Source organism: Protopterus annectens, chromosome 16.part0 (assembly GCF_019279795.1).
Source record: "Protopterus annectens isolate FY-2018-M chromosome 16.part0, PAN1.0, whole genome shotgun sequence".
NCBI lineage: Eukaryota > Metazoa > Chordata > Ceratodontiformes > Protopteridae > Protopterus > Protopterus annectens.
Genome location: NC_056750.1, coordinates 67,800,744 through 67,872,832, shown reverse-complemented (window position 1 = coordinate 67,872,832; position 72,089 = coordinate 67,800,744).

Sequence of the window (72,089 nt, the reverse complement as noted above, 5' to 3'; positions counted from 1 at the left end):
ATGGCAAATGTCCTGAGATTTTAGGACAAAGATTTCCCTATATTGTCTGTAGTAGTTGCATAAAACAATTATTTTGTATCTGAAACACCTAAATGTTATAAGAAACAGAATATGCAACTATAATGCTACACGAATAAGCTGTTATTTAGGCAAAACAGTGATGTTCTTTCATTTGTACTGGCTGTGGGTATGTTTTGCCCTGCAAAATCTGACATTTCTACATAAAAGTCCCACCTTGGGCAATTGAAAAGGTGGCAACCCTAAAATAGGTATGCAGTAGCATGACTCGGCCGACGGATGTGGGTCCCAAAACTTGTCTGTATTGAAGAGTCTCGGTTCCCATGTATCAGTCAGATGGGTGCAGATTGTAAGAGGAACACACAAATAATATGAATAAATCACTGGGCAGGCCGCCGATTCCATACAGTAGAACGGCATGCCATCGCCTAACGGGCAGCCATTCCCGATACTGTAGGCATGTAATCCGATGTAATAGGCATCACAACAAGGTAATATTGTGTTCCTCGCTCCCACCCAGGGGTGTGAGTGTCAGATGCAAGCACCAATGTCGGTGCATTTGCAAGAGCGGGAGTGAGTGGGTCTCAGCCTGTTTGGCTACCAGTATGCAAGTACTGCACTGGTAAAGCCATGTAGAGGCTAACCGAGTGTAAGAAGCTATAATCAGAGGTTAGCATTGCTTAACACCGTGCAAACCCACACAACCCACTCACAACTGCTTTAACGTGCCTTACTCCCTCCGTATCTAATGGCCTTGTTCTGCCCTACAACAAAATAAACAGCCTCTGCAAGGCTCGGAACCAGGACCCTGCACACACAGCTAATGTGATTTACCAATACGCCACGGCAGATATACAGACAATGGACAGTACCACAAACGTATCATACAGCGCAGTCATTCAACAGTATAGGAATGTATCCCATCATGATGTAGATGTATATGTGAGTGTTTATGTCCAGCATATAGGTACAGACATATAGAGAGATATATCAGGAACATACCATGTGGCAACAAAGCATTACAAATGAATGAAATGGGAAACACCAGCGATGCCTGTATTATGTAGGGGTGTTGTCCTATGAAATCTCAAGACTCCCTCAGACAGACAAGTCATTTATACATGCAAACAGTTGCACATTGGCCGTATACATCACTCTGTGCATGTAATATACATTAACACAACAGTACCTGTCCAATCATTATGTGTGAACAATACTCTTGCAAGGTGCTGTGTGCAACATCATCATCATGATAAAGGTAAATGGGGTAACCATAGAGGGACTGGTAGTGTTGTGTGTACAATGGGGCCATCCTCATCGTGTGTACCTGGACCATTTAGGATTGATGTGCATACCAGGATTGTGCACCTGAGGGACAGGTGTGAGGATAACAGGAGTATGTTGTGATGCATATTACAAGGGTTACATGCGTCCAGTGGGCACATGTGTGAAATGGACAGCTATGTATAGGGCAGATGTTGTCCTAGGAGCCAACTGACCTTATGTTTCCATAGGGTGAGGGTCAGATGTGGGGGAAGGAAAGTAGGTATGGCCGTGGAGGATAGGTAGGGTAGGATCACAGACAAGACAGCATACAGGGTCGGTATATGACACATGTGGGGGGATACACCTTGGACGGGGATGGGTGTTCGGCATTCACAAGCCCATGGAAACAGTGGGACGGAGGTCCTCAGCCATGGGCAGCCGCCACTGCACCCAAACAGCTGCAAAGGAGGCAGTGTTGGGGGCTGTCCAGGAGGGGCAGCATCACCCTATAAATGTGACACTCCACCCTTGAGCTTGCTATATCTGGCTTTGGAACCCCTTAGTGAGCCCCCAATGCAGCACGTCCAGGACTGCACAACAGCAGACATGTTCCTGTCTGGTCCCACTCCCAGGGGAGACATGCCCCATCCTCAGTGGTGGTACCACCAGAAGGTGGTGCCGAGCCAACAGAGGTTGAGGTCCACGGCTTGGCCCCAGACGTGCTGGTGCCCGGTGCCATGGTCAGCGGAAGTGGGACAGGAGGTTCTGCCGGGACCTCCCAACCCATACAGCCTATGGTGTTGCATTTTAAACCCACATATGGCTTAGTGATAGACAGCAGCATTCAGGATTACCTACAACAGTATGCATAGATATCACCATCAACCCAACACAACAGGTGGTATATATTTGCAGAGGGAGCACAACACATGCATATATACTGCATGACATCTGTACAATGTGTAGTAGATGTGTGACCGCAGCTATGAACAGTTGCCTATTATTGGCTTGTCACTGGGAACCCCAGACAGTGTCTGTCATACCACTATTTCATGTGACATATGTCCAGTCAGGGATGCGATGGCAGTAACACATCCCTATCATCATGTACTGTCTGCAATCCTCACACTATGCTCCTGCTGTGTACAGATGTGTGTTCAGTGTGTATCACAGGACACAAATGGTTCCACACACTGACCAGTTCACAGAGGGCCCTACAGATGGGGGTCCCTCATGAACAGAGTACTGTCATGTCAGTATTAAAACATGCAGAATAGCCATTACCACACACAACATGTTAAACAGGCAGTAGCCTCAATGCAGCACAGCTACACTTACATACTGTAGTCATGTGTGGCACATCACCCTCCTGCCTTTAGGCTATTTTCCACTGTGTATGATGTTTGAAGTACATCCAGATATTATCTGTGATGCCGTTTCAGAACACCACATCCAGGTACCACTCACTGCGACTGTCATGGCCAAATACCAACATGATTTTCTTAGATAGTGTACTGTGTTTATCATGCAAATGGCTATGGGAACACCATCACAACTGTTCCACATGCAATCGGCTAGAGGAGGACTGCAATAGGTGCAGAGGCCATCACCTGATCATGTCCACCACTTACAATACACATGCTGCTGCTGAGCAGGTGTACACCTCCACATCCACCAGAGAGTGTGTGGGTGGGACAGGCAAAGTACACCAGAGAAGGGCTTGGAGACTGAACCCTAAGCATCTTCTGCCACACACCTAACAGTACAGGGGTCAAACCCCTGACTGACTAGTCATTACTATTACATGTGCATGACATTACTACATGTGCCACTAAGCCGACATGTTTCTGTGCTGTAAGAACAAATATGTGTGTAGGTGACAGACATGTGCAACAGAGATATAGTAGACATACATTAGGTGTAGCACACATGGCTGTCCATGTGAACTGATGCCATTGTCACCACAACCACACTCTCTAATGGACATGCATTGACACTCTTTGCCAGGGCCACAAATACACAACCTAACTACTTAGTTTGCCACACTGCAGTAATGCACAGGACTACATGCACCACAGGGGATATCTGGAGGTTCTATTGGCTAGGGCATGTGAAAGTGTTTGACAGCTGTTGGTATGCCAATGAGGGTTATACTGGGAGTGCCTGTGGTTGGGAGCATCATAACCCACATGCAGACCCAAGGTGCCAGTACTGACATGCATGTATGCATTGCTTCATGAGTGTGTAGTGGTTGGCTGTGCAAGATGGCTGTACAAGACAGGGTGAGGGGTAATCCTTGGCATCGCATCACCTAACAATGATGTGCAGTGCGGTACAGGGGTGTAGTGTCTGCAATGACCCACACAGATGGGTACTGCATGATCTGCCCTGACATCCTGGTTACCAATGTGTATGGCCATAGCTATGCAATGCATGCCATGCCTGTATTTGATAGTCCTTCACATGGACATTGCCTGGAATGTACATGTCCCACAATATTGTACAGTGACATGTACAGGTGTACCTGGTTTGGCAGGCACATGTTGTATACACAGACTGTTATCCCCCGATATGCCAATACTGGCCTGGTGTGGCAAAACCCTTCTTATAGTGAGCAGGCTGACCCTGCACCTGCATTGATAGTATGATACAGGTATCCCTGGTGTCAGTGGCATTGGTCCATACACATCACATGTGTATGGCATTGTATGGCCTCTGTGGATCACAATTGATGGCACCACATATGTTGCAGGCATCCAGTGGGGAACATAGTGAAGGCACATTGTCCACAAATATGTGCCTATTGTACCACTGTACAGGGTGCCATGTCCTCTGTAGCCCACTGCATTCACACTATGCCTACTATCTGTCATCAATGTGCATGGTGCTAGCAACATAGTGGGATATCCTAGGCAAGTGTTTGTGTATGGCACATGGGTGCAGGACATATACTGGGTACTAGTAGGGATGCATACTTTGTTCACCAGGCCTTTTGCCAGATGTAGGGGTATGGCTTGCCAACACAGTCCTGTGGCTGACTGACAGCTGTACTCCTCGTGAGGTGGCCAATGTGTCATAAGACGGACACCATATAGGAAAACTACAAAATCTGCTCCCCAACATGTCCAGTGGTTAGACACTCACAGCCACCTCTACACAGGCTCTGACAGCCAAACACACACACTTGCCATGTCCTGTATTCGAACCCCTATCTACCATATCACACTGCAGCAATACACTTTTAGGGCATGTTCTACGGCGAATACTGGGTTACAGCACTCCTACAGGTGTATTCCTAGGTGGGTAACAACAGCAGGCTTGACAAAGGTGGTCATGTGAGTTGTACAAAGAGTGCATACTCTACAAAGCACTGTACTTGTCTCACGCAGGCAGACACACACACACACACACACACACACACACACACACAGTTGGCAAGTCTGGGATTAGAACACTGACCTAACTACTTTATCACAATACAGCATTACGCAGTTACAGAACGCGCTACCAAGATTACTGGGTCACAGCACTCCCAGAGGTGTATTTATAGGTGGGTGCATCATCAGCCTTGCCAAAGGTGGGTATAGGAATTGTATGGAGTGTGAGCAGTCTAAAAGCATTATTCAGTCCTCAGGCAGATGGAGACAAACACACACACACATTTGGCAAGTCTGGTATTAGAACACCGGCCTACTTTATCACACTACAGCATTATGCAGTTACAGAACGTGCTACTGAGATTACTGGGTCACAGCATTCCCAGAGGCGTATTACTACGTGGGTGACATCATCAGCCTTGTCAAAGGTGGGTATAGGTATTGTATGGAATGTGAGCAGTCTAAAAGCATTATTCTGTCCTCAGGCAGATGGACACACACACACACACACACACACACACACACACACACACCAGTGGTGGGAACAGAACACCTGCCTATCTACAGATCACTATTACAATACTACATAGTTACGAGTTGCGCCACAGAGACTACACATTTCAAGACTGTTATTATGACCTTCTAGGAATGCGGACATCAACAGCGATGCTGGCAGTTAAGATGTGCATATCTGTGAACCTGTGTGTTTAAAGTAGGAATCCATCCTGAACTAAAGTATGCCCATCTGTGGAATGGGTGACTACTATCACTATATAGGGTTACAATGGCCATGCCCATACACATAGAGGCACATAACCGGCACAAGGTGTCACTGGGCATGCTCACACACTTAGTAGCACAGGGCTGTTTGGAATGCACTATGTGTCCATCTACACAAGATTATACTGGGCATGCTCATATACTTAGTAGCACAGGGCTGTTTGGGATGCACTCTGATTCTAAACACGGAAGGCCACAGTGGCCATGCTATTACAGTTAGACATAAAGAACACATTGTAATGGACTCCAGAGTTAGTAGTTGTCATTGTTAGCAGGAACGCTGCACTACATATATCTGACACCGGTCTTCTGCACAATGTCTGCTGCTGTCCGTCACCTTAGATGTACCATTGTATACCAAGCACAATACTACCACTCACAGTGATGTCTTGCTAGGAGTGGCAACTGCTTGACCAACACAATGAGCCAATGTCCTGCTGTAATTACGAGGTTGTCCAGTGTTTGTCATTCTGGGATGGCATGACTGAAAGTAGACAGGCCTTTGTCACATATCACATGCATCCATGATTCAAGGGGGTGGGGATAATACCTAGGTCGCATTCGCCTATATAGTGCCATTCCAAGGCAAATGTCCTAAACACAGGATAACACCCTGACACCTAGACGACAACTGCATTGTATGCTTATACTAACCAGTGCTAGATGTGCAGTGTCCGTAATCACAGCTGCTCACTGTAGATTCAACAATGGGGAATACTGACATCTGTGCAGTGAGGAACACCTGACTGAAGACTCTGTAGTGCACAATAGCACTACCACCATATACCTCAGAAGCAGACATGTGGGCCATAACACAGGTATGGACCTCTCCAGGTGGTGGGTGTCCCCACATACATAAAGGCCACTCACATGTACTGACCAGTACTCCCACAAAAGTCATCACAGATGAGTCAGGTGCAGGACACAGTGTTAAAAGCTGCATTCTAGGATGTAACCCTCAGACACCACCATGCCCTCGGACAACCAACACACATCCTTACATGTGGTAGGACATATAATAGTACACCACCATGTGACCCTTGACCAGTGGACTGTACCAAGCTCTACATTGACTGTGCAGAGTACCCATGTACTGACACAGTTGCATCATGTGTTATGCAATGATACCACTGTCTGTAATCAGGTCAGCTGTACACATACCAGGGGGCCTTGGTTATTTACAACATTAACATATGACTGTTGCTGTACACCAGTAAACACCCTCATGTTTGGATATGACATACATGTACCTGCCCTGGATATGTACATGCCACACACATACAACATATATGTAAATAGCATAGCTGTTGTCATCCTTTGTGCAGACAGGTGGCTACAGCCATTACACACATGCACATGGAATGTAGGTCCATGGCTGCTGAATGCTAACAGTAAATACGGTGTGATATCAATGTTGACAGAGGTAACATTCCCTCTGTACTGGTCACCCATTACGCCTATCATATCATACAACAGTCCATGTGTCATGTATATCATTACACATGTCCACCAAGTGCAATGCCTACAAACATGCCCAAATGACAGGATTGTAGGACCTACACACATGTACATGTAGTGGTGTGCGTTCAGATACCATGCGTGTGCAGGTGACGTGTGTCTTAGTACATCATGCAGTTGCAATGCAGCCTCAACATTGCCAACTGTATATGGTGATATACTGAAAGTACGGAAAGATGTACAGATGTGTGGACATAACTAAGTGGTGGGGCATCTTTGCAGATGGATGTTTGCAGAGGACAGCTCACAGGTGTGTCACAAGTGGTCCTACAATAACCCGTGTAACCACTAAGCTATGGTTTTGTTAATTGAAGGGGAACACACACAACATAGACAGCAGTCAGGGTGACACCGAAGGTAAATCACTTGACACCTGTAACAGTTAAGACCTCCCATGTGCATATATCAGCACAGTTGCCGAAGGAAGTGTCAGTACACTTTGTAATGCATGCATTACTGCTGTAAGTCTGTCATATGTATCATGAGATAGGCAGGTGTTTGATTCACAGTACTGGCATGTGTGATTGCGCGTGTGTCCATATATGTCATGTATGGTGGGGAACACATCTTAATTGTTACTCACTCTCCTGTACACTATTGTAGACATCTGTACAGACTGCAATGTAGAAAGCAGGATATAGGCAGGGGTGTGTATCTCACACATGTGAGGTATCTGTATGTGCATGACATAGGTGTATTCAATAGTGAATGATACAGTGTGTGTGTGTGTGTGTGTGTGTGTGTATGTATGGCTGTCTGGTCCCTGGAGTGAGGATGTATGTTACCATAGTGAACTGATAAGACCCTTCCCCCATCCAGGTGATGCAATCTACTATCCGTGTTGATGTCCCCGATCTTAGGCCATACTACCTGTACATGTGTAATCTCTGTGGTGCATCATGTAGGTGCGCAGTACTGTAATGATGATTTTCACATAGGCAGGGGTCCTCACCTCAACACTAGCAACTGTGTGTGTGTTACTGTGTCGATGAATCCGTGAGTGGGTGAGTGTTTTACTGCATCTCTGAATGCATGTGTGTGAATAAAACTACGAAAAAGAAAATCCACAGGAAACAAACTAGTAACACCAAAAATCGAAACCACGTCCAACCTGAAAACGAACCTTTATTGCCAAGTGTGTCAAAGAGCTTTTTGGCTTACAATAGTTAGCCTTCTTCAGAACAATGAGAAAACAAAATCCACATACTTTTATATGTTAAAAAGGCGCCAAATTTCAACAATTAATACTTAATTTAACAATTGACATTTAAAAGGGAAACAAATATATATGTCTTACAGTTAAGGTGCACAACAATAATGATTGATGGTAGACTCTAAAACAATTGCAGTTATACCAAAGGGACAACAAAAGTGTATATTTGTCTAGACTAACTAAAATAATAAAATATATATTTACTTAATAAACTGGTTCAAAAATAAAGATGTATTTACACATAAAACTTATTAAGATATTTAATCTATGTTATATAATAAAGATAAAAGGAAAAACATAAATCAATTATAAAAAATTATGAAAAAAATTATGTAGAAATTATGAAAAAATTATTATCTCGCCAGACTTTTTAATTTCAACAGGACTCCTATTGAAAGGGCTTCATTAAGACCTGGAAAGGTACTTGCATTTAATTTAACTTGCCACTTCAATTCTAGTTCTAATAATTTTAAGGAATATGGGCCACCCCTAAAATTACTTTCTAGTTTATCAATGACCAAAAATTTAAAAGAATGATCTGTGAAAGTAGTAATATGTTTGGCGATCGGTGCAGTTGTGTGTTCGCATCCTGTCATGGGAATGTGTACTACGGTTTTTCCCAATGAGGCATCACACTTCCACTGGCCACTACCCTTGTCATCAGCTAGACCGCTCTATTACCTCACCACTCTATGTAACTGTACCTGTGATGTCACCCAGTATGGATGTCATGTCTGTAGCCACAGTAGCTTAATACACAGCTATCATGCTCTTGGATCAGTAGACATGTTTGGAATGTGGGACTTTCTAATTGTGATGTGGAAGCTACAAGGTGCATGCTGGTATTTACATACATACCTGTGAGTAGTCCACATTTACATATGGGACACTAACAGCAAACACTGACATCCACCGGCACATGCAATTAGACCTGAAGGAGGAAAGCAGAACATCATGACCAACATGTAGTTACTGTTGTTACACTAGACACATACTGTTAACAGTACAAAATGCATTGTAAACCTGTACTACATGGTATGTCTGCTGGCTGTCAACAGCACACAACAATTGTAATCTACACTTATCTTCCTAGTCTGTTCACCCTGTGCATCAGACCATATGAGCATGTCCCTGCACCGATGGTGTGGATGACAGGGATGCGGCACAGGCATAATCATATGTACAGGGTGATAATGTTTGCCAGAGGCCTAGGCTGCACCATTGGATGACATCATGTGTGTGGGTTAGGGCCTTTGATCTAATTGGGCATGTGTGGATGTTATGCATGTGTGTGTTGCGGTGCCCTACATATGTTTCTGGTGTGTGCGTGTATGTATGCACACAGTTCTGGCATGTGTCTGGCTTACACAGTGTTATTATTGACTGCTGTGGACTGTACAGGCCAGGTTTTACAGTTCATGGTGTCCGGCCATGGCCATGTGACCTGTGCCTGCCAGGGGTTGCACGGGCACTACCAGGCAGAGGTGCAGATTGGGTACTATCTGATGACACATCCACTGGAACTGTGTCCCTATTGAGACCATCCAGGGCCATGTGCACATGGCCTGCCGTGTCGTGGTGTGGACAGCACAGCACCAGCCGCACTGCTGCTGCTACTGCCACTATGGGAGTGGGCATGTGAGGTAGCTCATTCACACAGACCTGAAACAGGTGATGTAGCTGGCCTACGTCCCTGTGCCCGATGCCTCACTCCTACCAGATGTTCCAACACAGACAGCTCATGCTCGTGGATTGTCATGCCACGGTCAAGGACTTCAACCATGTCACCCAATCGTCTATCCAAAGCTTCAGCAATCTGCTGTTGAGCATTTACCATTGCCGGGATGTTGTTTAAAGAAAGGACAGCAGCCTTCTGAAGCCCCTGATCTTCTCTGTTGTGCCATTCAGCATGTGGCTGTGCCTCCATTACAGCCTGAAACATGCGTCTGGTGACACCAGCTGCTGCACTCTGTCTTGCAGGGGCATGTTGGTCAGAGGTCCTCCTATGAGCAGCACTGGTCACATGCCTGTGTGGGGTATCACCAGTCAGTTGGCTGACACCATGGTGTGGAGGCACACCTTCCATAGCCTCCACACTTTCCTGTTCCAAGCTACCACACACCAACTGTCCTTCCTCTATGGCCACTGGTGATGGGGTATGTGTAGGCATGAGAACTGTGTGCGGGGATGAGGGGGATATAGGTAGAATGGCAACCAATGGCACAAACTCAGCCCCTGACAACCCTGCCTGTGCCTCAATCATATGTTCTTCATCACTGCTAGAGTTTGTGGGGACACTAACATCAGATGGACCGCAGGAGGGGAACGCACCTACATCACCTGTGAGGGGCAGAACAGAACTGTACATTACAATCTATACAATAGACACACACACACACACACACACACACACACACACACACACACACACACACTGCTACCCACCACATCCAAACAAACCATCCTACACTACGTATGAGTAGGTGGCAAGCCCCCCTACACCCCCCATGTGGGTGGCTGCGCCCCCCACACCCCAACTACTTTAATATTCTACCTCTGAGATCGCACAAAGGAAAGCCACACATTACAGTCCCCCAGGAACACACACCACACTCAGAACACAAAGTTACACACACTACAGCCCACAGAAACACACACACACAGTAACCTACCTGAACCACAACACCAGAAGCACATCTGGATTTTAAAACTCGCGCTTCTGGTGTTTTGGTACTGTGGTCTTTCAGTCTTTAAGCATCGTGATTACTCGTGTCGGTATGTCAAGCATTTGGTATTTGGTAGGTATGCCATTTATATGTACCACCATGGTTGTGTAGATGTTGTTAACCTATCTATATAGCTACATATATATGTATATCCCTACATATCGACATATAACCCTCTCTCTTTCTCTCTATATATGTTGATTTAGATATATATATATATATATATATATATAGCATACACTTTTCATTGGGTACATGGCGGTTTGTCCTATTTCCACACATTCCTCCCTTTTATGTTTTACTGTCAGAATACACAACTGCTGTTGGTACATCACAGGTAGCTTAGTGGTAGGTTATTGTGAAGATTGAGTACATGGTTGCGTGTTCCAATACTGGCAGTGGTCATTTTACCTCTCAGAGCAGGCACTGGTAGTGCAAGTGTGATTAACATATATTTCAGCAGTTGTGTGTTCCAAATGTTTATTATTCTGTGGAATATTACCTATATATGCAAGCTGTGGTTAAAGTATACTATGTAACATGTAAAGCATCTCTGACATTATTACACTATTGACATTAACGTTCCTTCTGCCTATTTCCTATGTCCATGAATCCTATGTGTAAGCTTGGCTACACAACAGGCGGAGCCACCCACACCCAGTGAGCTTCTCGAAATACCGACATAACACATGAATTGGGAGACTATACATTAACATCCTAACTACATTTGTCATAGCCCCTCACTGACACACCCAGTGAGCTTCTCGAAATATCGACAACACATGAAGTGAGAGACTATACATTAACATCCTAACTACATTTGGCATAGCCCCTCACTGACACACTTCAGGGGAAACCTTGATGTGTGACTGGCCAACAGTATATACACCCCTGGGATCATGTGTCCCAGAAACATACAGCCAGGGTGTGGGGGAGCCACTCAAGTTTTATAGCTGCAAGACCTGTTGGGGAAATTGAATGCTGTTGGGTTGTCATGTTAACATTCCCTTTTGAGAAAACTATGTGCCCCTATCAACCTACAGCACCCCAGTCTTCAACAGCTTCCAGCAACTGTGCCTGGAATCACTTCATTAGCTATGCTTGACAGAGGCTCAGTTACTTCATCAATGGTGCAGGTAAAGCCACCACACTGTAGCTATGCTTCTAAATGCCCTTTGGCAGATAGCCTACTACCTATCTGTGAACCTCTACAGTGCAGGCCATCTCCAACATCATATCTGATTATACAGAGTTTTCTGATCACAATATACAGTGTAAAATTACCATGTAGTCAGACAACAGTTAAGTACAGCAATAGCATACAGACTACTGATACATAATCACTCCAAAAGCCTATCTTGGAAGCTAGTGGACATGTATACGTTTCAGGCTTTGTATTGCTTACGAGTAGGTTACCTACAGGAAAGATGGGACACAAGCACAGATGGGAAACATGCATGCAACAATGCCATACCAACTTGCATGTGTCAGCCTAAGGCTTTGGAATGCTGGGCAAGGCTACTGGCACCCCCATGGTGCCATTTTTAGGCAGGTCTCAGAGGTGAATCTCACCTCCATGAACTGCGCAACAGCAGAATTAATGAGGGTTAGGCTACTCATAGGTTTATAGGTAGGTACTAGGCTATCGGCCCTGGGGCCTATACAAGCCCAGCCAAAAAGGTACCCTGACTTTTGCCACCCAAGAAAATTATTTTCCTGTGCCACTGTTGAGCAGAGTCACAGAGGTGATCCCTGGGGTGAATTTCCTATTTCCAATCCAATCAAGATTTTTCTTGAAGAGTGCTAATGAGGAGCTTTGTTTGATATAGATAGGTAGTTTATTCCAGAGTATGGGAAGTGTCTGGGACAGGAATCTATCCCTCTGGCATGTTCTGTTTATTGTGGTGACAAGGTTTAGGTCCCTAGAGCGTGTAGCTCAGAGGGTTGGGATTTCTTTAAGTGGAGCATGTCCAACAGCTCTGGGTTTGACAAAGCTTTGTATGTTAGGCAGAGATCACCTCTGAGTAGGCAATATGCGACGGAGTAAAGCTGGAGTTTTTTGAGATGGTCGGCATAGGGCATCTGTTTGAGGCCGGTAATCCTCTTTGTGAGGTATTTCTGAGGCCTTTCCAGTTGTTGTAGATGTCTTGTGAGGTACATACCAAAAGGGGCGTTGTACTCTATAATGGGTCTATTGAGTGATGAGTAGAGGGGAACAATGACCTCTTTTTTTCAGGATGAGAAACCTTTTGTGATGAGGTGTGCCACGTAGAAGGATTTCCTGACTACTGTGGTAATGCGATTATCAAAGGACAAACTACTGTCCACCTGTGTCCCAAGGTCTTTTATCACACTGTTGGTGTTAAGTATACTACCGCCTATGTTGTAGTTCATGGGTACTCAACACCAGGGGTAGTACTCACAACATGCATGCACTCACAGCACCCCTCAGTATGGACAACCTCTACATCTGTTCTGTGACTGGGACCTGTATAAGGCTCCTGTGAGCACACCGGCACTATCAGACTACAACCCATAACACACATTTCAGCCACTGAACATGGACGGGCACATATTCATCGGGGATACCTACACCTCCAAGTTAGTGGGGCAGCATGGTACCTCTGTGATCATCCATGTGCAGCTAACATCAGCCATGACTGCAATGCAAACTGTGAGCTGCTACAGATAACCGTCCATGACCCAGGAGCACCACTATAACTATCTGGAGACAGTGATAAACATGACAGTCCTACCAGACACCCTGTTATTGGTCAATGTCGGCTAACCTACACTTAACTGGATAACCTACTCCAGTATTCACTTCCAGGCTCAGCACTTCCTGGGATTTATCACCTCATATGACCTGTATCAGTTGGTAGACGGACTAATGAGAGGTGAAAACATAATAGAAGTGGTAATCACTGACATGTGCAACAGGTGCACTACGCACTACAGCAGAGGTAAACCGGTCACTGTTTAGATGTGATCATGGACTATTCACTGATGATTTCCACTCCCAACCATCTCCCCCACCCAAGGAACACACAGTGGATACCTTTCCTACAGCTAAATTCACAGTACTAATGACAGAGGTGGGTGGGGTTCACAGTCCCCATGCTCAGGGAAGACACTGCTCAAGTTACAGACAAAATTACAAATGCACTCCATAAGCACCTACAAAGATGTATGGGTCGTGCCATCAATGGTAAACCAGGACTCGCTACTCCTACACAAGGACACCAGTCTGCTGAACCCCTGCATTATACAGGCTATACAACAGAAGTAGGTCAGTAGTCCAGAACAACAGCAAATCCCAAGACATGCAGGTGTCCATGACTAGTTTTAGCAAGATACTTATGTTACTCATGTAATCATCCAAAGCTGACATCCACAGGTAAATAGGCATGGATTCGGAATATGACCACAAAGGCTTCTTTGGCTATGTCAAAGATGTAAGCAGTAACACACAGATTTGCACTGTGCTGGTGCAATATTGCACTGAATATACTGACCCTACTGATATCACCAACACACTTGATGATACATTCAGAGCAAGCTTCACCTCCTACAGGGCCCACAACAATACCCAAAATGTACAGTATCCCAGACATCTGAGACATACAGGTGGTAATGGCTCTTTCAAATGGCATGACAGAGCATCAATGGAGGCAGATGGTGTCCCAGACTGCATCCTGCAGACACTACAAGACAAAGTGACCCCCCCACCTAATATACCAATTCAACATCAGCCTCTACACAGGCTACATGGCCATTCAATGGTGCATGGCAACAGCTATTCCACTCCACCAAGGTGGTGGCACAACTGACCATGGTAACTACCACCTCATAAGCCTGGGTAGCCTGATCTGCATGGCTATGGAGCACATCCCTCATGGCACTCATTAACATAGACAATGGTAACCTCCAGACACTTGACCCAACCCAGGTCAGCTTGATTGAGTGCAGATCATGCCTACTGAACCTGTTTGACATCTTACAGTCACCTAGACTTTAGGTGTGGGGTGTGGTTGTTCACACATACTACCCGGTCCTCGCCAAGGGTTTTGATACCATTCCCCACTCAGATATTATTTCTACACTCAACAGCCACTACATACACCCATACCTCACAGGTTGGTTTGCCAACAGGCTTACACACAGAACCCACATGGTAAGCCTAGCAGCCTCCAGGTCCAACTCTTGACCAGTCAAAACTGGTGTCCCACAGGACTCAGTCCTGGGACCCCTACTGTTTGCCATATACTTCTCAGAGGTACGGGCTAACACAGGTGGACTACAGCAGGCCGTGTTTGGTGATTACTGCAGACTGGGAGCCATAACTGACAGTCCAGCTGTAACAGACATCCTTCAAGGGGCCTCACATAGACCAACACAGGGTGTCAGGTGATGGCCTCCAGCTAAAGTCCACATACTGCATGGTCATTCCATGGGAAACTACACACACACATATTAACACGAGTGGCAGACACTATAATTCAGATGACGTAATGGGTATGTGGGGACTACATTACATAGTGATCTCTCCTTTGACAGTCATATCTGTGAAGTAGTTAGGACATCCGTCTATGTAGGCCATCTGATTACTTAAGGGTTTGCATCTAAACAGACTTAGGTTATTGTGCCCCTTTACTCATCACTCATCAATCCCATCATTGAGTAGGATAACCCATTTTGGATGTACCTCAGAAGACACATCCGACAGCTGGAAGGGCCACGAACGTACCTCGGAAAAAGGGATAATGCCCTCAGACATGTGTCCTATGCTGCCAGACTGCATAAACTCTTGCATTACTCAGTGGCATCTCATTTACTCAGAGATGATATTTGCTGGCCAACAAAGCCGTGTCCAAGTCAGGCTTAATGGATATGCTCCACCTATGGGAATCCATGTCACAGTGAGCCACAAACTGTAATGAGCTACACCTTTCCACAACCATAACTGGAAGATGCTGGAGTGACAGATTCCTGTCGCGGGTACTCCCCATAATTTGGAACTACATCCCTGATTACATTATATGGAGCCCCTCACTAACACTCCAGGGAATCCTTGCAGAGTGGGTGGGGAACAGTGGATACACCCCAGGGATCATGCAATTGGCTCTGTTCCACAGAGGGACAGTTAGTTAATCAATGGGATGGAGACAGCAGACACATTTTGGCTATGCTTATGAATGGCCTTGGGCAGTTAGGCATGTACCTACCTATGAACCTATACATACAGTATCGACACATGCTGATAGCTTAATTTACTGTTCAGGTATTGACTTACCTTGTGCCAATGGCAGTTGTGTGCACAATAGTTGAGGGCTGCCTATGTAGGATGTACACAGTAGACCACCTATACATGACAATTTACAGGTGGTCATGTGTGTGTGCCATCCATGTTTGCTGTGTGTGTAGGTGGAGAAGGGTGTCAGTCTGTAGGTGCCTACACTGTCAGTGTGTGTGCTATATGTTCCCTCTTTGCCAAGGCATGGGCATACTGGGCACACCTCCATCTGCCTACTGGGGCTGGCACAGGGTGTTTGTGGTCTGAGTCCCTCTGTGCCTGTGGGGCCCTTGGCAATGGTGGTGGGCTGTGAGGGCCTTCACCATTCTGTCCCTGCTGCATCTGTTTGCACAGGATCATATTGTGTGGCATGGGACATACTATGAAGATGTGGGCATACATGCCTAGAGAGTACTGCAAGACTCCACGAGATATGTCCAAGCAAAAGAACTGTGATTTTAGCATCCCAAACACATGCTCTATGATGATTCTGGTTTCTGAGTGTGCCTCATTATGGCATTCCTGCATTGGTGTGTGTGCATTTCTTATGGGAGTCATCAAACACAGTTCCAGTGCATAGCCAGCATCCCCCACCAGGTGGCCATATGGGATGCCACCCTTGGCAAATACCTGATACAGCTGTGAGGCATGCCAGATGTGGGAGTCGTGATATCTTCCAGGGCTGCCAGCGCACACATCCATGATAATGCCCTGGGCATTGCTCACTACCTGGCAGTTGATGGAGTGGTATCCCTTGTGGTTTATGTAGTGCCTACCCTGCTCACCTGGTGGTGTCTTGATGTGTATGTGCGTGCAGTCTATTGCATCCAGTACCTCCGGGTAGTCTGCCACACGGTGGAAGAGATGCATATTGCTGGCCAACTCCTCCTGCATTCAGGGGAAGTATATGTGCTTATTGGCATGTGGTAACATGGCATCCAGGAACTGGTGGAGTACCCTGGATGCTGATGCCTGTGAGATCCCCATGATATCCCCAGTCAGCCTTTGAAAGTTACCTGTGGGTAATTTTCACAAGCTTACACATACCTTCGTGTCCACTGGGATGGGTTTCCCTCTGTTATTTCTGTCTCTGAGGTGCGGCCGGCACAGCTCAACAAGTTGCTGTATGGTGTTCCTGTCCACTCTGTAACGCTCTACTATCTCCAGATCATGTAGCCCCTGGCAGGTTTCCCTGGGTCTGAACACTCTTCTCCTCCTCCAGTGCCTGAGATGGTTGTCAGCATTATCCTCCACACCACTGTCAGTCTCCAACACATGCTGGTGAATCAAAGCTATGGCAGCCACTAACATGTACATATTAAAAGTTCCCCATCTGTATACACCAATGGTGCAGTGTGTCTGGGAATACACAAGTGTGTGTGAGGTGCTTTCACACTTTATACTATTGTGCAATGGATGCTGCTGGTGTAATTGGGTGTGTATGTGCAATTCCAACTGGAGGGTATCTTAATTATGGGTTTTATAGGAGTTACTGCTATTGTGGGGCCTTTGGTGTTGAATTACGCTTTGCTGCCATGATTCATCTATTGCCCTTTACTTCACTTTTCAACCTGATTCCCCTCCCATTGTCAGGCATGCATCCAGCTGCCGGCTTTCTTGTTTTGTACTTTCCCAACCCAGGATTGTGTAGCAAAATGTGTTATGTAGCTGATCTACTGCAAGTTTGCTTTGTTCTGCTGTGACAGTTCTCTTTTCTTTGCAGTATGGCACCTTCCCTTTCCTGTTCTGCAGGTAGCTGCTAGCAGCCTTGTTAGCTGTTGTCAATGGCCCACTGTGAGTTCCTAGGTGTTAATTACTCATTTGTACTCCAACTACCATAATGCAGCATTTCCTTATTGTCTTCCCATATCCTTCCTGTTTCAGCTGTGGTGTGCACCACGCACAGCTGTTTACCGGGTTTCGAGCGCATTTTCATCCACGTTCACATGCACTTTTGGTTACCTTGTATGCTCTCAGCTAAGCAAAGCTATGGCTACTTCCACATCCCTATCCTGCAGCTTTGCTTAGCAACAGGCAATCCAGATTAGCAATGCTCCAATGTGCTTACAGTTAAGGTGGCATAACCCTCTCTTGATGTCATCTTTATCTCCAGGCCACACACCTCGGTATTGTACCGCTATGCTGTGAGGTACATTATTACGCCAGCGTGGATTTTGTGATTCAGTATTACTTGCCTCATTTGCATGGCATTGACTACTAATTCCTAGTTACTGCGCAGAACACTGTCATAGACCCTTAGCAACCCTTGCGCCATGGCTGTGGTGTAGCATGCGTGCCATTGACTATTATGGGGAATTCATGAAATGTGTTACATTGCTGTTTTATTTCATATAAATATATTTTCATTGTGATCCCATTTGCGCACCAATGCACTGCGATTTTACTTTGCATTAATGTATGTTCTTTTTTATGTGTTGTGCATGTTTTTTATGCCAATGGCTATATATTTAGCATGAGTCTTATTTTAAAAATAACAATCAGCTGTTTGAAAACTGTTTGTCTTGTCAATTACCTGTTCAAAAATCACACAGCAACCAGGAACATTCTAATGACATCACCTACTGATAGCTGATTCTCCACAGATAGTTTGTACTTTACAATCTCCCTTACAAACATATTCAATTAGAAATTATTCAAAACACTGACAGATTCTTTAAACATTTTGTACAAACAGGGAAATACTCAACATTTTAAAAACATATTTAAATTTTCACAATTAGACATGCTGACATACAAGTTAATCTGAGAATATCCACAGAGCTCCTGCCAGATGACAATGTTTTCATTTTCTTCATATTTCTCCCCACTTATGACTCAAGCATGACTTTCAAGTGACCCTTGAAAACCAAAGCTTGAGAAAATGGGACTGTCTGGGAATATTAACCCACTCCTCTCCTAGACAATTCATCCACATTATTATTATCAACCTGATTGTGATGTTGTATGTCATATCATATGCTTGCAATCCTAGATTCCACCTCAGTAACTTGGCATTTTGCTTACTGACCCTATTAAGCCATGTTAAAGGGTTATGATCCATGAGTACAGTGAATTTTCTCCCATAAAGGTAGGGCTGCAGCTTTTGCAATGCCCACACTATGGCCAAATACTTTTTCTCCATGGCTGCATAACACTCTTCTCTAGGTTGGACTCCACAGCTCAGATATACCACTGAATGTTCTTTATCTGCAGAAACTTGGTTAAGTACAGCCCCCACTCCATAAATGAAAGCATCTACCTGTACAATAAATTCTTTATTGCAATCTGGGCTGGCAGGGGGTCATCCCAAAATCTCTAATTTTTTGGAATGTCTGTTCACAGCCTGTGGTCCACACTAACTTGTCTGGTTTATTCTTCCTAGTTAGGTCAGTAAGGGGTGCAGCTATGGTACTGTAATTGGGGATAAATTTCCTATAGTAACCTGCTGTCCCTAGAAGTGCTCTCACATATTTCTTAGTAACAGGAACTGGCCGCTCTTGAATAACTTCCACCTTGACAGGCTCTGGCCTAATTTTACCACTGCCCATTCTGTATCCTAAGTAAGTGACCTCTGCCATACCCACTTGACAATTACTGGGTTTAATGGTTAATCCTGCCCTACTTAATCTATCCAAGACCTTCCAAACATGTTGGAGATGTTCCTGCCAGGAATGGTTGTAAATAGTGATATCATCCAAGTATGCTAGAGCATATACCCCTACTCCTACCAAGATGCAGACTACCAGCTGCTGGAAAGTTGCTTGGGCATTTTTCATTCAAAAAGGCACCCTGGTAAATTCATACAATCTGTAAGGGGTTACAAAGGCTGACATTTTTCTAGTAGCAACAGTGAAGGGTACCTGCCAGTATCCCTTGGTCAGATCAATAGAGGTCAATACCTAGCCGTGCCCAGCTGTTCTAGGGCTTCATCTATTCCTGGCATTAGGTATGCATATGACTCTGTGCAACTATTTAATTTCTGGTAGTGTACAAAGAATCTCACACTTCTTCTTCTTCTTTCGACTGCTCCCATTACGAGTCGCCACAGCAGATCAACTGTTTCCATTTCTTCCTGTCCTCTGCATCTTGCTCTGTCACACCAACCACCTGCATGTCCTCTCTCACCACATCCATAAACCTTATCTTAGGCCTCCCTCTTTTCCTGTTACCTAGCAGCTTCATCCTTAGCATCTTTTTCCCAATATACTCTGCATCCCTCCTCAGCACATGTCCAAACCAATGTAATCTTGACTCTCTGGCTTTGTCTCCAAACCTTCCAACCTTGTCTGACCCTCTAATATACTTATTCCTAATCTGTCCATCCTCGTCACACCCGGTGCAAATCTTAACATTTTCAACTCTGCCACGTCAAGCTCTGACTCCTGCCTTTTTGTCAATGCCACTGTCTCCAATCCATATAACATAGCTGATCTCACTACCCTCTTGTAGACCTTCCCTTTCACTCTTACTGGTACTTGTCTGTCACAAATCACTCCTGACACTCTTCTCCACCCACTCCATCCTGCCTGTACTCTCTTCTTCACCTCTCTTCCACACTCACCATTACTCTGAACTGTTGATCCCAAGTACTTAAACTCCTCCACCTTTGCCACCTCTACTCCCTGCATCCTCACCATTCCTCTATCCTCCCTCTCATTCACACACATATATTCTGTCTTAGTCCTGCTGACCTTCATTCCTCTTCTCTCTAGAGCATATCTCCACCTCTCCAGGGTCTCCTCCACCTGTTCACTACTCTCATTACAGATCACAATGTCATCTGCAAACATCATAGTCCACGGGGACTCCTGCCTGATCTCGTCTGTCAACCTGTCCATCACCACTGCAAATAAGAAAGGGCGCAGAGCTGATCCCACCGCAGACCTTACCGCTGTCACACTACCCTCGTACATATCCTGTACCACTCTTACATACTTCTCTGACACTCCTGACTTCCTCATACAATACCACAACTCCTCTCTAGGCAGCCTGTCATATACTTTCTCTAAATCCACAAAGACACAATGCAACTCCTTCTGACCTTCTCTGTATTTCTTCATCAACACTCTCAGAGCAAACATCACATCTGTAGTGCTCTTTCCTGGCATGAAACCATACTGCTGATCACTAATCATCATCTCCCTTCTTAACCTAGCTTCCACTACTCTTTCCCATAACTACCATCCTTTTATGGTATTAGCATTGCCAGGGAAGATCAAGGACTGTTAGACTCTTGAATTACTGCCAGTTATAACTTTTCATTTATTTCTTCTTTCAGAGTCTGTTTTAATCTCTCAGGTACTCTATAAGTAACCTGCTTAATAGTTTTTTTGGGGTCCTGTGTCTACATGGTGCTGCACCAAGTCAGTACACTCAGGTTTCCCTGTGAACATATCCCCAAATTCCTACAATACCATTTTTATCTCCCAGACTTAATTAGGAGTTAACTGCTATGATATGGTGATCTCTTCCACAGAGGTGTCAATCCTAGCTGCACCCAAAAGATCAGTTACCATATCCCTTTCAGACTCTGCCTGCCTTCCACTATGAATGCTCAATATTAGGGCCTCTCTGTTATAAGGTTTCATCATATTCACATGGTACAGTTTGTGCCCTTGTCTCCTACCTACCAAGTTTACCATGTAGTTCACATCATTGATTTTTCTTGCTACCTCAAAGGGGTCCTCCCAAGCTGCTTGTAACTTGTTATGTCTAACAGGAACAAGTACTATTACCTTCTGTCCCTCAGCATACTCTCGGACTTGAGCATTCCTGTCATATTGCACCTTCTTTTGTTGGTGGGCCACTGCTAGGTTCTCTTGAGGTAGACCCATGAACTCCTTAAGTCTTGTTCAAAAGTTGAGAACATAAGCCACAATAGACCCCTTGTGAGATTTGCTCTCACCTTCCCACTTGTCTCAAATTAAATCTAAAGGCCCCCTCACCCTATGCCTGTATAACAACTTAAAGGGTGAAAAACCTGTAGATTCCTGTGGTACCTCTCTGTACGCAAATAACAGATGGAGCAAATACTTGTCCCACTTACTTTTAAATGGGTCTGCAAATGCCTGTAGCATAGTCTTCAATGTAGAGTTTAAACTCTCCACAAGACCATTAGTCTGGGAATGGCAGAAAGTGATCTTTAGATGTTTCACCCCACAACACTTCCACAGACAAGTCAGCAGGTCTGACATGAAGTTGGCATCTTGGTCAGTCAGTATTTACCATGGAAAACCTACTCTGCTGAAGATTTCTAGCAAAGCATTTGCCACCTTCTCTGCCTCAATAGATGACAGAGCCACTGCCTCAGGATATCTGGTAGCATAATCTACTACCACCAAGATGTACTTCTTTCCTGTAAAACTCAGAGTACTCAGGGGTCCCACAATATCCAGGGCCACTCTCTGAAATGGCTCTACAATAACAGGCAAAGGCATTAACAGAGCCTTAGTCTTGTCCGCTGCTTTGCCAAATTTTTGCCACGGTTCACAAGTCCTACAATATCCTACCATATTCTTCAAAATCCCAGACCAATAGAAATTTTGAATAATACATATGTCTTATGCCCATATGGCCTGAGAAGGAATTTCATGTGCTATGGCTGAAAGTGGCAGATGGTAAACTCTATGCACCAAGAACTGCTGTATTACATTGCCTCCTAGCCCATCTCCAGGAGTCCACTCTCAATACAACAAACTTTTGTTCCTGTATACAGACTCCCCTCTTCCTTGAGCCTCAGGTGACTCCTTGGCCATCTCCCTCAAGCTTTGTAACATATGATCTGTAAGTTGAGCCTGCCTCAACTCTGCCTTTGTGACTTTCCCAGCTCTCCTTCTGCAGGAAGCCTAGTCACTTCCAACAACTGTACCTCACTGTCACTTTGGGTAGCACCACTCACCTCCATCCTCGCAGTCTCTGGTGTCCAAGGGAACATCAGTACCCATCAGCAGCTGTGGCTCACATTCAGACTTACTGCTGTCAGACAGCACCATCTCTAAAACAGCCATCACAACAGTCCCAGCTTCAGGTATGAGATCTTTCCGGGTCTCTTCCAGACTACTGGACCTACATGCCTTTCTCCAAGCCTGACTGCATGTCAATGTATGTACACAAGTTACTGCATCATAAAAGTCAATCCCTATCAGGACATCTGCAGGAATATCCTCAAACACACCTACTTGCTTGCTTCCTATTCCACCCTTTCAGTCAAGCTGTACCCTAGCCAAAGGTATTTGGAATGGGGTCCCTCCCAATGCTCTGACTGGAGTGGGCTGTCCAAGCAAGTACTGCTCTTCTCTAACTACTGCAGGCCTCACAATGGTTATATCAGAAGCTGTATCCATCTTAGCAGTTACCTGTTTACCATCTACTAAGATAGGATAGAAATGTTTCCATTAATGTGGCACCCCAGTTGTTTCTAAACAACTTACCACTGGCAGTTTGTCATCCACACTTACTGGCTCTCTCACCTTCTGTTTCTCACCTTGCCTTGATGGACATGTTTCTGCTATATGTCCCCTCTGGTTATGCTTCATAGGTGTGTACTAGGCTAATGGCACTGTAGCCTTTACAAGCGTAGCCCCCCAAAAGAAAATCTAATCCCCAACAGTGTACTTGGACTAGTAGTTTCCCCAGTTAGTGGTGTACTCTGCTGAAGTGGTTTAGACTGCCCCCATGGGTTCCCTTATGTCCATGTGCAGCACTGGGTACCCCTTTCTTATGCAGTGGTTCTCTGCTTGCCAAGTAGAGATCCCCTTTTCTCCCCAACTTCTCTGTAGAGTTACACTCACGGTCTGTTAACCAGACTCTCAGTCCCTCAAAAGTGGTGAACTGACACTCACATACACATCTGTGAAAGTTAGTACTTAAGTCAGCAATATAATCATGTATACTTTTATCTGCCTTGCATCTGTGCTCACAAAATTTATTTTCTATATGGCGCAGGTGTAAGTTTGAAACAGTCCAGCAAACATTTCATTTTGTCATAATTCAAACAATCTACATCATTCAACGTTGCTACAGCCTGAACAGCTTTACCATGGAGTAAGGGAGTCAGGAACCAGTCCCAGAGCTCACGGTCAACATCATACTGTCTACATACTGCCTCGAAAATATGAATAAAACTATCAAAGTCACCCCCATCCCTGTACTGAGGAAAAGGTTTGCTGACCTTTACAGCTTCTGGGGTCCAGTTATTCCCTTCCCAATTACATCCATGTCCCTCTTGAAGGATTTGAAGCTCCATTTCATGCTAGCAGTGTCTCTCATTGTCCTCAGCTTCTAAACACCTCAGTCTCTCTTCAGTCTTCAGCTGTTTAATGTCCAGTTCATATCAGTGCAGCTTCTCCTCAGCCTCCAGTTCATATCAGTGCTGCTTCTCCTCAGCCTCCAGTTCATATCAGTGCTGCTTCCCTTCAGCCTCCAGTTCATATCAGTGCTGTTTCTCCTCAGTCTGCAGTTCATATCAGTGCTGCTTCTCCTCAGCCTCCAATTCATATCAGTGCTGCTTCTCCTCAGCCTCCAGTTCATATCAGTGCTGCTTCTCCTCAGCCTCCAGTTCATATCAGTGCTGTTTCTCCTCAGCCTGCAGTTCATATCAGTGCTGCTTCTCCTCAGCCTGCAGTTCATATCAGTGCTGCTTCTCCTCAGCCTCCAGTTCATATCAGTGCTGCTTCTCCTCAGCCTCCAGTTCATATCAGTGCTGCTTCTACTCAGCCTCCAGTTCATATCAGTGCTGCTTCTCCTCAGCCTGCAGTTCATATCAGTACTGCTTCTCCTTTCCTCTGCCTCCAGGCATCACATTCTGTCCTCAGACTCTAGGCATAGTCTCTCTTACTCAAGATGGATTCTCAGGTCCTCTGAAGAAAAGGTGGACTGTCTTGTCCTGGCAAGCTGCATGTCACCAACACCAAACTGGATATCCTCCAAACAGCTGGTCTGAGCTGCTATGACTGCAACCAAGGCTGAAATCATTGCTTCCTTGGTCAAGTTGGCATGCACCAGTCCTCTGGCTTCACACTCCTTTGTCAGCTTGTAAAACATCTTGTTCTGACATCCTTGCCTGGATTGAAATTGTGAATGTTTACCTTGTGGCTGTCAAGTGTGCACACCTTAATGACAACTACCCACAGGCTAAAAAATCTCACCACTGGCACCAATAATGTGATGTCTGGTTAATATTCCACCAGACTGGTACCAATAATGTGAATTCCCACCACTTAAAACCCAGGTCAGTAATTGAGGAGCCTCAATCCTCACTACTGACTCCAATGTGGGAGTGTCATGGAACAACATCAGAGCACGAAGCACACAAGAGTAACATTCCACAATTCCCCTTACGCGCACAACAGGAACATGCTCTATTTCCTGGTGGACTATATACCTCTGTCCACCCCAAATGTAATCCCTTATTATACACTTTAGAGCAAAATATTCCAGTTTAAGACCTCTGACTCACTCACACTCAAAATAAATTCAAATCTCACATGCTCAAATACTTATGGGAAGCCTGACACTAATTTCCAGCTGTGTCCCCTCCCCAATACAAATGGTAAATACCGTCACCAGAGTAAGACAGATCTACAAGCCCTTCAAAGGGTGATCAATTATTAAAAATTAAATATCAAAATAAATGATAGCTGTGGAAAGAAGCAGCCAGGCATTCAACGTCACCTGGGATGTATCAAACAGGTCTAATCTCGAAAGAACACACAAATTGCCCAGGCACAATGTAAATTAATGAAAATATTTCATAATAAGTAAAAGGATTAAAAGAATGTAAATCAATAATTTTCAATAAACACCAGAATTCAATCACCCAAAAAAAAATTAAATTGTAGGATAGAACGCCATCATTTTAGAAATATCTAAATAAACATTCCGAATCTGACTAGAGAATGCTGTTCCTGATCTACTCTAAAACATAACAGCAAGGGAAAGGCAGACTTACAGTTTTTGGTGAGTCCTTTTGCTTATGTATCTGCTGCACAGCACTGTAATTTGAATGCAACTCTTAACTGACCTTCAACTGACATCAGCAATCTCTTTTATAATCCAGGTTAACATCTTATTTAAAAAATAACAATCAGCTGTTTGAAAAAGTCCTGTCAATCATTTGTTCAAAAATCACGTAGCAACCAGGAACATTCTAATGAGATCACCTACTTGTCAGCAGATATTCCACACACAGTTTGTACTTTAGAATCTCCCTCACAAATGTGTGCAATTAAAAATGTATCAAAAATACTGACAGATTCTTTAAACATTTTGTATAAACAGGGAAATCACATTTTAAAAACATGTTTATATTTTCACAATTAGACATGCTGGCACACAATACAAGTTAATTTGAGACTATACACAAATCTCCTGCCAGACATGCTAACATAGATGACAGTTGTTTTCATTTTCTTCACAAAGTCTTTGGACAAAAATTAGCTGGATACAGGATAGATGATATTCATACTGAAAGGCCCATAAGGTTCTGCAGTGAAAGGCAGTGGTGTGTTTTCCACGATGACCACCAGTAAATTTGTAAATGTTGCTGTATCGTGCTTGTGCATTAATGCAAACTGTGGGATAGTGAATAGCCAAACTGCATAAAAGAGCAGAGGAAGTAAGTACATTTATTTAGTGGTTTGACTTTCATTGGGAGAATGAAATAATTGTAATATACAGATATTCGATTTTTGTTGGCTTTAGTTAAGACAGGGTTTGCATGGATGCCAAACCTGAGTTGCTTATTTATTGATTGCTTGACTGATTGATTGATATTAGCTCACGGGGTAGGTGAACTGGCCTGCTGACCCTTTCCTGCCATGACTTGAGCTCAGAAAGCAGAAAATACATTAAGATCTTACTAAACAACTATGGGCCGGATTCACGATGGCTTGCACGGAGTGTACGAGTAGAGTAAGACTCCATACAGCCATCATGTCCGATGAGCGATCCAGGAACAGCTTGTAGGGGCGTGTAAGAGAGCTCCTAAAATGTCTTCTACACGGACAGGGCTGGGATATGCAAATTACCTCACTTGCAGCCAAAAGGCATGCAAATGAGGTAAATTTGCGATCCAGGAAGCACAAACCTGTCCGAGTAGGAGCTGTGTTAGCTGCAGAAATGTACTCAGTTGACAACTGAGTACCGTTTTGCAAATAGCACAATGGAGCCTTGTCAGCTCCAAATAAAGGTTGCATATGGTTGAGGAAGCATGCCAATGGCCAAATATATGGCCAATGGAAATGTTCCCAGATGCAAAATTCAAATAAAAATACTTTTTTTTTGGTGATTTCCGATGTTTAAGCGTAGCTCAGCACCGCGCAAATGGGATGCGCTAAAAAAAAATCATAAAATAAGAAAATAAAAGCCACAAACGTGGAAACTATGAAAACTGTTAAATTACAATGTAAGGGAATAGCAGGCTGAAGACAACATGGCCACCGAGTAGGGGTTGCTAAGGGGAGAAGCCCAGTCTAAGACATGTAACCAAGCTTTAGTAGGCAATCCTATGTAAATGAGTGTTAGGATAGTGAATCACACTTTTACATAGCAAATGAGCACAGTCAGTGGAGTGTAAGAGTAGGATATGGGGAGTAACAGAGTAGGAGATAGGTGACATCACAAGGGGGGTATGTATGAAAGTAGTGAAGCTCATTGGAGCAGAGTGGCATGTGTCAGCTGTCAGTTAAACATCATGGAAAGAGGTGTGTCAACAGGTAGGCCAGGGAAAGCCAAGAAATGCAAGGTGTATACTGTGGATAACACCAAAGTTTCTTGCTGAGCGGGTATGCGCACATGTGCACGCATGTAAACCCGAGTAAGACAGAGTGCGCGCGTGAAAGCATGAGTGCGCACGTGTAAGCCGGAGTAAGCATGTATAAGGCTGGTTAGAGACCTGTAAGCTCGTTTGCGCTGGTGTGCGTGCGTTTTAACCTGAATAAGCAAATATTAGTCCGTCTAAGCATGTGTGCATGTGTGTGAGCTGCTGTGAGCGTGTTTGCGCTTGTATGCGCATCGCTCCCCCCTGAGGAAACAGAAAGAAAAAAGGAAGCACAAGAAATAGTAGGAAGCTACCAGGGAATACTAGTAGAGCTAGCAGGTGAAAACAATCAGAATCAGGCAATTGCACAGGCAGAACACTAGCCCAGCCCAGCACTTAAAACTCTGCAAACAACAGTGCAGTTTGTTTCTCTCAAGAGACACTGCAACACTGGAGTAAGCTACTAGAAGTGAAAACTGAAAAAGCTTCACTCAGACAGAAAATGCTAGGGGTGCCATTGCTATTATAAGGTGACATATGCAACATGCTGAGGGTGGTGACAATGCAAATGCTGCCAGACAACTCACAGTGCAGAGACGGAGAAGAGTGTACAGGCCCAGGGTCACCTACCAGATAATGGAGCACTATAGAGTGGACAGAGACCTCCTGCAGCAAATTGTTGAGCTGTGCAGGCTACGCCTCACACACAGAACCAACAGAGGGGAACCCACCCCAGTGGAAACCAAGGTATGTGTTGGACTAAGAATACTAGCAACAGGTACCTTCCAGAGACTAACTGGTGATATGATGGGGATATCACAAGCATCAGCATCCAGGGTACTGCACCAGTTCCTGGATGCCATGTCAGCACATGTCGGTGATCATGTATATTTCCCCAATTCCCGTGAGGTATTGGCCAGCAATATGCGTCTCTTCCAGCAAATAGCAGAATACCAAGAGGTAGTGGGTGCAATAGACTGCATGCATATATGCATCAAAGCACCAGCCGGTGAGCGGGGTAGGGCCTACATTAACCGCAAGGGCTTCCCCTCCATCAACTGCCAGGTCGTGTGTGATGCCCAGGGCATAATAATGAATGTGTGTGCTGGCTGCCCTGGGAGCTACCATGATTCCCATATCTGGCATCTGATGCAGCTGTACCAGACATTTGCCAATGGGGACATCCCACATGGTCACTTAGTGGGGGATGCTGGCTATGCACTGGAGCTGTGGCTGATGACACCCATCAGAAGTGCACACACACCTGAACAGGAACGCCATAATGAGGCACATGCAAAAACACGAAATGTAATTGAGCGTGTGTTTGGGTTGCTCAAGTCACGGTTCCGGTGCCTGGACACATCTGGTGGAGCCTTGCAATACTCACCAACTACATGTACCCAAATTGTCATGGTATGTGCTATGCTACATAATATGATTCTGCGAAAACAGCTGCAGCAGGACCAGCATAGGCCTGGGCCAAACAGCTCCCCACCATTGCCAAGGCCATCACAGGCAGAGCGTGACTCTTGGGAACAAGCTGAGCCTGCCCCAGTAGGCAGAAGGAGGCGTGCCCAGTATGCCTTGGCCTTGGCAAAGAGGCAACGCATAGCACATACACTGGCTTAGTAGGAACCCTGGAAATGATACCTCTCTCTGACTCCCACATATAGTGAAAGGGATGCCTAAGTTGACACAACCTGCTTTCAAACATGTGCAGGGAGTGTAGTATGTGCATCCAACATAGGCAGCCCTGCAGCACCACTTGAGGCATGATGGCCATGTGTTAAGCAATGTAAGATAGTGCTAAACAGCATTTACCACCATGTAGTATACGCAAACTTGATGACCTTGAGTATCATCCTACCCTCACCAAACATGATGCCACAATATGAAGACAAGATGATCAATTACAATAATTGTCTTAAGTATTGGTGTCAGTGAAAGGGGATCCAATGCCTGTCAGCCTTGGATGACATGCTCGACAAGACATGATGCTTTGCTAGGGATGGCTTTCACCTGTCACCTGTGGCCTTTTGGATATTGCCAAAGGCTCTTGTCACCTCCATAGTGCCTTTTTTAGGTAAGGCTCAAAAGACAAACCCACCTCCATAGGTATCACAAGGGATAAGAAACTAGAAGTAATGCTACTCAATGCCAGAAGTCTAAACTGCAAGATGCAAGCACTCCAAACTCTCCACAGCATGGAGAATGTTGATATCTGTGCAGTAACAGAAACCTGGTTCAAGGCTCCCAAGAGCACCCTAGCACTAACAGGTTACACCTCATACCATGCTATACAGCTGCAAAACATGGAACAAACTACAAAAGGAGGGTGAGTATCAATATTTGTCAAAGATACCCACACCCCAGGTTGGTGGCACAGCATGAAGCATCAGAGACTATCCATGTGCAACTAACAGTGGGTAAAACCGCCTTTCGATTCATAGCCACACTTGGAACCACACTTGGCTGACTGGAGAACACATGAAAATATGAAGGTCTCCCCAAACACCATTATATTGGGCGACTTCAACTACCCAAACATAGACTGGGAGCATTACCCTAGCTGCAACTCCCTAGCCCAAAGGTTCCTAGAATTTATAAACTCAAATGCTATGGAACAACTTGCTACCACTCCCACAAGAGGGGAAAACATACTGGACCTGATCATCACCAACACGGGGACTCTATGCCCAAGACCAGAAGTGTATCCCTCACTGGTAAGATCAGACCATAGAGTAATCTCACTGGATATTCACATCCCGACCCCAGCCCATGGCCAGAAAACCACAGTGAAAAATTTCACTAAAGCAAATGTCACACTCCTCAAAACCGAGGTGGAATCCTTCACAGCCCTTGTGCCTGTGGAAAATACGGCCCAGACCTCAGAACCCATTATAAACGCATTCTATGAACACCTTCAGGAATCCATGGATCATGCAATCCCAAATACAACCAAGATCCAATCCTCCAAAGGCAGGCATCCTGTCTGGTGGACCCCAGCCATAAAAAACATACAATACAAGGAGGAAGCTACTATATGATAGAGCAAAATCCAAAAAAGGGAAGGCATTTCTGATCAGTATTATTGAAAAACTACGGCCACACAAAAAAATCATCTAAGGCCATCATTGAGATAAAAATTGTACAGGACACTAAGGATAATCACAAGGCTTTCTTTAGTTATGGTAGGAACCTGGGTGGGAATTCACAGATATGCTCAGAATTAGTCCAAAATGACAAACAATACACCAAACCCACAGACATTGCCAACATCTGAGCTGACAGGTTCAGTGCAACCCCCCCCCCTCCCCACCAAAAGGGCAAATATCTATCCCAGCAGAGTGCTGGCCCCCTGACATCTCACATGCCCAGGTAACAGTCAGCCTCTCCAAAGCAAATCACACAGCATCAATGGGACCAGACAGTGTCCTGGGCTGTGTCCAACATGAACCCCAAGAAGAATTGAACACAGACATAAAACCACTGTTCAATCTCAGCCTTACCACAGGATATGTACCCAAAGAGCAGTGTACAGCAACAGTGGTCCCTCTCCACAAAGGTGGTGCCTCAATGGATACTGCAGACCATTGGACCAGAAGCCTGACAGGCTTGGTTTGCAAAGCTATGGAAAGGATCATCATGGACCTCAGAAATAAAGATATTGGGGACCTACAGACACTGGATCCTACCCAGTTTGGCTTTGTTAAGGGCATATCCTGCCTCTTAAACCTGGTTGAGTCATTTGAAACAGTCACCAAGGCCATTGATGGGGGGAAGGTGGTCCACACAGCCTACCTGGACCACGCAAAATCCTTCCATACAATACCCCACTTGGTCATTATAGATAAGCTCACCAGCTTCAATATAAACCCTTATGTCACTAGATGGCTTGCAAACTGGCTCAAGGACAGAACCAACATGGTCAGAAATGCTGGAGCCATATCAGTCCCCAAACCAGCTACAAATGGTATCCCACAAGGCTCAGTCCTGGGACCTCCCTTGTTTGGTATATATTTCTCGGAGGTACAGGCCAACACAGAAGGACTGTGGCTCAACAAGTTTGCAGATGACTGCAAACTGGGCACCATAATCGACCCTCCAGCTGACACAAGCATCCTACAAAAGGGCCTCATAGAAATAGACAACTGGTGCCAGAGCCATGTCCTCAAGCTAAACGCTAAAAAGTGTATAGTCATCCCCTTTGGCAAAAACTAAGTGCCCACAAATTACCACATAGGTGGTAACCCATTAAGTATGGAAGAAGTGATAAGGGACCTGGGGAACCAAGTTGACAGTAATTTCTCATTTGACAACCACGTGGCCAAAGTGTTTAGAAAAACATTTCATATAGCCCACCTAATCATGAAGGTATTCACATCTAGATCAGGGGAGGTCATCGTGCCTCTTTACTCATCCCTCATCAGGCCCATAATTGAGTACAATGCCCCTTGTGGGATGTACCTTATCAGACACCTGCAGCAGCTGAAAAGACCACAAAAGTACCTCACCAGGAGGATCAAAGGCTCAAACACATGCCATTTGCTGCCCGGTTAAAGAAACTGCAGCTCCACTCAGTGGCATACCGCCTGCCCAGAGGTGATCTGTGCCTGATGTATAAAGCCATGTCCAACCTGGAATCAATGGACATGCTGCACCTTGGAAAATCAGAATCCCATCAAGCTACGTGCTCAAGAGACCTGAACCTCAGGACTGAAATAAATCGGACATGCTGGAGTGACAGATTCATAACCCAGAGGCTCCCTCCACTCTTGAGTAAACTCCCACTCCAGGTTAGCCAGAGTCCCTCATTGACTCTCTTCAAGAGGAATCTGGATGAGTGGATGGGAGATTGTAGGTTTTCCCTGGGTATTGCTTCTATGTCATTGTTAGACAGAGGCACAGTATACTAACCTTGAAAAATGTCATGGCAAACTCCACTTAAAATGTGTGTTGAAAGCCAAACACACACTGGCTAGGATTATAAATGCCCTAGGGCAGATAGCCTAGTATGAACCTATGAACAGAATCACACACACCAACTAGTACAACTGTGGTCAATGTGGAGTAATGTATGGCAATGTCCACCCAAGTTGGTGAATACACAGCAATGTCGGACAAGCCTGGTTTAAGTAGGCCATAGCTGAACAAAATGCAACATGCTCATAGTTGCCCAAATGGCCCTTAACCAGTCTGGTCTGCTCAGTATGAACATTTAAAGCAGTGATGGGACTCAAACCCATGATACTGAAAGTACTGAACCACTACACCATGACAGTATTGCAGTGTTCAGCCAGTATGAAAGAATGTTGACAAGTCTTTGCAAACTATCCCATGGAAACCCTGCAGGCACAGCACAATCCCTGTTGAGTTATGACACAAAGGAGTCTGGCAGTAAGAACACAACATGACTTCCAACACACACACAGTATAAATGTCAATATTGGTCATGTTCACACACACAGCCACAAATGTAGTGGACGTCAGATCACAACATATGGAAAGGTCACACTGGGCATGCTCACACACTTGGATAAATGAGACATATGTCAGGCAACAAACCATGGAAAGCCTGAACTGGGCATGCTCACACACTTAGGCCATGTCTGAGTATAGCAGTCGGCCACACATATCTGGCAGTTGTATGTGTTAAGTCAGGAACCTCCCATGATCCAGCAATCTGTCCTGTGCACACAGTTAAATGGCAACAGACAGATATATTAATATTCACAAGATAAATAAATAAATTGGAGTAAACCGCTTCTCCAACAAAACAGTTCAAATAATGGAATAAAATAGCGGAACGGAGAAGCGGAACACAGCAGAACACAGCAGAAAGCAGCAAAATCCTTGTAAGAAAATATATGATGCAAGGTGTCAATGCAGCTCAGTTCAAGTGAGGAATAGGTACTCCGTAAACTGTTAAAAGCTTTTATTGATAGCAATGAGTGAGCGCTTTCACCTATTACAGGCTTCTTCAGACTCAAGACAAATTGTGTTAAACAATCAATGATATATATACCCTAAAACTAGCGGGAAAAGCAATCATGAGCTTTAACTGATTCTCACTTAACAGTCAATAATACGGTGTTCAGATGCAATAAATAACATAGCATAATAATATAGAAGCACACAATATAAAAATACAAAAGTAATATATAAGATACAAAGCCCTCAAAACCTATTTAAAATTATTCTATCTAGATCTTTAAAAATATATAAAAAGTATATAAAGTACTTATGTACTAAACAAACAACTACAGAGAAAATGGAAAATGTGCATCCCCCTTATGTTTTCCGCAATATTATTAAGGGACAGGCCACCAGGGCGTCTAGGTACAATCCTAGCGACTCTGGTTTTGATCAGGATATGAGAACTTTGCAACAGAGATTATTGCATCGGGGCTATACAATATATGATATACATAAAGGCACTGATGCTATGTCAGATCTCAGATTGGGTACTGCTACTCCATATTTTTCAGAGCAATATATTGATATTAATCAATCAATACAAACAAAACAAACTGCATCACAGAAGACACCCTTTTCTATTTTTTACACTACTGATGTCCATGATATTCAGGATGTAGTCAGAGACCATTGGAAGGTCCTTATGGCAGATCCCCATATCAAAAACACTTTGGGTGACACCCCAATATTTAGGTACAGGAATAAGAAAAATCTTAAAAGATTGTTATGTGACAGGATACCTACGAACTCATCACTTTCTGTACCATCTTGTGGGACACACAGCTGTGGACATTGCAATTTTTGCAATTATATTAATACTAATTCCATTTTTATACATCCAGTCACTAATCGCTCACACTTTTTGAAGGCTTATGGGAATTGTATGTCTACTCATATTGTCTATCTTGCCTGTTGCTCCATCTGTTCCTTCTACGTTGGCAAAACCAACAGGACCTTTAGGGATCGTATAAGAGAACATCTATACAGCATTAGGATGGCACACAAAAGTAATGCTTTAGCTAGACATGTACTTGAGTGTGGCCCCTCACATGTCTTTAACTTTAGGATTCTAGAGACAGTTAATGTTAGTAGTATGGGAGGAGATATAAGGACGCATACAGAGGGAAGAGAGAACTTCTGGATCATGAGATTCAGATCTGACAATCCCCCTGGATTGAACGTGAAGTTATCAGTCAAACCATTTCTAAAAATGAGGAGACTAAAAGTTTATACATAACAGTCCTTATATATAACAGTTTACATATTGATGTTCTATTGTGATATATTGTGTATACATTGAATGTAACATCATTCTTTATTTATATACTATTAGATTCTGTCAAGGTTGGGTGGTTGTTTATTTTCCATTTTCTCTGTGGTTGTTTGTTTAGTACATAAGTACTTTATATACTTTTTATATATTTTTAAAGATCTAGATAGAATAATTTTAAATAGGTTTTGAGGGCTTTGTATCTTATATATTACTTTTGTATTTTTATATTGTGTGCTTCTATATTATTATGCTATGTTATTTATTGCATCTGAACACCGTATTATTGACTGTTAAGTGAGAATCAGTTAAAGCTCATGATTGCTTTTCCCGCTAGTTTTAGGGTATATATATCATTGATTGTTTAACACAATTTGTCTTGAGTCTGAAGAAGCCTGTAATAGGTGAAAGCGCTCACTCATTGCTATCAATAAAAGCTTTTAACAGTTTACGGAGTACCTATTCCTCACTTGAACTGAGCTGCATTGACATCTTGCATCATATATTTTCTTACAAGGATTTTGCTGCTTTCTGCTGTGTTCCGCTTCTCCGTTCCGCTATTTTATTCCATTATCAGATATATTAATATACTGGAACCCTGTCATGATCAAACATGTTACGCAGATACACAAGGTGTTCATAGAAACTGGGAAAGCTACGGCAATAAAGACCTGCAAACAGCATCAGCAACAAATATTGTGCATCCCCAACATAAACATAGGTGCAGAGGTCGATGCTAGGCTGTCTGCCCTAGGGAATTCATAAGCCTAGGCAGAGTGTATTTGGCGTCTGCCTCCCCAGTAGAGTAGCCTACTGTGCCTCTGTAAAGTAGGTCACAGAAGGCACCCTTCAAGGCTAGTTTGCTGTGCCTCTGTCAAGCAGGGACACAGTGGAGATCCCAGGGGTGAATATGCAATTTCCCATCCATGCGGCTGGATTTTGCTGGAAGAGGGTTGGTGAGGGGCTATGTCTAACTTTAATTGGAATTCAATTCCAGAGTGAGGGGAGCCTCTGGGTAATGAATCTGTCCGTGCAGCATGTCCTATTTAGTTTTGTGCTGAGGTTTAAGTCCATGGAGTGTGTAGCTTTAAGGGTCTTGGATGTTATGAGATGGAGCATGTCCATTACTTCTGGGTTTGACATGGCTGTGTACGTCAGGCATAGATTACCTCTGAGTAGGCGTTAAGCAACTGAGTAGAGCTGGAGATCCGTTAGTTGAGATGCATAGGACATCTGTGTGTAGCCCATGATCCTCTTGGGGAGGTACTGTTGTGGACACTGTAGTTGCTGCAGGTGTTGGGTAAGGTACACCCCAAAAGGGCCATTGTAGTCAAACATGGGCCTGATGAGTGACTAGTAGAGGGCCACAATGACCTCCCATGATCTACATGCAAACCCCCATGTGATAAGGAGGGCTATATGAAGGTCTTTGCAATGACTCTGTCAATGTGATTAGCAAAGGAGAGGTTACGATCTATGTTGGTCCCCAAATCTGTAAATACATCTTCTGTACTTAATGGATTACCACTTATGTGGTGATTTGTGTGCACCTTGTTTTCCCCAAAGGGGATGACTATATATGTCTTAGCATTTAGCACAAGGCCATGGCTCTGGCAACAAGCATCCATCTCTGTGAGACCCTTATGGAGGAAGCATATGTCAGCTGCAGTGTTGCTTATGGCCCCCGGTTAGCAACCATCTGTGACGTTTGTTAGACATAATCCCCCCGTGTTAGTCTGAACCTCAGAGAAGTACATACCGAACAGGACAGGTCCCACAACTGAGCCCAGTGAGACACCAGTTGTACTTGGTCTGGAATTGGACATGGCACCTGCAATTCTGACCATGTGGTTTTCATCCCTGAGGCAGATAGCAACACATCTAGTGATATAGGGGTTGATATTTAAGCTGGTAAGCATATGTATGATGCCTGAGCGGGGTATTGTGTTGCAGGCTTCTGCAAGGTACAGGTAGACTGTGTGAACTACCTTGCCCTCATCCATGGCTTCAGTAACCGTTTCAAAGATATAAACTATGTGTAAGAGGCAAGATCTGCCCTTAACAAAACTGAATTGTGTATGATCCACTGTCTGGAGGCTCACAATGTTTTGGATTATGACTTCCATGATAATACGCTCCAAAGCTTTTTCTACCACACTAGTCAGGCTTATGGGGTGATAGTTCCTGTGGTCCTTTGTGGCACCACCTTTGTGGAGTGGGAGCACTGTATGTGTATGCCATTCTCAGGGTACATATCCTGTAGTAAGGCTAAGTTGGAACAGTGACTTAATGTGAGTGTTCAGTTCTACTCAGAGCTCGTGTAGGACACAGCCTGGGACACCGTTCCACCCCATACATATGCTGTGTTATTTGCTGTGGCGAGGGCACCTTTCACCTGTGCATCTGTGATGTCAGGGAGGTTACATTCATTTGGGATGGGCATCTGTACCCTTGGGGGTAAGGGGAGGGGACATTTGTGCAGACTCTGTCTGCCAGGGTGTAGGCTATGTCTGTAGGTTTGGCATATTTTGTGCTGTTATGCAACAATTCAGAGCATATCTGTGTTGTTTCCACACATATTCCTGACATAACTAAAGAAGGCCTTGTGATTATCTGTAGTGTCTGGTCAATTTCACTGTCAAAATGTGCAAGTGATGATTATATGAGGGATTGAAGTGTCTTGCCAATACTGTTCAGAGATGTCCTCCCTCTGTGGGATATTGCTCTGTTATGTAGTAGCTTCCTCCTTCTGTTGTACAGCTTATATATGGCGGGTCAACCAGACAGGTCTCCTGTTTTGGAGGAGTCATGGTTTTATTTGGGATAGCATGATCAATGCATACCTGCAGGTGCTCATACAATGCGTTTGTAAAGGATTCTGCAGATTGGGCTGTATTATCCTCCAGCACAGGGCCTTTGAAGTATTCCACCCCAGTCTTCACAAGTGCAAAGTCTGCTTTTGAGAAATTCTTTACAGTGATTTCCTTGGCTGGGGGTGGGTATGGGATATGGATGTCCAGGGAAAGTTGTTTATGGTCTGATCTTAACAATGAGGGTTCTACCTCTGGTGTGGAACATAGAGTCCCCATGTTGGTGATGATCAGGTCCAATATGTATTCCCCCTTGTGGGTGAGGTGACTGATTGTGCCATAGCACATGGATCCACACATTGTGGTGGCTGTAGGGTGATGTTGTTGAGGGTCTGAGTAGTATCCCCAGTCAATATTTGTGTACCTGAAGTCAACCATTATAATGGTGTGTGTGAAGACCTTCATATCCTACATTATTCCCAGGAAAGCCGGGTGCAGTTCCTGGGTATGGAGGGTGGTCTGAACTACACACCAAACCAAAAGGCGGTTTTGCACAATGGTAGTTGTATATGTATGGCCTGTCATGCTTAGTGCAGTGGTACCAACCCAGAGGTGTGTGTATCTGTGATGTATATGGATACACCCCCTACTTGTGTTGTGTGTTACAAGTCCTGTGGTCATGAAGCATGGTATAGAACATAACCTGGCAGTGCCAGTGTGCATATGTGACCCTGAACTAGGCGTCTGTTAATGCACAGATATTGTTATCCCCCATACTGAGGGATAGTAAAAGATGTACATTCCTCTTTGGAAAGACTGATGATGTCAGCACACTATAAATACAGCAGGAGAAGGGAAATCATCCAGTAATGCGAATAGCACTCTGTGCTAATGCGTCTCTCTCAAGTATCATAACATAGTTAGGTAGGGGTTTGAATCCTGCAAATGCTGTGTGTGTGTGTGTGTGTGTGTGTGTGTGTGTGTGTGTGTGTGTGTGTGTGTGTGTGAGTTGGCAGGGGGCGGGTGTATGTATGCAAGTCTCTGTGAAAGGAATGGCCTTTTTGAAGACTGGGATAACACACTAAAAGATGCACATTCCTCTTTGGAAAAACTGATGATGTCAGCACCCTATAAATACAGCAGGAGAAGGGAAATCATCCAGTAATGTGAATAGCGTGCTGTGCTAATGCGTCTCTCTCAAGTATCATAACATAGTTAAGTAGGGATTTGAATCCTACAAATGACATGTGTGTGTTTGTCAATGTGTTGTGTGTTTTGCTTTTATTATTGTATGACATATTATTATAACAGTAATTTCAATGCACACATCAGGTATGTGTGTGCCACATACAGATATGTACCTGTGACCTTTAATAGTTCCTATGTGTGAAGCCTGCCTCATATGATTACAGTTCTTACCTTTGCCAGCATGTGCCGCAGCTTACCAGACCTTAGGCCATACATGTATGTTGGTGACAATGCAGGCTACTGCAGTGATCTGTGTCCTAGGCCAACTATGTGACACACCCATGAAAGCTTGGATAGATTAATGTGGGTGAGGGTTCATGTCTGGAGTATATGTCAGACATGTTAAAACACAGCAAAGTCTGTGAGTGATGGACATCCAGTGTAGGTGTATGGCAACTGTTGCCGATATGCATACAGACACCGTCTTGCTTAGGTGATACACCGAGGGACTGCAGAATACCTTTGGAAATATGAATATCACAGGATAGACAAGATAACACTTGTCCACATGTACACACCATTACCTGTTCTACATGATGGGTGCCACCACCTACATGGTACTGTTGGAATACTATGTTAACTACATGCCGATGACAATGCTACAGTTGCGTTACAACAATACAGCATGGCTTGGACAACAGGTATCTGTCTGTATGATACCCTTGTGGTGGTTAGGTGTGTCATGTGTAGAATGCATTGTAGGCCACTGTATGCATTTGCAGTCGTGGATGGACATATCCGTAGTGTGTTGACATGTACGTGAGACTGCTATATGCCAAAGAGTATTGTTCCCAGGGATGTGTGGGGCTCAGTAAGAATGGCTACTGGTATAGTGTAGTACTGCAGGGATATCACTGACACCAGGTTTCTACATCTGTGTATCAGTTGAGGAGACACCATGTAATGACCACTGAATTTCAGGCTATGTAGGCTGTGTATAGTACCAGAATGCAGACCATTGACATTTGGAAACCGTATCACCCACAGTATACTGTCAAACCATGTCATGTTCCATGCTAACCACGTTCACAAATGTACACCTGCAACTCTGTGCTGCAAACATCACACATGTACTGTCCACACCCCAACACATGCAGGCACAGGTACACACAACAGCCATGTGGCACATGTGCAGACAGTACACTTTGGGAATTAACACTGGTGTATACAAAACTACAAAGACAATCATAGTTAATGCATCATGCATGCACGAATATACCCACAATGATATCATTACACTGTACTGTTAACAACATATTAGTACTACAGTGCTATGTAGTCACCCTGTGCATCAGCACCATGCTATCCTGTTCCTGCATACAGATGGCAGGAGGTGGCACAGTTTCATCATATGCACAGGGTGTGTACTTGGTTTGCCAGAGTCTGCCATTGACACATCCAATCGACATGTATGTGTGTGTGTGTTAGTGAGGGACAACAGTACAACATGGGGCAATGTTGATGCAATGTGTGTGTGTGTATGTGTTAGCCCTAGGTGTTAGCATTATGTGTGTGTGTGTGTGTGTATGCATGCACACAGTTCCACCATGTGGCTGCCATATATGGGCGTTTGTGGACAGCCACAGACTGTACCTGCCAGGACATACAGTTCACTGTCTCTGGCCACGGACACAGTACCTGTGCCTGGCAGGGGTGCTACGGACAGTATCAGGTACTAAACCAGACTGGGTACTGTCATCAGAAGCAGTGGGTTGTTGACTGGACACATGTCCCTGCTGGGACTGTTCAGAGCCATGTGCACGTGGTCTTTTAGGACGGTCTAATGACAGCACAGACCCAGCATTGCTGGGGCTGGTACTGGCACTATGGGAGCGGCTGCGGGTTTGATGTCATCCACGACGACTGCCAGCTGATGATGTTGCTGGCATACGTCCACGTCGATGCCTCAACCGTCCTGCACTGTCCTGGCTCCTGGACATGCAGTTGTGGAAGAGATCTAATGTGTCCTCCCAACGTCTATCAATGACCTCGCTGAAATTATGGATGGCAGCCGCAACATCACGCATAGTGTCATTCATAGCGGTGCGATGTGCTCTAAGCTCCCTCAGACCTTGTCTAGTGTACCGTTCCATACATGCCTGTGCCTGCATTACAGCCCAGAACATAGCTGAGGTTGAAAGACCTCTGTGGGCACGTCTGACAGGGGCAGTACAACCACGGATGCTCCCACGAGAACCCCTGGACATCTGCCTGTGTGGTACCATGTCAGGAATCTGGCCATAGCTGCTGTGAGGGGATGCATGTGCCAATGATACCACACTACCCTGGTCAATGCCCACTGTATGCTGTCCCTCACCTAAGGACATTGGTGACAATGGATGTATCGGCAGGATGACTGTGCGCATTGATGGGGTTGACTGTTGTGTAGTGTCGATTGGCTGACCAACGACAGACCCTGTCACACCTCCCTGTGCCATTACACATGTATCATCATTATCACTATCCCCAGCAGTGGCTTCAGGTTCCCTGCTGCACTCCACCAGAGCAACATCAGAACCTGTGAGAGGAAGATAGGAAACACAGTTTACAAATGTGTACATGATGTTAGCACACAGGCACACAAGCTCACAGGCACACATGCACACATGCACAGGCACACAGGCGCACATGCACACAGGCACACTCCTCAGTACAGCAGATACAAACACAGACACACCTGCAATCCAACACATACACAATACTGTTGAGGGTGGGTGACAGTATCACAAGGAAAAACATCACTGCACACATGTCAGCATGCAGATTATGTGTTGCACAGGAACATGCAGTGCAAGTGTAGACAGCCCTTGTTAATAACAGTATACATGTACTTGATGTTTGTGTGTAGTTGTTCAGTGATTGTCTCCACCCTGGGACACAATGTGTACAAGGACATAACAATGTTGTGCAAGTGTTACAAGCTGTGGGTGCATATATTTGCGTGCACACACACACACACACACACACACACACACACACACACACACACACACACACACACACACACACACAACACATGACGGTGCTATGCAATAACTGCTGTGTGTACATTTGTGGTCAGTGGAACTGGATGTGGTGTAGTAACGTGAGCCAAGATCAACATGCTTCTTGTGGTCAGTCAACAATAATAATGTGTGCCAGACAGGCAGCTAGCATGCTGTACCTGACGTGCAGTAACATGACTACATCCACAATTACACAGCCGCTTGTTACATGGGTGTGTAAGGTGGCCATTAGTGAGCATTGCCTTACATGAATGTATTATTTGTTCAAGACTGTTGCACAAAGACATGATAGGCCTCTACCCCTCAGGTATATTATGTGTGCTGCATAGAGGATAAGTGGGATACTGAAGGGTGGCCATACAGCAGGTGTCATAATTGGACATGTGTAGCAGGCTAAGGTGTAGTGTCTATGCCAAACATGTGTGTGTTGTGTAAATGTGTATCAGGTATGCCTAAACAATGTCCAGTACTGTGTTGCCACACATGTGTCATGCTCTATGTATTGCATGTGAGTGAGGCAGCTACTGAGAATAATGGGATATGCATAGTCTCACAGCAAACATGCACAGCATGCATTATGTGTAGGTGTGTTACATGTGCACACACTACACCTACATATGACATGCACATGTCATTAGCAATTGTATTGTTATTACACACTCACCAGCATGGATTGGCTGCCTTGCTGTCACTCCAGAGGGACCTGCAAAAATATGACAGTGATTGCCAGTGGCCACAACTGTGCTATTGATACTGTCAGTATGATAAAGTACAGTAGTACAACAGGTGGCTTTCACAGGTGTACAGATTATGCTCAGAATATCAATCTTGCAGAAGAATAGGTAGGTTAACAGCTACACACACAGTACATATCTCACACACGCATAAACTACCATTACAGAGAACAGTCAACTACAGATATGGCATGTTACCTGCACACTCCATTTCAACATGCTGAGTGGCTCCGGCCTCCATGATGACACATGTTTGTGGATGATGTTGTTGTTGGCCTGGAGCCACAACATTTAGGAGGTGCTCCTCCACACTGGTGAGGGGGGGTGGATAGGTACCCCACCACCTGTAGCAAGCTGTTGTCTGTGGATATCAGACGCATGCTGCCAGACATGTCTAATTAAATCACTGCAGTGATGGCATACCTGCTCATATGTCCGGTTAAGCATGCCTATGTCATTTACCCGACAGACAAGATTTTGCCACAATGCAGCCCTCTCATGCTGGTTCTGGCTGGTCCTGGGAAACAGCACAGAGAAATTCTGCACCAGGCTCTGGTGGATCTCCTGATCCCCTGCTGCTGTATAAGGTGGGTTACGCTGATGCACAATCACCCTGGAAGGAAAAGAAAACTATGTAAGCAAGTCATGTGGCACACTTAATATTATAATGTACTGGTATCACTTAACTGACATATATAACATCTGTCTGTCTATCAGGGGATACACATGTTCAATACCACATATCAGTGCTCAGCCCACAACTGTCTGACAGTGCCTGCCACACTCCATACAACAAACTAGTATACACCAGCACTCGGCACACTGTTTGGGATACAATGCACAACCTCACACTGGGGGTATGTATTAAGCTAATGGATGAAGAATATTGTCATCCCATGCAATGAATGCAATGCACATTTACAGTTTCAATGGTAATCCACCCTAGTCTTTGATGCCATACCCCTACCTGACATATGTGCACAGTTGTTAATATAGCCAGCATACTGCTGTCACAGAGTATACATGCTGCCAGGTACACACACATACCCTGTAACACACATGTGATTGCAGCCATGGTACAGGCATCATTACACATACATACAACACACAAATGTATGACGACACAGATGAGCATTAACTGTGTACCTTATAGTACTGTGTGCCCCTACTTACAGATACCTATGCATGAGGTATGTAATCTGTGCAGACTACAGGAAACACACCAGACAGTGTTACCAGGGAATGTGAACATACACCATACTGTAGTGTATAGGCCTACAACATCAGGTAGTACAACAGTTTATATGTGAGCTGGATTCAACAGCAGTACCACTTACTGAGCATACATGTATTGCTTCTGCCTACAATGGGACACCGCAGTCGTACATAGGGAACTGCAGCACAACATATGCCAATCTACTATGTTTGCATCCAGATAACTGACACATCTTTCTCTGGCCTCACACCTACGACACAAACTACCATGACAGACAAACTCATGCTAAGCTATCACACCTTTACAGACCTTGCACACAGTCAGTGTCACACTCATTCAACCTCACATAGCTGGTATTGCACTGAGTACATATGTGTGTGTGCATTGTATCATAGGTAGATACTATTGCTATTGGCCCTGGGCCTAGGGCAGCCTAGCCATATGCTACCCTGCCCTTTGGGACACACGTAATGCGAGTTTACTTGCTCCTGTGAAATGGTTACACAGAGGTGACTCACAGGGCATATTACCTATCTCCATAACATTCATCATGGGTATGTATGACATCTACTAATAAGGAGCCTTGTTTGTTAATGCTGGGTGGTTTAGTCCAGGGTATGGCATATTTGTGTATAGAAATCTGTACCTCCAGCATGTGCTGTTTAGTGCGGTGACAAGGATTAGGGCCCTAGGTCATGTAGGCTGGACGGATTGTGAGGTGTTGCCATGGTGGTTGGCCGACTGGTATGGGTGTGACATAACTCTATGTCCAGCAGTGGTAACCTCTGTGTAGGAAGTATGCAAGGTGCTCTAGCTGTGGTTTTGTGAGTCAGTCTGCATAGGGAATGTGTTTGAGGGCATTATCAGTCTTTGTTAGGTATGTCTGTGGCCTTTCCACTTGCTGTAGTTCTCATGGGAAGGACATACTGCATAGGACATTGTGAGGTGTAGAGGGGCACACTGACTTACATTTCCCTAGCTGACACACCTTTTGTGATGACACATACCATGTACAGGGATTACAAGACTAGTGTGCCACTGTGGATATCAAAGGGGAGGCTATTTTACACCTGTGTCCCATGTTCCCTTCTGACACCTCCAGTGGTAGTCAGGCAACCAGCTATATTGTAGTTAGTGGGTAACATGTTTTGGAATGGGGTATGGTACTGCAGTATCAACAGTGGTGTTCAGTCCATGCCTTGGTCACCAGGCACCTGTTGCAGTACATCTGCCCCTATGTCCCCCTCTCTCACTCTCTCTTTATATATATATATATATATATACATATCCATATATATATATATATATATATATATACATCACTCTATATAACTATATATATATATATATATATATATATATATATATATACACACCACTCTATATAACTATATATATATATATATATATATATATATATATATATATATATATATATATATATATATATACATATCTAAAGACATTCATATCTATCTGTATATATGTATGTATCTACATATATATCTATAAATGTATCTATTATATCTATATGTATATACATATTCTATCTATCTATATATCTCTATCTATCTATACATACCTCTCTATGTATATATATATATATATATATATATATATATATATATATATATATATATATACACACACACACTTCTAAACATCCATTGCTGTACATATACATGCACATGTAGGCACATAGACTGCCCACCTTTCATGGTGGGAATATCACTTCTGAAACAGTTGTGAGACATACCATTCTGTAATGATATTGCACAGTGTTGTGCAGAATGCATTATGCTGTCCTCAGGCCGTACAGCTGTAGCAGGCCTCACTGGCTCAGTCCCACAGAAGTTCACCACCACATGACGTATACCTGCACTGCATGCTGTTTTCAATGCCACACACTACAACCTACATTGATATGTGCACATAGCAACCTTCAACTACATATGTATGTCCAGCCTTCACTAACAGTTGCAGTATGTCCCTTGCCCTATGCACATCTGCATATACATATAGATACAGACTGCTAACACGTATGGAGAGTTCACAGTATGTAGATTATTAGATTATGTAGTTTACATTACCTTTGTCTCTGACAGCTTTTTTCTTTTGGCTTGCTGGCTGGCCTGCTTGCTGGCCTGTTTGCTGGCTTGCCTGCTGGCTTGCTTGCTGGCTTTTTTTTTTTGGTCTGTGTCTCTGTCTCTGTCTCTATCTATATCTCTCTCTCCCTCCAGTTGCTGCAATGATATTATTGCATGTGTGGACTGGCAGTACAGGCTGCTTTTGTAGGTATCTGCATATGTGCATGTGAAGGCCTCAGCACCAACTGGTGGCCAGCATTTAGTAATTGCATGCAGCCTGCTGTGTGGTAATTGCAGTTCTCACTGTGATTTCAGGACACTGCTATAAAATGATAGGTTAGGTACGCATAGGCCTTTCAGTTTTGCAAGGTGGGGACCATGCTGGTTTGCTGTGGACACTGTTGTGTCAGTCAGAAGGTTGGTATATCTCTCATTTCTGAGGCTGTGTTGTAGCCACTGAAATGCATGTTGTACTGAAACCTGACTGTTGCTTCTTCCAGTGCACTCTTCTCAGTGTGTATGTTAACTCACACCTGCTAATGCTAACACTGTTTACATGGGAGTATGTACTTTCCTGTGGGATTTGTGGATTAACTGGCATACAACAGTGGTTCTTGTAATGTGTTGCTATGGCTTTTCTATTTTCCCTTTACATTCACTCCTTGAATGCCTGATATTTGTCTTTACTGGAATGTGTTGCTATGGCTTTCCTATTTTCCATTTACATTCACTACTTGTAATGCATGATATATTTCTTTCAGCACTAAGTTCTTATATGTTTGCTGTGGCTTGGTGGTACTTCATGCAGTCTGGTGAGCCCAAGGTCTGGGGTTTGACACTTATAAAGGTATTTTATTTTGCTGCTGAGCAGTACTGGGGCCTTGTCATACAGAGTGAATAAGGCACATTTAAACAGTTGTAAGCGGGAAGCAGGAAGTCAGTGGGGACACCACCTAGGGATGTGCAGGCTGGGTGTACGAAGGTCCATAGCTGCACATTTCTTTAACTGCAATAGCTGTACATATGTTTGACATTTGCTGTGACATTTTAAACCTTCCACCCCTGAGAGAGGGGTGAGGACAACTAAGTATATTGTACTAACAATTATGAATATCAGGCACATGCAGTGCTTGTGAAGTGCTATACTGTCATTAGTATGTTAGATGGCTACATCCTTTGATATTTCTGTGTTGTACTCCTACATAAGGGCATGCTTGTGGAAGTAATTCTACAGCTATTTGCAGAGTGTTTAACAGCAGACAGGCTGATATGCCTGTGTGTTTCTGACACTTCCAGGCCTGAGATACTCTCAGGTATATATTTGACCAGCCTCAGGGAAAGGTACATATCAGTAGGATACACCCGTGATATATTTCAGATATTCTGCAGTTGTGACTGTGGGGAATTTTGAGCATATGTATTACTACACCATTTCTGACATGCAAGTAGTGTCTACTGTAAATTATTGACAGTTACCATTACGTGGGATTCCCCACCTTTCTGCCTACTGTGAGTACATTTCACAGGGAGTCAGTGGGGCACAGGTAACATTTGTTTGCAAATCAGGGACATCCCTGTCAATCAGTCACAGTTGGGAGGTCTGGTCTCTTAGCTATTCAAATATGGCGGTGTTTATCCTGCTCTGATACTGTGTGGGGTTTGTAAGGTGCTACTGTAACATTATTACCTACTAGCATGGCTGTTTCTCTTATCACACTAATGTAATGCAATTCCACAAGAATTGCCAGTAAAGATACACAGAACAAGCTTTGTGTAATGGCCTTCCTATTTTCCATTTACATTCACTCCTTGTATTTCGTGATATATTTCTTTCAGCACCAAGTTCTTGTATATCTGCTGTGGCTGAGTGGTAATTCATGCAGTCTAGTGTTTCCAAGGTCCTAACAGGGGTATTTTATTTTGCTGATGAGCAGACTACAGGCCTTGTCATACAGAGTGACTAAGGCACTTTTAAGCAGTTGTAAGCTGGTTTGCGTGCCGCTTAGCTAAGAGCACACAGGCGCACACCCGCTGACTACTGCTTAAAAATGCTTACTCCCGCTAACACCCACGCTATTTTCTTTTAAAGAAAAGAAAATGGGGAAATAGGAAAGTGGTGAAAAAGGGGGCACAAAGAGGGTAGGACGGTAGGAAAACAAGCTCGGGATGTGCAGGAAGGATGTAGGGAAGGCCCATAGCTGCCCAATTCTTTACCAACAACAGCTGTGCATATGTTAGAAATTTAGAGTGAATTGTGACACCTTCCACCCCTGAGAGAGGGGGTGAGGACAACAAAATATGTTGTACAGCCAATTGTAATTATCAGTTTACATGTCCAGCAGACATGTATGCAAAATGGGCAGCTATGTATGGGGCGTAATTTTTTGTGGGAACAGAGTGCCCTTTTTTATTTTTTTTTTCAGGTGGGAGTGGAATGTGAGGTACAGGAAGTAGGTATATTTGGGAAGGTAGGTTGGGGAGTTTAAGCGACAAGACAAACAAGACACATACAGGGGTGGAGTATGACACATGTGGGGGTAAACACAACTGATGGGGACAGATGTTTGGATATCGCAAGCCCATGAGCCCACAGATGGCAACAGTGGAACTGAGATCCCTATCCATGGGCGGTTACCACTGCGCCTTCACAGCCCAGGCCGGGGCTGTGCTGGGGGCTGGATAGGACGGGCAGTCACACCCGTGAGTTGCGCCACTCTCGCCTCAAGCTGGCATAGTGGATCAGTTACAGAACGCCTGATCTCACTATGCACCACAGACCGGACCCTATGGAGGGTGAGTGGAGGCTCTCCTCCGGCCACGCTTGCAGAGGGGGGACGAGCCCCATCCCCTACAGCGCTTCCACCTGAAGGTGGCACAGGGCCACCGAAGGAGGAGGTCCCGGCCTGGGCACTGGTGCCAGGTGCACTCGCCAGCTGAGGTGGGAGAGGTGGGTCTGCTGGAACCCGCCTTCCCTGTTGTCCTATGTTTAGCAGTATTTTATGGTATTTTGGGTTAGTAACAAACAACACCATCCATAATTAGTTGTAACAGCATGCATCAGTATTCCCATTAACCAAACACACATGAATTCCGAACATGGAGCAGCAAGCATAACACATGCATATTTAGAACAACAGTGGACATTCCAACAGCATGCATGGTTGATTGGTGGCAACAGGCCATCAGGTTTGGATATGTGAACAGGGCACATGCATCAACGTACATGCAGATATGTATAAACCAACAGGACAAATGTCCATGGGAATTAATTGTGAATACACATACCCAGTTTGGTGTGGAATGGCATAATTTGTGAAAATAGGGTAGGGTGGAGAAATATTACATTAACAATGTGAACTACCTATACATATACTGTACATTCCTAGTAGATGCAGATATATATCCCCTACATGTATTAGTACAGTTTCCTGTATGAAACCTTAGGAATGTTGGTGATGGGGATGTTACTGCTACATTAATATACATTCCATTTTTATTCATATATGTTCATATCTGGCTGTAAAGCATCTTGCTACATTTGATTTATATGGGTCTAGACAACTGTGGATGTTCAGCATTTCATACAACCATACTATCTCCATAATGCAAGGGTACAGCAACATATCCAAATTGTGGGATGGACACAGTCCAGGTTCTGTACTTTATTAAAGACATTTCACTCTTTGGTTGTGGCTGTCTCATTCATTTCATTATGTAGTGAATGCAGTATACCTTTATTCCAGACATATTACAGATGTCTTGGTAGCTTCAAACTCTCTTCCTCACACTCTCTCGCTTATTTTATATTTACATTTCAGGATAGTACTTAATTCTAGGCTTTATTAACATTTATTACTGGGTTACAACAATCCTTTCCAGTTGACTCACTTATTTCATATGGCAGAATTTACAAGGATGTATTCGACAGTTGTCTATCCTTTGTTGATTGATTACAACACTCATTTTCAGGCTGAAGCAGTTATCTGATATTACAATACAGGTGGAAACTCTATTTGAGACTTGTTTAATCTTTATTACTGGATTGCAATACTCTTTTCCAGGCTGCATCACTTATCTAATCTTACAATACTAGCAGAATCTTTCTTCTAGGCTTATTTGACCTTTATTACTGGGTTACAACACTGAACTCTTTTACAAACTGTCCCACTTATATTCTATAACAATACCAGCAGAATAATTACTAACCTGCCTGGTGGCGCAACCTCGACAGCCTATCAGCATAGGCTTGCCGATTCGAGGAACAAACACCTGCAGCTGTAATATAAATGAAGGAATATTGTAACATACCTATCCATACTATAGGCTAGGATAGCATTTCTTCCATACTTAATTACATGGATACTTAGTAGTGGGGCACTGGGCATTTGGCGGGCCTCCGGGATCCATCGGTTCAGTTGGTCCTCCTTTCATCGCTTCAGGTCTGCATGGTGGTGACGGACCTGTTCACCAGTCCTTGGAATGCCTGTGGCACTGGTGAGATCATGTGCCAACTGGTTCCACGCCTCTGCCTTATACGCTCCCCATTGAACCTGACCCTGCATGAGTTGCGCTTCATGATCATGGACTAGGAGCCAAACCATATATTTTGACTCCTCAACACCCCACCTTTGTGCTCTAAAGCAATTTCCCTCTCCTGCACCTGCCATCCTGACTGCAAATGGGTACCACAATCAGTTATGGTGTGTATTCCCGCCTATGGGGCTTATATATGCCGGTTTTCCTGCACTTATCTGTGATTGGCCTTTTTGGATATTTCTCTGCTTACAGCAAACCTGCTTTGTCATGGTTATATTTTCATTCATTCCTATATGTATGGTAATACTGTATTTCTCAGTACAACTGTCATGGCTTAGTGGTTCAGTACTTTGACTATGGTGCACAGTATCCCGGGTTTGATCCTTGCCATTGCTTTTTTATTTTACTACTGTCTAGACAGGCTAGTAGGTGTGTCTGTGTAAAGGCGGCTTTGCTACAGCTTGCTCAACGTTGCCCGACGGTAAGCTGGTTGGCGTGCTGTGCAGCTCTGCGCAAATGGCTTACGCTGGGTAACACGTTATTTAGCCATAAGCACTCATATTAAGCGCTTCTCAACTACGGGCACTCATATTAAGCTTGTTAAAGTGCTGCTCAGCTACGGGCACTCATATTAAGCTTGTTAAAGTACTGCTCAGCTACGGGAACTCATATTAAGCTTGTTAAAGCGCTGCTCAGCTACGGGCACTCATATTAAGCTTGTTAAAGCACTGCTCAGCTACAGGCAATTATGATCCTTTTTATATATACATAATATAGGTTTTGTTCAGAAATACATGGGCCATTTCATTACATTTTACTTAAATTAAATTTATATATATCGGGGAATTGTTTCATACTTATTTAAAGAAAAATGGAGGGGGATGTTGTGGGGCTCGAACCGTGACTACCTATTCTTTGGCGACGCCTAGGCTGCGCTATTGCTACTTTGCTTAATTTGCATATGTAGATCCTATATGCTTTTCAATGTCATATCTGCTAACTGTGGTTGAGCGAAGGGCATACCCGCGCAAACAAGCGCAAATGCGGGCAAACATTTTAGAAGTTATTAAAAAAAAAAAGGAAACTATTTTTACATTTTACATATTTTCAGTAGGGTTTAGTCTGTGGGGATGTGTGGTGTTGTGTTCCTTGACATTTCAGCAGACTCGCTCGTGGGTGTTTACTTTCAGGACTCTGACTCTTCTGGGGGCGTGTCCCTTTGCTTTACTCGGCAATCGGACATGCCCCCTACTTTACTACACGGACCATGTTAGACTTGGGTATGATTCAGCATGCCGTCATGAATATGCATGGCATGCTGACGTCATACCGTTCAACTGCAGCCTCCGAGTAAGACATATTAAGTCTTACACGGAGGTTTCATGAATCTGGCCCTATATCTTTTATACAGAATGTGTAAATGGTAAAATGCATGACTTAATAATTTTAAAATGCAGAACTTAATAATTAGACTCAATGATGATATGGTAAGACAAATGAGATCCAGAGAGAGTGCACTGAGAATACAAAGTAAGAAAAAATACAAAAACAAAAAAAAGCCAGTATATATATATATATATATATATATATATATATATATATATATATATATATATATATATATATATATATATATATATGTATATATATATGTATATATATATGTATATGTATATGTATATATATATATATGTATATGTATATATGTATATGTATATGTATATGTATATATATATATATATATATATATATATATATATATATATATATATATATGCATATGTGTGTGTGTATATGGATATACTTTCTTTACTCGAAAGTACGATACACCGAATTTTACTTACCCGGTCTGAATTTACAGAAGCTCCAGTTCAAAGAACGGACTGCCAAATTCCTTTCACAGGGAAAGTAACCACTTGACCACCATAGGGAACTGTGCCCTCTCTTCTGTGCAGTGCGATCTCGGAGTTGGTATATATAAGTAGGGGTGGTGTGGGGCAAAGCCCCCCCACTTTGGGGGACTTACATTTCCTCCATTTCATTTGGTTTCCATGGTGGTCAAGTGGTGCTTTCCCTATGAAAGGGATTAGTCCATTCATTCACTGAACTAGATATTTGGCAGATTCAGCTCGGGTAAGAATAATTCAGTGGATTGTACTTTCGTGTAAAGAAACTAGCTCCATATATATATATATATATATATATATATATATATATATATATATATATATATATATATAATACAGTGCAGTCATACATATAATAAATAAGCATATGCTCCTATGCTCATAGATAATATACACATAAAATGCCACACTATGAGACCAAGAAAAAAATCTTAAATGTATTCTATTATCCATTAAATCGCATGGTAAGTTAAATAACAGCTGTCATAATAGCAGTTGTAGGTAGAGTCAGTAAAGAGATGCTCTTTAAGTGCATCTTTCTAGCTTTTAATGGTTTCTAGGTTTTTGATGTCAGTAGACAGATGGTTCCAGGTAGGAGGTCCCAATCTAGAGAAGACTCTCTTACATACAGAAGTTAAAAATGGAGGGTGTACCAGAAATAAATCATTGCCCTGTGTATTTCTAAGCTCATAAAAGCTACTTGTAAAGATAGCTTCATTCTTACAGAAGGATACTGACTCTTCATTAGAACCTTATAGATTAGAGTACTTGGAGAAAAAGTGGTCCTATGACGCACTGAAAGCCAAATAGAATTTTAATTATTTTTTTTTAGCAAATTGCAAAAGGCAACTGAGGGCCTGCTATTAGAACTAATTTACAGATTTTATTTTCAGCAGTTTGTATTCCATAAATATTGTGGCCTGAAAGTATAAAGAGAAAAGTAAGGTTATGTTCCAATTTAGCTATTAAGATGTCTTAGCAATTTAAAATATATATATATTTTTAGCAATAGCCCTGCAAGCAGTGGATGAGAGGAGGTGACTGCTATTGTAACATAGGTTTAATTGAGCAAGAACATTAGTAGCTAAAATATCTGTATATGTGATGCAGGTGACTGTAGGGTCAGATATAAGGCCTGGGTACTGCTGTTCAATGACATTAGCTATTATATTCTCAATAAAATCTGTTAGGAGAAAAGGAGGGATAGTGAGTAATTTCTTGGCTGATGCAAAGACCATGACATTGGTTTTCTTAGGGTTAATTAGTAGTTTATCAGAAATGGACTTCCTCTACCTTAATCAGCAGGGTGCTTCCCAAATTTTAGATGCAACTACTTCCTTGGCACGTTCATGCAGTGGTGCTGCTATCCCTCTCTTATCACACATAACTCCCTTTTTATCTAAATCACTTTCCCACCTCCATCTTTCCTTACTCATTCCTAAGCAACCAAAAACCATGGACCTCCATCCCCAACTTGCCATCGGCTCATGATTCTCTAATATTAGCACTGTCCATTACCCCTGATGTATGACATCTATCGACTCGTGATTCTCTGTTAGCACTGTCCATCATCCCTGATGTATCACATCTATCGACTCATGATTCTCTAATGTTAGCACTGTCCATGACCCCTGATGTATCACATCTATCGGCTCATGATTCTCTAATGTTAGCACTGTCCATGACCCCTGATGTATCACATCTATCGGCTCATGATTCTCTGATATTAGCACTGTCCATCACCCCTGATGTATGACATCTATCGACTCATGATTCTCTAATGTTAGCACTGTCCATCACCCCTGATGTATCACATCTATCGGTTCATGATTCTCTTATATTAGCACTGTCCATCACCCCTGGTGTATCACATCTATCGGCTCATGATTCTCTAATATTAGCACTGTCCATCACCCCTGGTGTATCACATCTATCGGATCATGATTCTCTAATATTAGCACTGTCCATCACTCCTCATGTATGACATCTATCGCCTCATGATTCTCTTATATTAGCACTGTCCATCACCCCTGGTGTATCACATCTATCGGCTCATGATTCTCTAATATTAGCACTGTCCATCACTCCTCATATATGACATCTATCGGCTCATGATTCTCTTATATTACCACTGTCCATCACCCCTGGTGTATCACATCTATCGGCTCACGATTCTCTAATATTAGCACTGTCCATCACCCCTGCTGTGTCCCATTTATCGGCTCATGATTCTCTTATATTAGCACTGTCCATCACCCCTGGTGTACCACATCTATCGGCTCATGATTCTCTAATATTAGCACTGTCCATCACCCCTGATGTATCACATCTATCGGCTCATGATTCTCTAATATTAGCTCTGCCATCACCCCTGGTGTATCACATCTATCAGTTCATGATTCTCTTATATTAGCACTGTCCATCACCCCTGGTGTATCACATCTATCGGCTCATGATTCTCTAATATTAGCACTGTCCATCACCCCTGATGTATCACATCTATCGGCTCATGATTCTCTAATATTAGCACTGTCCATCACCCCTGGTGTATCACATCTATCGGCTCATGATTCTCTAATATTAGCACTGTCCATCACCCCTGATGTATCACATCTATCGGTTCATGATTCTCTAATATTAGCACTGTCCATCACTGCTCATGTATGACATCTATCGGCTCATGATTCTCTTATATTATCACTGTCCATCACCCCTGGTGTATCACATCTATCGGCTCATGATTCTCTAATATTAGCACTGTCCATCACTCCTCATGTATGACATCTATCGGCTCACGATTCTCTTATATTAGCACTGTCCATCACTCCTGGTGTATCACATCTATCGGCCCATGATTCTCTAATATTAGCACTGTCCATCACCCCTGCTGTGTCCCATTTATCGGCTCATGATTCTCTTATATTAGCACTGTCCATCACCCCTGGTGTATCACATCTATCGGCTCATGATTCTCTAATATTAGCACTGTCCATCGCCCCTGGTGTATCACATCTATCAGCTCATGATTCTCTAATATTAGCACTGTCCATCACCCCTGATGTATCACATCTATCGGTTCATGATTCTCTAATATTAGCACAGTCCATGACCCCTGATGTATCACATTGATCGGCTCATGATTCTCTAATATTAGCACTGTCCATCACCCCTGGTGTATCACATCTATCGGCTCATGATTCTCTAATATTAGCACTGTCCATCACCCCTGCTGTGTCCCATTTATCGGCTCATGATTCTCTTATATTAGCACTGTCCATGACCCCTGATGTATCACATCTATCGGCTCATGATTCTCTTATATTAGCACTGTCCATTGCCCCTGATGTATCACATCCATCGGCTCATGATTCTCTAATATTAGCACTGTCCATGACCCCTCATGTATGACATCTATCGGCTCATGATTCTCTAATATTAGCACTGTCCATCACCCCTGATTTATTACATCTATCGGTTCATGATTCTCTAATATTAGCACTGTCCATCGCCCCTGATGTATCACATTGATCGGCTCATGATTCTCTAATATTAGCACTGTTCATCACCCCTGATGTATCACATTGATCGGCTCATGATTCTCTAATATTAGCAGTGTCCATCACCCCTGATGTATCACATCCATCGGCTCATGATTCTCAATATTACACTGTCCATGACCCCTCATATATGACATCTATCGGCTCATGATTCTCTAATATTAGCACTGTCCATCACCCCTGGTGTATCACATCTATTGGCTCATGATTCTCTAATATTAGCACTGTCCATCGCCCCTGATTTATCACATCTATCGGCTCATGATTCTCTAATATGAGCACTGTCCATCACCCCTGATTTATCACATCTATCGGCTTATGATTCTTTAATATTAGCACCGTCCATGACCTCTGATGTATCACATCTATCGGCTCATGATTCTCTAATATTAGCACTGCCCATCACCCCTGATGTATCACATCTATAGGCTCATGATTCTCCCATATTAGCACTGCCCATCAGCCCTAATGTATCACATCTATCGGCTCATGATTCTCGAATGATAGCACAGTCAATGACCCCTGATGTATCACAACTATCGGCTCATGATTCTCTAATGTTAGTACTGTCCATCATCACTGATGTATCACACCTATCGGCTTATGATTCTGCATTATATATGCATCCATCACCCCTGATGTATCACATCTATCGGCTCATGATTCTCTAATGTTAGCACTGTCCATCACCCTTGATGTATCACATCTATCGGCTCATGATTCTCTAATATTGGCACTGTCCATCACCCCTGATGTATCACATCTATCGGCTCACGATTCTCTAATATTAGCACTGTCCATCACCCCTGCTGTGTCCCATTTATCGGCTCATGATTCTCTGATATTAGCACTATCCATCACCCCTGATGTATCACATCTATCGGCTCATGATTCTCTTATATTAGCACTGTCCATCACCCCTGATGTATCACATCTATCGGCTCATGATTCTCTAATATTAGCACTGTCCATCACCCCTGATGTATCACATCTATCGGCTCACGATTCTCTAATATTGGCACTGTCCATCACCCCTGAGGTATCACATCTATCGGCTCATGATTGTCTAATATTAGCACTGTCCATCACCCCTGATGTATCACATCTATCGGCTCATGATTCTCTAATGTTAGCACTGTCCATCACCCCTGATGTATGACATCTATCGACTCATGATTCTCTAATGTTAGCAGTGTCCATCACCCCTGATGTTTCACATCAATAGGCTCATGATTCTCTAATATTATCACTGTCGATCACCCCAAATGTATCACATCTATCGGCTCATGATTCTCTAATATTAGCACCGTCCATGACCCCTGATGTATCACATCCATCGGCTCATGATTCTCTAATATTAGCACTGTCCATGACCCCTGATGTATCACATCTATTGGCTCACGATTCTCTAATGTTAGCACTGTCCATCACTACTGATGCATCACATCTATCGGCTCATGGTTTGCTAATATTAGCACTGGCCATCACCCCTGATTTATCACATCTATCGGCTCATGATTCTCTATGTTAGCAGTGTCCATCACCACTGATGTATCACATCTATCGGCTCATGATTCTCTGTTAGCACTGTCCATCATCCCTGATCTATCAAATCTATCGGCTCATGATTCTCTAATACTAGCACTGTCCATCACCCCTGATGTATCACATCTATCAGCTCATGATTCTCTAATATTAGCACTGTCCATCACTCCTGATGTATCACATCTATCGGCTCATGATTCTCTAATATTAGCACTGTCCATCACCCCTGTTGTATCACATTGATCGGCTCATGATTCTCTAATATTAGCACTGTCCATCACCCCTGATGTATCACATCTATCGGCTCATGATTCTCTAATATTAGCACTGTCCATCACCCCTGATGTATCACATCTATCGGCTCATGATTCTCTAATGTTAGCACTGTCCATCGCCCCTGATGCATCACATCTATTGGCTCATGATTCTCTAATATTAGCACTGTCCATCACCCCTGATGTATCATATCTATCGGCTTATGATTCTCTAATATTAGCACAGTCCATGACCCCTGATGTATCACATTTATCAGCTCATGATTCTCTGATATTAGCACTGTCCATCCCCCCTGATGTATCATATCTATCGGCTCATGATTCTCTAATGTTAGCACCGTCCATGACCCCTGATGTATCTATCGGCTCATGATTCTCTGATATTAGCACTGTCCTTCACCCCTGATGTATCACATCTATCGGCTCATGATTCTCTAATGTTAGCACAGTCCATGACCCCTGATGTTTCACATCAATAGGCTCATGATTCTCTAATATTATCACTGTCGATCACCCCTAATGTATCACATCTATCGTCTCATGATTCTCTAATATTAGCACCGTCCATGACCCCTGATGTATCACATCTATCGGCTCATGATTCTCTAATGTTAGCACTGTCCATGACCCCTGCTGTGTCACATTTATCGGCTCATGATTCTCTGATATTAGCACTGTCCATCCCCCCTGATGTATCATATCTATCGGCTCATGATTCTCTAATGTTAGCACCGTCCATGACCCCTGATGTATCTATCGGCTCATGATTCTCTGATATTAGCACTGTCCATCGCCCCTGATGTATCATATCTATCGGCTCATGATTCTCTAATGTTAGCACTGTCCATCGCCCCTGATGCATCACATCTATTGGCTCATGATTCTCTAATATTAGCACTGTCCATCACCCCTGATGTATCATATCTATCGGCTTATGATTCTCTAATATTAGCACAGTCCATGACCCCTGATGTATCACATTTATCAGCTCATGATTCTCTGATATTAGCACTGTCCATCCCCCCTGATGTATCATATCTATCGGCTCATGATTCTCTAATGTTAGCACCGTCCATGACCCCTGATGTATCTATCGGCTCATGATTCTCTGATATTAGCACTGTCCATCGCCCCTGATGTATCACATCTATCGGCTCATGATTCTCTAATGTTAGCACAGTCCATGACCCCTGATGTTTCACATCAATAGGCTCATGATTCTCTAATATTAGCACTGTCGATCACCCCTAATGTATTACATCTATCGGCTCATGATTCTCTAATATTAGCACCGTCCTTGACCCCTGATGTATCACATCTATCGGCTCATGATTCTCTGATATTAGCAATGTCCATCCCCCCTGATGTATCATATCTATCGGCTCATGATTCTCTGATATTAGCACTGTCCATCCCCCCTGATGTATCATATCTATCGGCTCATGATTCTCTAATGTTAGCACCGTCCATGACCCCTGATGTATCTATCGGCTCATGATTCTCTGATATTAGCACTGTCCTTCACCCCTGATGTATCACATCTATCGGCTCATGATTCTCTAATGTTAGCACAGTCCATGACCCCTGATGTTTCACATCAATAGGCTCATGATTCTCTAATTTTATCACTGTCGATCACCCCTAATGTATCACATCTATCGGCTCATGATTCTCTAATGTTAGCACCGTCCATGACCCGTGATGTATCTATCGGCTCATGATTCTCTGATATTAGCACTGTCCATCACCCCTAATGTATCACATCTATCGGCTCATGATTCTCTAATATTAGCACCGTCCATGACCCCTGATGTATCACATCTATCGGCTCATGATTCTCTAATGTTAGCGCTGTCCATGACCCCTGATGTATCACATCTATCAGCTCATGATTCTCTAATGTTAGCACCGTCCATGACCCCTGATGTATCACATCTATCGGCTCGTGATTCTCTAATATTAGCACTGTCGATCACCCCTAATGTATCACATCTATCGGCTCATGATTCTCTAATGTTAGCACTGTCCATGACCCCTGATGTTTCACATCAATAGGCTCATGATTCTCTAATATTATTACTGTCGATCACCCCTAATGTATCACATCTATCGGCTCATGATTCTCTTATATTAGCACTGTCCATCCCCCCTGATGTATCACATCTATCGGCTCATGATTCTCTTATATTAGCACTGTCCATCACCCCTGGTGTATCACATCTATCGGCTCGTGATTCTCTAATGTTAGCAGTGTCCATCACCCCTGATGTATCACATCCATCGGCTCATGATTCTCTGATATTAGCACTGTCCATCCCCCCTGATGTATCATATCTATCAGCTCATGATTCTCTGATATTAGCACTGTCCATCCCCCCTGATGTATCATATCTATCGGCTCATGATTCTCTAATGTTAGCACCGTCCATGACCCCTGATGTATCTATCGGCTCATGATTCTCTAATATTAGCACTGTCCACCACCCCTGATGTATCACATCTATCGGCTCATGATTCTCTTATATTAGCACTGTCCATCACCCCTGATATATCACATCTATCGGCTCATGATTCTCTAATATTAGCACTGTCCATCACCCCTGATGTATCACATCTATCGGCTCATGATTCTCTAATATTAGCACTGTCTATCACCCCTGATGTATCACATCTATCGGCTCATGATTCTCTTATATTAGCACTGTCCATCACCCCTGATGTATCACATCTATCGGCTCATGATTCTTTAATATTAGCACTGTCCATCACCCCTGATGTTTCACATCAATAGGCTCATGATTCTCTGATATTAGCACTGTCCATCACCCCTGATGTATCACATCTATCGGCTCATGATTCTCTAATATTAGCACTGTCCATCACCCCTGCTGTGTGCCATTTATCGGCTCATGATTCTCTAATATTAGCACTGTCCATCACCCCTGATGTATCACATCTATCGGCTCATGATTCTCTAATATTAGCACTGTCCATCACCCCTGATTTATCACATCTATCGGCTCATGATTCTCTAATATGAGCACTGTCCATCACCCCTGATTTATCACATCTATCGGCTTATGATTCTTTAATATTAGCACCGTCCATGACCTCTGATGTATGACATCTATTGGCTCATGATTCTCTAATATTAACACTGTCCATGAGTTCTCAAGTTGTTCTTGGGCAGTGCCTCCTTTCTCTTCTGCCCTCCTCTTTGGGGTGTAGGACTTATGGGCTTGCACCCTAGGTTTGTTTATAAAAATATGAGAACATTGAAGCAAAGGCTCTGTTACCCAAAAAATCATGATCCACCTTGTGACTGAGTTATGTTTATTTGCACGCAATCTTTCATTGAAAATGTCTTTTGGTAATAACAAACTGTTAGATGTCTTTTTAAAAAGCCTAATATATATATATATATATATATATATGCCTTTTATACCTCCAGCTGTTGGAAGTATTCCTACATGCATGTGAGACTGATTTTATATAATTTTATTTGAAATGAAGAAACAGTTTATAACCAATGGTAATTTGACTAGTGATGAACAAAAAGCATTGTATGACTTGCAAGGTAATGGGGAAGTGGGTATTCGACCAGCAGACAAAGGGGGTCCAGTGGTGATGATGGACGCGAACTATTATGAAAGCATGAAATCAATGTTGCAGGATGAGAATGTATACAGAATTTTTAAGGTGAACATGGTAGGGAGGATGCAAGAACGCATTATGAATTCTCTTTATGAATGTTTTTGTATGGGCTTGATTAGTAGATAACTATATGAGTATTTCAAGGTTGCTCATCCCCTTGTTCCACAGCTTCATGGACTGCTGAAGATCCATAAAAATCTATTAAATCCTAGGTTTAGACTTATAGTAGTGGGGGGGTGGGTGGTTGACTGAGACCATCTCTATTTATTTGGACAGGCAACAGAGAAAGGTATTGGATGACTGTCATACAGTACTGAGAGACATTGAGCATTTTTTGCGTGAACTGTATCATGTGGTTACTGGTCCTACTGGGCAAATACCAGATATTCTTGTTACCTTGGATGTAGTGTCATTGTTTACATCTATATCCAATCAAGAGGGTATAACTACGGTGAAGTTGTACTGTACCAGGCATGGCCAATTGAGCGGCCAGCGTGTGGTTTTACTGAGTCATGGCAAAATGGGAGTATCACATTTTAAGTGTCGATAATGGGCATGTTTGCTTTTATCAACACGAAGTTGACCTCTTTTTAAGATGGAAAGGTAATGAACTGACATGGATGGCTTTTGTGTGTCTGTTGAATGAGAGTAGTAACTTTTTGAATTTCACCATGAAATTTTCAACTGAGAAAATTGATTTTTTTGGATGTGGAAGTGGTGAAAACAATGGATGGTAGTTTGTCCACTAAGATGCATAGAAAGGAATGTTATTGCCCAGCATTCCTGCATAGGGCTAGTATGCATCCACAACATATCTTCCCTAATATTGTAAAGGGTTAAGCAATGAGGGTATCATGTTTTACAAGAGTAAGGACTTTGAAAATGACTTGGAACATTTGAAAAATGAATTTATGACTAGGGGTTACACCCAGGCCGAGGTTAATATGGTATGTAATAAGGTTAATAACAAAAGGAATGATAGTGCTAAACCACACTTTTCTGGTAATAAGGTGCAAAGGGTGGGTACACGAAGGGGTACTAATGTTCCAGTTGTATTGTCATACACAAGTGATGTTAATAAGGTGAGAGGCATTGTACGGAAAAATTGGCATATTTTACAGGTTGATGGGAGGGCTGCAGGACTTGTGGGCTTGCACCCTAGGTTTGTTTATAAAAATATGATGACACTGAAGCAAAGGCTCTGTTACCCAAAAAATAAAGATCCACCTGGTGGGAGCCCCATCAGCACTAAGAAATGTGAAGCATGTGTTTTTGGAGAATTTATAGATGAATCCCGGTTTTTCAAGCACCCAGGAACAGGTTCCCTATGGCAGTTGAGAGCTTCAGCTGACTGTAACACAAAGAATGTTATTTATGTAGCACACTGTAAAATCTGCTTCAAGTTCTATGTAGGGAAAACTAACCGTAGGTTAAGGGAGTGGATAAGGGATCATCTATATTGCACTAAAAAAGGGCTTTGAATACAGTGCTCTGGCTAAGCATACATTGCTTGCAGAAGATGAGCATGTTTTTACTTTTCAAGTTTTACATGTTTTGAAGGAGAATGTCAGAATGGGTGATCTGACAAATAGAACTGAGAATATTTAACTGCAGTGGAGTCTGAGGCTGGGGGCTCATCGTTGGCTTGGACTGAATGATTCAGTCCCATTGAAACCTGTTTTGAAATCCAGGAAGCTGAAGTGATGGTGGCTGTGCTTTAGAGTAATGCAATAATATTTTACTTTAGGTTTGTATGCTTCTTGATGAGGGTATGTGTTTTTAAAGTGGTTGCTAGTTGTAATTTGTTTATTGTGTTTTAAAATTGTGTATCTAACTGACTGTTGAAGATGTAGGTTTGTCTGATGAAGCAGTGTTTATCATTGTGAAAACACTAACATATTTTTAATAAATCGCTGTCCTGTAGCAGTTTGGTGTGAATTTAAGTCTTCAGCAACTTGTTTCTGCCTTGTTTTAACATGGATTATTAACTGGGTTTGCTGTTTCTACATGTTAAGGAACAATGTTAACTGCTGAGCCAGTAAACTGGCTCTGAATGAACAAATCCAATGATGACCAAGTGGGAGGTACACACAATAATCTACTAAGGTGTTAACTTACTAATGAGCCACAGAGGAAGAAAAGAGACAGAGATGCACCAATAAAATCCTTGGATAACACCATGCCACACCACACAGCAGCAATCACACAAGTTTAAAGGGTAACAGTAGTGCAGTACTGCTACACAGGCCAGAGAGGTCAGACAGTGATAGCCAAGTAAAGGGCACTACAAGGTGCACAGGTGCCAAAGCATCGCTCTTACAACCAGGGCACAGTGACAGCTGAGCACTAAATGAGTGCATAGAAAACATAAAGGGTATTCTTTAATGCTGGACTGTTCTGCTGCCATTTAGCCAACTATTACAATGACAGATGACTCCAGTGTGCTATCTCAATACAGCTTTGTAGACAGCATGGATGCCACAGTATGGGTGAGTGGGTTCTAATGACAGGAAGCACCCAGACTGGATGGTACTGGGAGGGATGGTGCATACCAACACAGTAGGCAGCACCCAGAATGGTTGGCACAGGGGATTGATGGTGTGTACCAATACATGAGGCAGCACCCAGACTGGAAGGCACAGGGGGGTGGTGTGAACCAATACAGGAGGGAGCACCCAGAATGGATGGCACAGGGGAGGGATAGCATGTACCAATACATGAGGCAACATCCAGAATGGATGGCACAGGGGGAATGGTGTGTACCAATACAGGAGGCAGCACCCAGATTGGATGGCACAGGAGGGGATGATGTGCACCAATACAGGAGGCAGCGCTCAGAATGGATGGCACAGGGGAGTGATGGTGTATACCAATACAGGAGGCAACACCCAGACTGGATGGCACAGGGAAGGGATGGTGTGTACCAATACAGGAGGCAACACCCAGTCTGGATGGCACAGGGGGGGTGGTGTGTACCAATACAGGAGGCAGCACCCAGAATGGATGGCACAGGGGCGGTGTGTACCAATACAGGAGGCGACACCCAGACTGGATATTACAGGGGGAGGGATGCTGCACACCAATACAGGAGGCAACACTCAGAATGGATGACACAGGGGAGGGATGGTGTGTACCAATACAGCAGATATCAGGATAACAGCATACAAAACACACAATTGTTTCCTGGGAGATTGGGACTGCCATAAACATTACTTGACTTCAAAAAAACACTATGGAAGCATGCAATGACACCCATGGATAGACAATATTTACTAAGGTGTACACGGATAGGGTAATACTGCAATAAACTCATTTACTTATTTACAAATGAATTATAGCCAACAAAAACACTCAACCAAACTGTGCAAGGTCAACAGGCATGCCCTATCACACAATACTGTGTAACTATCAAATTTTTGGTGAACCATTTCTCAGGTCCAGAAGAATGCTTAAAGCTCCATTTTACATTGATGGCTGTCAATATATGACACTACTCAGGGATCTTACAATGATGCATACCTTTCACTTCAGGAATAGTGTACTAATTTATACTTGATTCAATTCTTGGGGAAGAGATTTCACCAAATGCTATGGGAGCAGGTGCAGGCAAGGACCGTCCATGAATGCCTGTGTGATTACTCATTTACATATATGAAAAGAGTTGCTATAAAAACACTTTTTTTAAATCACTTACATATGAACGTTATTTTCAAATTCAGGGTAGCAACTTATCCTGTGTGCAAACTGTTTGGGTATACTGCTTCGGGCATGCCGAATTGTCATGTTTACGTGATATGACAGAGAAGGAGTTTGTGTCAAACATTTCAAGTGACAAAGATGTTAAACTGAAGTATAGATAATGTCCATTTAGTCTCATCTACCAAAAAGAAGTTCCTAGAATTCTGGGATGGGTGTTAGTTGAACTTTAAGCTTTGACTTGTATTGCAGGCAGACCAAAGTGGGCTTTGATGGGTTCTGTGCCTCTGTTTCTCCCTAATTAAGGTTCTCCAAAATTATTCAAGATTTTTTCAGTTTGAGTAAATTATGACAAACATAATTCCTAGCTGCTTAGAGTACCTAGAATATTCCCTCCAGTTACTCAAACATACCTACTCTTTGCCTTCACTATGGGGGCTTGATAAGAGTACAGACAAACATAAATTGATAGGAGAATCCTAAGTAAAAGACCTGCACTGAGTTTTTAACTGAATCTAGAATACAAGCTGATGTTTAAAAGAGATAATTAGTAGGGTATATAAATATTGCATGATAAGTACAGGAATCAATCAGAGAAGGCCAGAAAAGATTGGGAAGAGAGATTAGATATGCAATCCACAAAGAAACAATGGGAGGACATATGCATGGTTCCCAAATATGCAACAAAATCAAGAAGATTTAGACTTTTTCCCTGGAAGTGTTTTCAGATACTTTTATATCCCAAGCAGACTCCAAAGAATTTTTCAAGTAGACAGCAAATGTTGGGAGGTCAGATGGGGAAGAAATATGTATCTGGGAACATATGTTTTGGGGTATAATGAGGTGGCAGACTTTAAAAATTCCCTACAGAGTACTCTGTCAGGAACACTGGGTGAGCAAATGAGTGTAACTAGGAAAATTATTTTTGGGATACAGCATGTGACTTGCCTAGACACAGTATGGCCTTTGTTAATTTTAATTCTGGTGGCTAACCAAAAAGCAGTTACTAGAAAATGGAAATCAATTAAAACCTAAGTCAGCTTTTACTGGAATAGTGAAGATCATACAAGAGTTAAAAGAGCAGAAAGTGGGATCTTTAGAAAAGGGTTGGAGCAAATTACATAGAAAATGGAAACTGGGAACAATACATGCAGAAAAATGTTTTGGAAGAAGAATGAGGTTAAGAAAAGGCAGGGATTTAACAATTTATGTAATATTGCTTAGCTTATATAACACATAATAGGTGTGAATTATAATATCTGTAAATGTGAATTTGTTAATGTGGTTTGATTACTTTTATATAAATGTACGTTTGCCTATGTCACAAGTGATAATTCAATAAAGATGTTTAGAAATAAAAATAAATACATACCTACTCTGGCAAAGGCTATGTACTGTAGACATACAGTTTTGAGGTTCACTAATCCTGAAATGTCACCCACATGCAATACTGCACATCTCTTCTGAACACTGCAAGCAGTGTGGGTGACTCCTATCAACTTCTGGGGCAGTGGAAACCAAATCTTGCAAAGCCATTGTAGGATTATTATTACCTTTACTGCTTCAGGACTTTGAGAAATATGCTCTGAATGATCAGTAGAGAAGAAAGGTGCACCCAAACATCATCTTTCTGGGTAGGGATATTGTGTTTAACCAAATGTTTCAGGAGCTGGCTTGATAAAGTGACATTCCATGAGTTTTGTGCTGTGAGATTAGTGAAGAGGATGGGATCTGACTGACCCCAATTTGAAAGGTTTTGGGTTGTTTCTTGGTTGGAGCCTGAGTCACAGCTCTGCACCCTGGATATCCTTTGCAGAACTGATATGAATGTTGCAGACTCCACAAACATGCTTGCTGCCTTATCAGGTACATTTCTGGCTTGATTAACTAGTTTAAAGGTACCAGGATTTGGTAACCCTCTGTTGATGCAGTGCATTGCAGTGACAGTGTCTATAATAATAAGGGCAACATCTGAAGTCAGTAGAGACTTAAATGTTTTTTTAGCATCTATGTCTACAAACCTTGAAAAACAAATGTGCCTAAATGAGCCACCTAAAACTGTCAAGTCTGAGAGGAAAATGGCATCAGCTTGTACAAGTTCTTCCACTGTCTACTCTAATGTTTACCTGTTGGGCATGATCTTTCATCATCTCTGCCTAAAGTGCTGGTAGCTCAGTTGGATGTGAAACAAACATGGCACGTACCAAAAAGAGTATGTGCGGTTCCCCTATACCCTGGTCAAATTTTCCATAGACAGTACGAATACCACCTTGGGTCTCCCCTGAAAAGAGGCCACTGACCACTAACCTGGTCAATAAAGGGTAAAATAATAAACAAATAAAATAAGCAGCATCCTTAAATAACCCCAAATGGGGCAGATGTAGGACCAACAGCAGAAATGATTTAAAACACCCTGAAGTACCACTACTGCAAAAGACACTGCAAGTCTAGTCTGTAGTGCTTGAGATTATAAACCAAAGAGGAAAGGGACGATGATGAATGGGGGCTTCAATATGGAGTGAGTTGGATGTTGTATGCAGATCCTTAAGTAAAATAACAAGAACCATAGAGAATATTACATTTATAAAGAAGCAGAAAGTAAGAACTAAGTCAACACGGGAATGGAGAAAGAAAATGTTACCAATAAGGATAACTGCAAACAGGGGTACAGAAAATAGGCAAGAGGGGGCTAGAAGTTACTGGAGAAAATTAACCAAAGTATTGGGGGAGGGGGGTAGCAGAGTGTGATGAGACCAAGTAGAACTTTGGACTGCAAGTTAGAGATCACCTTCTATACTAGGGAAGGGTTCACAGATTAGTACTAAGCTAACTGCCCTTGTGAGCCATTTTAAGCCTAGCCAATTATCCCTTGTGAGACTCAAACCCTGCACCTTGTGTTTGTAAGGCAAACACCTTAACCATTAGACCACCCTCCTCACACTGGGGAAGGTAACAAAGCAAAGGCAGAAGGAAAAGTTTAGGGGAGTGCTAAGTGAAAGACTAGCTCTGGTAGAGTTTTTAGTTGAGGCTAAAACAATAGCCGATGTTAAAAAGGGAATAATTAGTAGGGCATATAAAATATGCATGATAACTATCAACTATTGAAAAGACTGGGAAGAGAGAACACAAATGCAATTTACAAAAGAACAAGTAAGCATCAAAGTGCAGAAGGATTAGCAAGTATTTGCATAGGTATTTTTTCTCAGGCAAAAAAGGTAGTGTGATTGGCAAGACAGAGGTGATTGGGAATGTTTTTGGAAAGTAATGAGTTGGGAGATTTTAAACAATCCCTACAGAGTACTTGATCAGACATGTTGGAGTAAATTGTTGTAACTCAAGAAATTATTCTTTTGAGCTGGGACACAGGATCGGAATTGCACAGACATAGTAAGGCCTTACTAAGCTTAATGCTATGGGCTGTCAAAAATGCAATTGCCAAAAAATGGAAATCAAACTCTGTACCAACTAGAAGTAAAGTAGATAAAAAAATCTAGAGGTGGGATCTTTATAAAAGGGAAGGAGCATATTACATGGAAATGAATTGAATTTGTGAGAACAATACATGCACAATAATGGTCAGGAGGAGGAATGAGATTGAAGCAAAGGCAAGACTGAACTTATTTAATGCTGGACTGAATGATAAATGTTACTAACAAAACATGAAGTGTGTGGCCATGGGTTGTTTTCCCATCTATTAATGCATGTGCACATATGCCACTGTCTAAAATGAGATTTAATAAAGATGTGTAAAAAAAGACTCTAGTGCCTGAAGAAGGCATGCACGGACAACCAGACTGCCACAGCACACTTATTAGTAGTGAGTATACCTCTGAAACAAGCACAAGAAATAACTATCCACTAGTGAAATGCCCTTTGAACCATGAAGGCAAGGGGGTATGGGCTTTCAATGTGATAAAACACTATGCAGTAGGGAATCCACTTAGCTACTGCTTCTTTACTCTACATTGCACCCTCCTTACTAAGGGCAAAGGACACAAACAGCTCATGTCCTTCAATAGTAGTGTAGGTACAGCAGGTCAAAGGGTTTTAACTGCCCCATTTGCAGTGTTAGAGGGCACAAATGGCTGGCAGATCCTGATTGCTTTTTAGTGCATACCAGCTTTCAAAAGCCAGTAATGCAGTGGTAGTCAGTCTTGAGCACTGCAGAGCTCCTTGTGTGGTCTAAACTGTAGCTGTAGCAACTGCTTGCTATATTAGTAGCCAGCAGGTTGCTACAGTTTAAAAGAAAAAGAAAAGACCCATTTATTCTTTTTTAACTAAATCCTGAGCATTATAGTGCTCTGTATGGGATATAAACTGTAGCAACCATTTTTTTTACATTTGTAGCAAGCAGTTCATTACAGTTTGAAATTAAAAAAAAATATTTTTAAACTAAAACTTGAGTGCTGTAGCACTCCTGTTATGGTACAAACCATACCTACAGTTTAAAAGAAAAAATATTTGTTTCCTTTTTTCTTCAACTAAAGTCTGATGAAGGAGGGTCAGAGACAGGGAGTAGAAATGGGGACTGACTGGATCCTGCATTTCATGAGCCCCAGGTACCTGATTATGGATTTATTTTTAAATGTCACTCAGTTGAGGCAGGGGATAAGACACAGAAAGAGGGCCTAGTTGGTTCCTGCATTTTAGGAGCATCAGCCACCAGATCATGCACATTTTTTTTTGTCTTTTGAATTACAGAGATCACCCCCTGCTATACCACTGTCTATGAACCCTTTGGAGGTAAAGCTACAAAAGACAGTGAAGATTTAAGGTGTGGAAAATACAGTCCCACTCCATTTTACAAATGAGAGTGAAGATTTAAGGTGTGGAAAATACAGTTCCCTCCATTTTAAACCTTAGGAAAACTAGGAAGTCACCAGAACGGTTAAGTGGAAACTGCAGCATCTCAGCAAGACAGACATGAGGATCTACTTATACAGAGGTCTGGTACATGAGGATCTATTTATACAGAGATCTGCCCCCCTGAAAATCAGTCATGGCTCTTACAGTGTAGTAACTGCCTCATGTTCACTGACAAACATTTAATTTTAGAACAGATGAACACTGTGTGAGAGGTACAGATACACATTGTCATTGGAGGCTAAACTCTCACACACACACACACACATGAAAAATGCAAACCAGGTTGTTAGCGTTATACCCAAAACACTCACAAACAACAATTAGCAAGAAGCAAACAGATCCACATATATGGATTTACTCACATTTGCCTGAGGAGACATCAGCAATAAACCTTGATGCTTTGCTAGAGGTGGTTTGTACATGTCACCACATGGCTTCAGGATACTGACAAAAACCTTATCTATCCCCATAGTTAATTTTTAGGCCATACCAAGTTGATAAACCTTCAAAAAAATCACCCACGACTACCTAAAGGTACTGCTGCTTAATGTTAGGAGTTTAAATAAAAATCTGCACTCCCTTGAAGCAGTCCTCACCCTGGAGAATGCAGGTATATGTACAGTCATGGAAACATGGGTCAGAACCATAGAAAGCACCCCAGCTATCAAATGCTACAATGCCTTTCATACATTTCAATCCCTCTCAGCTCAGGATAAAACAAAGGAAGGAGGTGTCTCAGTATTCATAAAGGATAAGTAGACTGCTAGAGTGGTCCAATAACATGACTTGCTTGAGCTGCTCCATGCACAACTAACCACAGCTACAACCCCCTATCATATCCTTGCTAGCTACAGATACCCTAACATGAGTCTAGAAAACCACACCTCCTACCTAAACCTACTGGAATCTCTTAACATTCAGCCTAACACCATACTTATGGGTGACTTCAACTACACCTCCATAAATTGGGAGACTCATGCAACCATGATTCACTTGCTCAGAGGTTTTTGGACTTCGTCAATGCAAACACCCTGGAGTAACTGCACAGCTCCCCAACTGGAGGTACAAATATCCTAGACCTAGTACTCACGAACATGGGGGGATGCTGCTCCCTCCTGTGCATTAACTCCTCCCTGTAAGATCTGACCACAAACTGATCTCATTAAGTATTAAAACTAACCTAGAGCCCCCATCAAACTCCAAACCAGTTAAGAACTTTGCTAAAGACAATGAACTCAAACTAAGTGACAGCTTATTAAACTTCCAAGCTCCTCTGAACCCAGATGACTCTGATGCTTACTATGTGCTGCACACAAAAGCACTGTACAACCACATCCACAGCTGCAAAGAGGAGGCAGTATCTGTCTGAGTGAAACCTACTATTACTGGCAAAAATAAACCACATTGGTAGAACCCTAACACAAAAAGGCTATCCAACAAAAGGACAGAAAATCTTATTCAAAGCCAAGAAAGAACAGACACATCAGTGCAAAAAGACACTCTCCGGTCTAAACAAAAAAATTAGAGAGAAGGGCAAATCTCAGGCAAAGATAGCCTCCCAGGTGAAAGACAACCATAACACGTTTTTTTTTTTTTTTTTAATTATGATCGTAACCTCAGGGTTAATGCTCAGCAATTTGCTGAGTTAATCATGAACGGCAACACTTACCTTGCCTGAAACTATAGTAAACCCGCTTACCAGCAAATTCAGTTCAAACTTCTCCCCCCATCACCTCCTGCCACACTCAAAGAAATACC